At 42.2% G+C, this 60,948-nt stretch overlaps 2 protein-coding genes across 2 annotated transcripts; one reads left to right on the top strand and one right to left on the bottom strand.

Annotated features, from left to right (window-relative positions):
* Positions 1–3,538: 3,538 nt before the first annotated feature.
* On the bottom strand, positions 3,539–28,743 carry LOC145401337 (uncharacterized). Its single transcript, XM_080273663.1, has 10 exons — positions 28,636–28,743; positions 25,785–25,943; positions 17,309–17,553; positions 16,654–16,772; positions 15,631–15,820; positions 12,114–12,329; positions 10,072–10,258; positions 9,471–9,600; positions 5,763–5,892; positions 3,539–3,781 (listed from the first exon to the last, which is right to left on the bottom strand). The coding sequence occupies exons 1-10, from the start codon at positions 28,710–28,712 to the stop codon at positions 3,540–3,542; spliced, it is 1,695 nt and encodes a 564-aa protein (XP_080129789.1). The 5' UTR covers positions 28,713–28,743; the 3' UTR covers position 3,539.
* A 9,834-nt stretch (positions 28,744–38,577) lies between these two features.
* Positions 38,578–55,354, top strand: LOC145401403 (uncharacterized). Its single transcript, XM_080273741.1, has 4 exons — positions 38,578–38,627; positions 40,157–41,159; positions 54,171–54,334; positions 55,071–55,354. Exons 2-3 carry the CDS (start codon positions 41,073–41,075, stop codon positions 54,300–54,302), a joined length of 219 nt encoding a protein of 72 aa, XP_080129867.1. The 5' UTR covers positions 38,578–38,627; positions 40,157–41,072; the 3' UTR covers positions 54,303–54,334; positions 55,071–55,354.
* Positions 55,355–60,948: the final 5,594 nt, after the last annotated feature.

Genomic DNA, 60,948 nt, shown 5'->3' with positions numbered 1-60,948 from the left:
GCTCCCTCCCCCTACCACTATCACTTTATCCTGCATAAAAGCCAGCAGGAGCGAGGCAGAACACAATGACGACTGGAAGCAAATATGGAAATTTTAATTAGAAAGGGAAAAAAATACCGTAACATGCACTATACAATCTCTAACCCACAATTCTGGAAAAACGGCATAAACAACCCTATAATGTGCGTGGGTCAACCTGGAAGAAAACAACATTCAATCAGCTGATGTTAACAGTGCCAAAATGTTCATCTAACCAAATCTTGAATACTGTACAGAATATTGTATATATAATTTCTGCATTAAAATATTACTGGTGGCTTCTTCCTTTTACTTTTATCCCATCTCATCAAACACAATGCAGTTACTGACCACTGATGTTTCCAGATGCTAACTGGGTCTCCTGCATCTGAACTGAGATGTGTAAAATATACTTGGCTTACACACACACACACACACACACACACACACACACAAAAGTATCATTATGCATTATAAACAAAGTTTCACAACAGATATCACTGAATTTGTTAGGGAAAAGGTAGAAGACTGTGTGCTTCAGTTACAGGGCCATTTAAAAAGATTGGACATACTGTATAGGCTAATCAGTGGTGAAACAGGTATACATGAGTCAGCAGGAAGTAGGAAGTGTGGCAGGCCAACAAAAGGGAAGGGAATAATCCCACGAGCTAGACCTTGATAGATCATAATAGCCTTGCTAGGGTGACGGGAAAGCGCTACCTCTCCTAGCAAGGCAGCTACCCGGGTAGGGCTCGAACTCTCAACCTCGCCATCTCGAATCAAACCCTCTACCACTGAGCCACCCTGCACCCCACAGGCCAACAAAAAGGGGCTTGGGTATGGTACTGTATATGAGTGTGTGAGAAAGCAAGGTATAGATACTGATGAAGCAAGGAAACTGACAAAGAATGAAATTTACTGAATGAAGTGCCTATTAGAAGATGCGCAAGACAAGGGTTAGTAATTTGCATTTAACTTGATAGTTGGCTGAATGAATCCACCTGACAGCTGTTGGTGATGAGCATCTATAACTAAAATTACCCAATCACATATTCTGATGATATGCATCTGAGGTGGATCCAGCATTCTGAAGGCTTGAATGGCATATGAATGACTGTGTGGCCCATTTCACTTTGCAAGCGAACGATACTTTCTTTGCCTCTGGACCCCACACCAACCCTTTAGGCAAAAGAAAGGGTCAGAGTGATGATGGTAATGATCAATGAATGAATATGATACAATCCAGTTCATACTTTAATGGTTTTATCTGCATATATATATTTTCACTGACATTATAAAAAATACAAAATTAAAAGCAATTACTTTGAAGCTTTTAAATCACTGAATATAAATGAAGTGAATAAAATCAGTGCCAACCCCATAAACTACAATACATGGTAGTGTTGTTGCTGCCTTCATGTGATTTTTTTCCACTGTACCCTACCTACTTCCAGAATAATTAATTCAGCTTGGGAGGAATAATTCCAGTTGAAGAGGATGGATATATTCTTCTTTAATCCCTTAGCTGGGACTCTTATGCTTCAGCGTGAATGTCAGGGGTAGAGTTACGAGAGGCAAACCGAAAGAGACTGGGATGAGGTCACTGAGTGTGACCTTAAGGACAAGGAACTGAACAGGGAGGCTTCCACAGATCAAGCAGCATGGAAAGCTATCATTATACAACCAAGGTCGACACATGCAAACATGTTGGAGCCTTTATAATTGAAAACGAAAATGAAAAGTAGTTTTGCTTAGGACTTCTTTAGGGGAACTGACCCTTCCCTGCACCTTGCCAGGGCAAGATGCTGTCTGCTGCAGGGGAGCACAGGCTCACTGCATGGGATGTCCCTGAAGGGGCAACTGCTTGCCTGTGGCTGATAGGTCTGCTTAGTCAGACAGACTGGGGTTACTCAACAACAAGAGGAGCTGAATAAGTCACAGTCAAAACTAATGAGGAATTAACTCATCTGTACTTCACCTATTTTTACTTCCACCTCCTTCCTACATCTGTCAAAATGTCTCGATACTTCCAGCCTACAGTAGCTATGGGATGTCTGAAGAAAAATAGACCTTGGAGTAAAAGGTGAACAAACTCCCTGGTAAACCTATAATTTTATCATATCTGCAATTTATTTTTATTTCAGGATTAAAAATACCGTTGAGAAAATATATACAGTCATAAGCTTCTTATTCTGACTCAGATTAGTTTAACCAGACTAGAAATCTGAAAATTAAAATACAAATACAATGAATCATTAACCCATCCCGTCTAGGGGGCATGTATATGTGAAAACCTGGGGACGTCCGGGTGGCACGTATACATGATCTAGTGTTTTATAGTATTATTGTTATTGTATTATTATTATGATTATTGCATTATATTATAATATCATATTATACTATAATTTTATATTATAAGTTTAGCTGAGAAATTATGGTTGAAATAACGGTGATTTTTAAGAAAAACAGCTGCTGGTGGTTTGGGTGGTGAAAACAACCTCCAGACATGATGGGTTAAAAACTATTCCCTCAGACAAGGATTACAAAGACAATACATCACATAAAACCTACCATACTGCTAGATGAAAGACATTCAATTACATTCAAAGATTAAAACAACAGTTGTACTTTAACACAAAAAATATAAAACAATCTACTATCCTACAACAGATGTCAGTAACCCACAACAGCTGCCACTAACCTGGAACTATTCTCTTTCCCTGCCCTGCTGCCACCCTCCCTGTCACACACTCATTTCCTTGCCTATCCCTGCCAAACTAATGCCACACTGTAAACTATTTCTCTGCCTCTCTCCTGGTCATATTACAGTACTACTGAATCTTCTCCTTTCAGTGCTGGAGACTGATGCATTCATGTGTTGGAAATGATATACAAATGTCCATCAACTTACCCATCCCATAGAAGGAGGATGGTGGACTACAGGAGAAGAGCAACTAGCCTGCAGTCCACTGGGTTCACATTCAGATCAACCTAGGGCCACAACAACATATTCTCTTACCTCTCTTCTTTCCATAACACTCTTTTATTTCCTTACCTCTTTTCCAGCCAACCTCTACTCCCACTCATTCCCCTTGTCTCTCTCTTCACTCCTACTTTCCTCATAGTAAGAATTAATCTCTAGTCACTCTCACTGCTAAAACAATATTTACCTTTCTCCTAGACAACCCACACAACTACCTATTCCCTTACCTCTCTCTTTGTTCCAGCCTCTATGCTATGCTGCAGCATGTTCCACCTTCATTCTTTCTCTCTCCTTGTCATATTAATACTTATTTTTCTCTCTCTCTCCTGCCTATTTCTTTGCCACATTCCAACCTATCCCTATAATGTGCTACCTATTACTGTGCCTACCTATTGCAACTCTGCATCCTCTTTCTCAGCCATTTTCCTATTATACTGCAAGCTATTCCTTTGTTTCTTATTTATTCCTACCTCTTCCCATCTCCCTCTCTCCCTGTACCAAACTACTGTACAACCTATCCCTTGTCATCTGTTCATTCCTATCTCTTTGCTATGCTCCTACCTATTCCTGTTGCTCTTTTCCTGCTCCCCTGCCAGCCAGAACCCCAGTAAGCAGGGACTGTAATGTCTGCTGGCCAGATCTGCCTTTCTCCCTCCTGCAGGAGTATCCAAAAAGCACGGCACAGAAGGTGAGCTCCAAGTTTCCTGCGGGTGCTCTTGTTCCATGTACTTGCAGGGCCATAGAAGCTGCCCTGGGACTGGTTTGTCAGCTGTGGGAGACCTGCAAAGAGGATGACAGAAGAAGAGACACATATGAGAAAAATAAGGGAGACACATGGGAGAGGAGGAGAGAATGAAGGAGACAGAAAGGAGAGAGAAATGGGAAGAGAGAGGGGGGGAGGGAAGCAGGAGAGTGGAGAGGAGAGGGACAGAGAAAGGAGAGAGAAAAGGTGAGAGAACAGAGAGGGATGTGGAGAAAAACAAAAGGGAGAGATGAGAGGAGAGGGGCAAGGAACAGAGAGGGGAGAGATGGGAGGGAACAAGGAAAGAGAAACCTGGGATGCAAAGACAGGGCACATAGAAACATGTCAGGGACAGACAAGAGACAGATAAACACAGAAGGGAGGGAAATGAGAGAGAAGATAAGCAGATGCAGTGAAATAAAAGGAATGCAAGAGTACATGTAAGGAGGCGAGAGAGAGAAAAGAGGAAAATAGAAAGGGGACATGGGACGTCTATCTATCTATTGCCAGACGCCCCAATCCCGTTTGGGGTGGCCACAAACAAATCGCCTCCACGTCGTCCTGTCCCCCGCCATTTCACTGCCCTGCTACCAACGCACACCCCCCTCTCTCATATACCTCTCCACCCCATCCCTCCATCTCATCCTCGGCCTCCCCCTCGCTCTTCCCCCCTCCACCTCACTCATATACACTCTCTTCGTCAGTCTTTTACCCTCCATCCTCTCCACATGGCCAAACCACCTCAGTGTGTTCCTCATAACACTTCCTATCACATCCACATCCACACCACAATGCTCCTTTATATCCTCATTCGTCAGCCTGTCTCTCCATGTAAATTCAGGCTCCTCTTAAATAACTCATTTCCACTGCTCTCACTCTTGACTTGTGTCCTTCCAACAATGTCCAAGCTTCACTTCCATACGTTAGAGTTGGTTGGGACGTATGAAGAGAAAAAAACAGGAGGGGGAGAGAAAAGGGAGAATCAGACCATGGAGAAAAAGTGTGTGTGTGTGTGTGTGTGTGTGTGTGTGTGTGTGTGTGTGTGTGTGTGTGTGTGTGTGTGTGTGTGTGAGAGAGTTTTTTAACAAGGTGAACAAAGGAAAGAAAAACAGATTAAATTTAAAAATGATCAGCACACCAGATTACACGTGTCCTCCATTCATAAGCTGGACTTGAACTGCTGTACACTGAAGTCTGGGGAGAAACTACTGTGTTCTGGGGAAGTGAGTTCCAAAGAGAAGTAGTTCAGGGAATAAAAGAATTCTGATTGGTGAGAGTTCTGCAATATGGCAATAGTACAGTTCAGTAATGAGCATTACCAGATGCTCATGTAGCACAGGGGAAGGCAGAGAGAGGTGGCACAATGGGTTCAACACTGAGTATTTACCACAAAAGTACAGTATCTACAAAAAAAAAAAAAAAAATACAAAGCAGACAACATCCCTCTTACTTGCAGGGAAGGTAGTTCATTTGTAATTGTTGGGTTATTAATAATTCTTATAACTTTGTTCTGACGTGTTGCAACTGGCATGGCACAAGTAAGAACAGCATGTGCAGTGTTAAACAATTATAATTCACAGTCCAAAGGATTAAGTGCAGCGCAACACTGGATTACTGTACATGCTTCAAGTGCATCTTCACCATTGTCAGACCCATAGAGGCGGGTTAATCTTTGCGACGGTCACAGATGTCGTAAGTACCCTGTACACTGCTAAATATTTTCCATACTCACTTCTGATTTCTCATTCTCTGGTTACTTTTAATATATTTTATGGTTTCTGTCCCTTATTTGTGTGAAAAGGGTCTTAAATAGGTGCTGTGCATGTCCGGTAGGGAATTATTTAGGTGGCTTTCAAAGTTAGGCTGGGTTGGGGTCTATAAGTACCTGTCCAGGGGCATTTTTCCCAAGTCCTGGACATGCCTTTGGCTCTATTATGTCGGTTCTTGGAGGGATTACTGTACTGTAATGAAAAAAGATATCATCAGACTGAAGAGGCTGGAGAGAAGGCTGGAGCTTACCTATGGCAGCAATCATGGCAGCTTCCCTGGAGTATGACTCGACTGGGATGGTGTTGTGAAAAATATGAAGAGACACCACACCAGCACCACATCCCCAAATCTCCCTCACACACCTCTCCTTCCCACCAAGCTGCACACAATGGGGTTGAAAGAGTGTCTGGTAAAAATTATGACACAGTAAAAGCCAATCCTTCCTTACTCTTTTTGGGAGTACAGTACTGTATATGAGGGCCTGAGTCTAAGCTAAGTTATCATAGTCACTGAGGCCACTGGAAACCATTCTGTTTCCCCAGCAAAACTTAGATGTACAGCTGGATCCAGCATTTTGGTAAAAGGATGGGGAGGGCATGATTTCTTGAAGAATTACCGCTTAATGTACAGCTACCGCAAATTGACTTAGGACCTCCCCCCACAAGGTATTCAAAAACACAGAAATCATAGTATATCACAATGTTTGTTCATGAAATGCCATTCATTAATATGAAATCATGTTTCCCTTGTTTTTCATGACCAGTTGGATGCATTTTGGCATGGAATCACCTAGATCTCTAAAATAATCTAAGGACATTTCTTTGCACCAAACATTTGTCAATTAAGTCTTGAGGTTGTCCAGATTGGGTGTCTTCTTCTCTGCCATGATTTTCTTCATCTTTGCCCAGCAGTTTCCTATTGGATTTTGATCTGGACTGTTGCCAGGCCAGTCGAGGACCTCAATCCGATTATCCTGAAGCCATTTTGTCACCTTTCTTGACTTGTGACAAGGAGCTGAATTGTGCATGAAAAAGTCGCACCCATGAATGATCTTTCAGAGCTTGAATGTACCGACTGCCATTCATCATTAAGTTCTCAGGAAGAAAGTAGAGGCCTCCCCTTCCCATTTCACCTGAGAAACACCCCCATATCATTACTGATTGTGGGTGCTTAACAGTTGGCACCGTGTAAGCAGGGTCATATCGACTACAGGAGGCAGGACGACGAACCTTGGCAGAACGTACCTGGAACACATGAAATGTGCTTTCATCAGAAAACATAACTTTTCTCCACTCATCTGAAGTCCAGTGTGCATATTTCTTGGCAAACTGAATGCGCTGCTTCTTCTTGCAGTCAGTGAGAAGCGGTTTCTTGGCTGCAGTGCGGCTTGGCAAACCCAGCTCCTTCTGCAAGCGGTGTAGGATAGTTCCAATTGAGACATCTTGTGACATCCGGGGATGCATTCTCTTCAATTCTGCTGCTGTCAGTCGAGGATTCTTGATTACATCCCTCTTCAGAAGCGTATCTGTACCTCTGGAAGTTGTCCTCTTCTTTCCACCGCCATGTTTGTGCTCTGGTACATCAGGTGGCAGGCTGCGCGCTGCAGCAAGAATCTTCATGACGGTCGACTTTGCGCGTCCAGTAGGTTCACAAATCGTATTGATAGGGACATTATCCTGCCTCCATGCAATGATATGGACCCTCTCATCCCCTGAGCAGTACTTTCCAGGCATGACAACTCGACTCTAGGAAAATAACCAGGCAAACAGTAATGCATATGAAAAAAGAAGGAGGTGCAAGCTCGGAGTGATGGGAACATATACTCCCACTCTCACTTCTGGGCAAGCAACGATGCGCTGTTTCACCACCACCCACCAACACCAGAGGAGTTGCCAGTTACTTCTTGCCCAAAAAATTCACTTGGTAGATGTGGAAACACAAAGCAAAGACAGACAACTCTCTCATAGCATTTCTGTGTGTAGGTTCTAAGTCAATTTGCAGTGGATGTACCGTATATAACTAACCAATCAGACCTTAATTCAGTTTTATTTTACCCATTTCAATCACAGACATACAATAATACAGGCATATGCAATAAGATATCTCTTCCAAATATTCTGGTAAGTAAAACTATTATTTTAATATTGGTAATCATTGATTTGTCAAAAATGGGAAGGGGGGGAATATATCTCCCTCTCCCTTAATCCACGTCATAGATGGTACAAAAATCACCAGTCACCTCTAGGACCCCAAGTGTGGCATGTTAGTGCAGGTGCTCACATTCCATACAGTATATATATCAATCCATCTACCCATCATTCAATCCTACTTTGCTCCATGAGGAGCATATGAGCCCGAGGCTAGGCAAGTGGGTCCTGACATTTAAGAGAAGAGTGACCAGCCTCACTCATCCCAGAGTGGCATTACGTGAACAATAAACTCCAACCACCCCTTGGATATAAAACTTCACCGGCTCAATCTGACTGGAGTGCTGTAATTACCCACTAAACCACCAAGCGCCAAAATTTGGTTACAGTATATGGTTACCACCCAGTGTAGTACTGTAAATGGTTTCAGCGCAGAGTCACCCAATATATATATATATATATATATATATATATATATATATATGTATGTATGTATGTATAGTTTTTTTTCTTTCCCTAATGTGCTCGACTCTGATCATAGGCTTCTCAGCCTGCTCCCAAGGCCCATTAGTCCTCCTACATATCGTATACCTCTACATGTCACAACTTCGGCGCTAACATCCACCGTCCATATTGAATACGTGCTAGGGCTGTCTCATAGAGGACTGGTGTATTGGTATTAGTGGGGGTATTTTCACATGTCAGCGGGCCTTCTGGTAGATCGGTAAAGTCTGCGGTAATGAAATTCACATCCTTAAACTGTTCCCTGCCCCAGTGGGGATTTGAACCTGGGTCCAGTAGGACAGCAAGCCACCCCTCTACCGATTGAGCCACCGCCTCCCCAGTGGTAGGTGGGGACACTCACCATCCACTCACTTGATGCAGCGCTGCTCTCAGGTGTCTGCCCTTTCCTTTCCTCCATCTTTCTTTCCTTCATTCTTTCCTCCTCCTTTTGCCTACGGGTGACTTTATACCCCCTCTTCTGTCTCTCTTTCCTTCATTCTTTCCTCTTCCTTCTGCTTGTGGGTGACTCTACACTGAGTGACAAGAAACCATTAACTACGCTGCATGGTAACCATATAACAAACTTATGGCGCCTGGTGGTTTAGTGGGTAGTTAGGGCACCCTAATCGGGCAGAGCCTGTGTAGGTTTATATCCAAGGGGTGGCTGTGGATTATTGCTCATGTAATGCCACTCAGTGATGAGTGAGGCTTGTCACTCTCATCTTAAATGTCACGACTGACTTGCCTAGCCCCAGGCTTCTACTCTCCTCATGGGGCAACACAAGATGATGTATGTATGTATGTATGGTAAATAACATAAGGGAATATACTACGTGTAATAAACAAAATAAACTGGTGATGAAGAAGGCTGGAAGCCTTTAAGTCCATAGGAATATAAGCCATGTCCCTCTGTAGCTCCTTATATATCTACTGCTGACAAACTAACTTGCCTTCACAGTCCTCACTACCTGCCGCCATACCGACTGCTCCTCCTGCATGCTACCCTGCCTTTCCTGAATGCCTGCCTCCCTACTGACAGTCACTCCTGCCTGACACCATGCCTTTCCCCACTACCTTCTTCCCTACTGACTGCCACTGCCTGCCTCCATACAGAATGCCCCTCATGCCTGTCCTCACTGCCTGCTGCATTGCCTTCCCTGCTTTATGCTCTGTTTTACCTCACTGTCTGTTGCTCAGCCTTTTCTCACTTTCTGGCATTCTGCCTTTTCTCACTGCCTGCTGCTCTTCCTTTTCTCACTGCTTGCCACTCTGCCTTTCCTCAGTGCCTGTTGCTCTGTATACAAACCTGCCTGTCCATGTGGCTGTCAAGAGCTTGGTAGAGGTGGTGGTAGGGGCGGGACTGACTGCCTTTGCCAATGTAGAAAACAGCTTCCACAAAACTTCTTATAGCTGCACTTTCCTCCATGCTGCTTGCCCTTAACTCAGAACAAGGATAAAAATTATCATCACAGCACAGTGAAAATTTTCTTATTAACAAAACAATGACGAAGTTTACTAATAATAATTTAAAAAAAAAAAGTTAATTATTGTGATCCAGCCTATAACTATCTAACAAAGCTAGATAGTCAATGAACATATAGCAGGACTTCTATCGTGGTATTCTAAGAAGCAAGCAAATCTTTTCATCTAAATTCAATTAAAATAAAATCTATTGCAGTACTGTATTCTAAACAAAAAACAAATCTTTTCATCCAAAATCAGTCAGAATGATGCCATGCTTCGTGTTTTGGAAGGCAGAGATTTCATGGAGCTTTCTGTACTGTAATTCCATTTCATACAAACAATTACTCACATATACTATCTCACTCTGAACATTAGAAAATTCCACCTACATGCTAACTCACTCTGAACAACAGAAAAATCAGAGTCAAATTTTTTACACATACCTCAGAGGCAGATCGCACGAAAGCCTAGGATCAAGAAGCAGGTAGTTGAAGCAGGTCTTATTTGTTCCACCCCTCCAAATCCTGTTTGGGTCAGGGTGGGCAAATGGGGCAGCCATCTCCCTCTCCAGCAATGCCCAAGCTTCATCCTTGGGCTGCCGCAGCACAAACTCAAGTTCTCTGGGATAAGCTGGCAATGAGAGGTACAATACTATCCATCTATCCATCCATCACCCAATCCTATGTTGCCCCATGAGGAGCATAGGAGCCTGGGGCTAGGCAAGTGTGTCCTGACATTTCAGATGAGAGTGACCAGCCTCACTCATCCCTGAGTGGCATTACTATCTATCTATCTACTGCCAGACACCATAATCCCTAAAGGGGTGGCCATTTGACTTTGAGTTATTTGTTTTAAGGGGAGGGGCACTAACCCTCCACCAACCCACTTGTTCACACGTAGGGAGCAATTTTGGTGTTACATGAGCAATAAATCCCAACCATCCCTTGGATATAAACCTACAAAGGCTCAATCCAACTGGAGCACCTTAATCTGGTTATATGGTTACCACCCAGTGTAGTAAACGGTGTCCTGGTGTACAGGAAACCATTTGGCTTGTCACTCAGTGTAGAGTCACCCATAGGCAGAAGGTAGAGGAAAGAATGAAGGAAAGAAAGGAGAGGGAGTGTAAAGTCACCTGTAGGAAGAAGGAAGAGGAAAGAATGAAGGAAAGAAAGACAGAGGAGGAAGGAAGGAAGAGAGGAAAGGGCAGACACCCAAAGCAGCACTGCATCAAATGAGTGGATGCAATGTTCTAACCACTAAATGAGCACGGCACAGCACATGCCAGATTAAGATGCAGACACAACACAACATTGCAGGGAACCTATGGAATGATCTCATCAGTGCAAGTGCTTCCCTGCAGTGGACAGGTCTGCTCAGACAGGCAGCCGGGTTGAGAAACAACAACTGTTATGATCATAAGCTTGCCAAAGCTTCCATCTTGGCTGTGGTGATGGAAGCTGATAAATGACAGACCAATGGGAAGCCAGGGATGAATTTTTAGTGGAAAGTATGTCTGAGCACAACTACAAAAGGTGCTCCAATCAGACTGAGCCTGTGTAGGTTTAGGGGGAGGCAGTGGCTCAAGCGGTAGAGAGGTGGCCTGTAGTCCTACTGGACGCAGGTTCAAATCCCCGCTGGGGCAAGGAACAGTTTAAGGATTTGAATTTCACAAAATCAGAATTTACTGATCTACCAGAAGACCCGCCGACATGTCGCAAAAATACCACCGCTAATACCAGTCCTGTATGAGACAGCCCTAGCATGTATTCAATATGGACGGTGGGTGTTGGTGCCGAAGTGGTGTCATGAAGAGGTGTATGGTATGTAGGAGGACTACTGGGCCTTGAGAGCAGGCAGTGAAGCCTATGCCCAGAGTCGGACGTGCATAGGAGATAAGTTCAGTAGCCACAGCCCAGACTACAACTACTGTATTTGGTAAATGTGGTTAAATGTGGTTAAGTTCCTTGTTTGGGAGTGTTGTGCAAAGTGAGCTACTGGGCACTGGCCCACATCAATACCATAGCAGTACTTCCTGGGACAATGAGACAACCTTTGTGCCCCATTCTGTCCTTCCACTTCTTAAATCTTTCCCCCAACTCGCTTTCATTCTCTTCAGTCAACACCAAGACATCAGCATACAGCATCTCCAATGGAAGTCCATTTCTGGTCATGTAAGAGAGCTTGAAGCACCACAATAAACAATAAGGGGCTCAAGACGTCAGCATTAAACAAAAAACTCATTACGCAAATCTCCATTCGCTCTCACCTGGGTGCGAGCACCCACATACATAGCCACACCTATTCATTCTTCAATCTCCAGCTTTCCCGTTGTCCACACCATCTCCCTAGGAACTCTGTCAAAGGCCTCCTCTAAATCAACAAAGACAAAGTACAGAGCCCTCTTCTTTCCTATATTTGATAGTAATGATGATAATAAGAAGAAAATGAAGATTAAGATGATGACACTATGATGGTACTGTACTTGGTTTAGAAGGGGTTGGGTACAAGTGATGTGTAGCAGGACGGTTTCTGAGCCGGATCAGCTGTTTCTGTAATGTGGTAAGGGTTGAAGGAAGGGCTGGAGCAGGGGAAGACACACCCAGGTCTTTCAGCTGTGACCGTAGCTCCTCGGGACTCAGTGCCCTCACACTGCTGGTCATGGTGTGATGGTGCTCTCCACCCACACTCTGTCCACTGTCTGGGGGCATCATAAATCAGGTTGATTTACTCCTTCAACACATGTTGTACTTCTTATTTTCTTGCTACCTCCAAACTATTAACTACCTACCTTCAGGAGGAGGAGAATGGACTGCACCTGGAGAAGAGCAACTTTCACCTGCATTCCATTTGGTTCATGTCATGACAAACCTGGGACTAAAACAACTGTCTTCAAACAACTGAAATTCATTTTAGGATATATTTGGGTCCATCACCAATCATTAACCCTTAATTACTTCTGCCCCATGATGTACAATATTTTTTTGTTCTTTATTCTTGCTACCTCCTAACAACAGTATTAATATTGGGATTTATTTTAGAACATCACCAGTCATCAGCCCTTTACCCCTGTGTTCCCCAAACTCTTTTGGCTGCAACCCTGAACACAGATTTTTTTTTTTTTTTGGCCTGGCAAACCTCAGGGCAGAAACATAATTTCGGTGTTTTATCAAATACAATTTATTGGATAAAATGCAATGGACAACTTAAGTAAAATTCAGTAAAATTTATTGAATAAATCTGCAATATTTTGTACTTTTATTTTTTTTTTTTTTTTTTTTTTTTTTTTTTTTTACCATCCCGCGACCCTGAGAAGAACTTTTACGACCCTCATTTGGGTCACAATCATGGGTCTGGGAAACACTGCTTTACATCTTCAACCCCATCACGTATTTCTTATTTCATTCTTGCTAACTTCAATGGACTGTAACCATCTTTGGACAAATTTTGCGGCATCACCTACCCCCAAACCTTAACCACTTCAATCCTATGATCTATTTCTAAATTTATTTTTGTTACCTCCAAGCAAATGAAATCAGCTTTGGATATATCTGGGGACATAACCAGTCATCAACTCATAACCCCTTCAATCCCATCTCTTATTTCATTCTTGCAATCTCCACATTACCGTACTCAATTAAGGACAGACTTTTTCTACAGGAGGGGTTAGATATAGCCTTCTTTAGCTTCCTCTCTAACAAGGGACTCTGAACTGTCTGGTTGCTGCGTAATTAAAATAAAAAATTAAGAAACATAGTGAAGCAGTTAACCCTTTTGTCATAGTAGTTAACCCTTTTGTCATGGTATGTCATCTTCATTTAATTCTTGCCACTACCAGATTATTTATTTGAATTAGAAGAGACCTCTTGTGGTGAAGAGGTTAATAATATCTGTACCCAGTATCTCCATGTTCAAAGATTCTTGCCTAAACTGAGTGAAACTGTCTGAATAGAGCTTGAATAAAATAGAAAACATGCTATTGTAGCGAAGTGGCTGGAACTGCCTGTTGCAAGCTGGTGGTCATAGTGAAATATCACAAATTTTAACTTCTTCATTTTGATTGCTTCTTTATTTTGTTCTTCCTATTTCCATGATCTTCATTACTGGAGTCTTTCATTTGCTTGTTGCAGGCTGGTGGTTTGAGTGAAATATCACAACCTTAAATTCTTTCATTGTGATGGTATTCTTATTTTGTTCTTACTGTCTCCATGATCAACATAACAAAGGACTTTCTTATAATGAATGAAGTCATCTGACAGTAGCCAAAAACATAAGTCATCTGACAGTAGCAAAAAATGCTGGGCAGTAACCCAGGGGGGTGTGAGTTGGGAGCAGGGCAGTGAAATGGCGGGGGACAGGGCGACTTGGAGGCGATTTGTTTGTGGCCACCCCAAACAGGATTGAGGCGTCTGGCGATAGATAGATAGATAGATAGATAGTAACCATATAACCAACTTATGGCACCTGGTGGTTTAATGGATAATTAAGGCACTCCAGTCGGACTGAGTCTATGTAGGTTTATATCCAAGGGATGGTTGGGGTTTATTACTCATGAATGCCACTCACAGATGAGTGAGGCTGGTCACTCTCATCTTAAATGTCAGGACCAACTTGCCTAGCCCGGGGTTCCTGCGCTCCTCATGGGGTGACATAGGATCTGATGATGTACTGTATGTATGTATGTATGTGTGTATGTAGGTATGTAATGATTCTGAGTAAGACTATTAAGCTGCAAAACAGTGTCAAGGTAACAACATCCTTTCACACAGACTTAGACAAAACAATCAACAAAAGTAATTTCAATGTTTCTTCCATCCACATCCGATATACTGATATCAACAGTTAATATCAGTATCGGTTCTGTATTTGAAAAAATGCAAATATCAGCGGAGGTTCATAATATTAAATGGGTGAGAGAGAGAGAGAGAGAGAGAGAAAGAGAGAGAAACGATAGCTGAAAGCAGCGTGTTGTGAGATATACTGTGTACTGGTGGTGTGTAAGTGTGGTAGCCATGTGGGTTTATGTATGCAAATAGTGTACACATGCTGTCGAAATAAGTGCAAAATACCCGCAACTATTTGTTAATGTATCCTTTATTTAGTTGTAATATTTAGTCACTCTTCTCACTGTATTCTAAATAAAGAAGTGATTTTCTGTATATACTGTAATAAGGAACAAAGCAGTAGATGGGGACAGCAACTCTGAGATGAGGGGATGAACGACATTTAGCAACTCAGTTGAAGCTCAGCATATACCCTCACAGCGAAACAATCCATTAGTTGTTGGAAAAATGTTACATATAGTTCTTGCCTAGGCTTCTTCATGAGTATGCTATATGTACAAGGTTTGTAAGTTGGTACTCGTGTGTGTGTGTGTGTGTGTGTGTGTGTGTGTGTGTGTGTGTGTGTGTGTGTGTGTGAGAGAGAGAGAGAGAGAGAGAGAGAGAGAGAGACTCGCACGTTCATACCAGTCCGCCACAACTCCTTGACAAACTGCTGTCTAATTAACTGTGCTGAGCTTCATTCTAACCACAGTGATACAGTACTGTTGTCTAAATATTTCGTATGTTTCAGTTCAATCATTTTACCATTTATAACAGTCAACAGAATGTGGGATATGACCGTATCTCTGAAAAATAATCACCATTACAGCATTAGTTTACATCTAAATTGGATGAGAAATAAGTGCTATAGTCTAGAGTCATCAGGTAAAACAAATACTGTATTTTTCATTGTTACTCAGCTGATTCCGATTATCAGATAATTTTTCCCTTCCGATAACGATATTATTCAGCTTTTGCTTGCCGATTTACAGCACTACAATGACTGATTGTGGCTGAGCTTTCTGTACTGATGCTGACTATACTCTGTAATGTGGGATGAATGCTGATCACATCTTCCGAGTGAAGGTGTTCCATAAATGAGTTAAAAAATTATGGGCTTGCTTACTCTTGGTTAATAATAGCACAGTACAGTTCTATGACAAAACATCGAACACTAACCATGCTCAGCAGCCTCTTCTCTCTGGCTAAATGCTACCTTCCGAGGTGAGGGTGGACATATATGGGGCAGGGAACAGTTGGATGAGGCACGAGCATAGCACTGTTCAATAAGCCTCACACCCTCTTCAGTATCTTCATATAAGAACTCTGCAACACTTACAAATGATCCAACACTGCTTGCTTCTGAAGTCTGGGAATAAAAGAAGAGAGAAAAGAAAGCAATAGAGTTTGCACAGCAGCATATCAACGATGTCAGTGTGCAAAATACACTGTTCGCAACACTCTGAAAGGGCAACTATCTATTTTCTTCTGACTTTGGGATACTGGATAAGAAATGCTATACCTGTGTGTGCTGCATAAAGGTGGCATGAAAAATACAATAATTATCATGTATGTCTATCTATCTATCTATCTATACCCAAACACCATAATCCTGTATGGGGTGGCCATTTGTCTTTGAGTTAGGGGTTTTACAAGGAGGAGAACCTACCCTCCACCAACCCACTCATCAAAACAAAGGGAACATGTGTGGCTTAGTTATATGGTTACCACCCAGCACTGTAATTGGTTTCCTGGCTTACAGGATACCATTTGGGTTGTCAATCGATGTAAAGCCACCTGAGAGAGAAAGAAGAGTAATAATAAGTGACAGGAGAGATGGGAGAAATAGGAAGAGAAGAGGGCAGACAGAAAAACAGTGATAAAGGTGATGGAAGAAGCATGCAGCACTACATCTAGTGAGTGGATGATGGTTGCCACCACCCACCAGAAATCAAGTAAGTGCTACTACAAACAAAAGTTCACCAACATTTCCCTGCCACGTGAGGCTAGTAAGTAAGACAAAATGTTGGCAGAGGACTGCTGGTGAATTTTTGCTTGTAAATGTACAGGTACCAGTACAGTAGTTTTACTAGCTATCCAGTCAATGAATTAAAAAATAAATTAATTAATTAAATAATCAATTATGAAGCACCTTCACAGGAGCTGTACTTGTTTATTTCGTATGTTTTGCTAAAAACTAACCACATTTTGAAGCTGTGAGGTACAAGAGTAGAATGAGTCATCAGATGCAGTGTCTGCAGAGGAAAGTGCTGGGTTAGGGGAAGAGGCTGTACTGGCCATCTCCACTACTTCTCTTCGTACTATAGGGAAAGGGCATAGAGAAGACCTGTTAAATTCATATACTGTACAGAAAAATAGTAACAATCTGTTCCCCATTTTCTGATACGAGGCATAGGGGTCTGAGGCTAGGTATGAGGACAAAATTACCAGTAAATACATGGAAGGTGAAGTCAAATGATAATTTCCAACTAGAATGGAGTGTCAACATAAAAAAAAAAAAAAAAAAAAAGACTAGCAAATGGCCCTGATGAACTATTATGCAGGTTAATACAAGAGAACTGAAAGTAAATAACTATGAATTACATACCACTGTAGAGCACATTATGACTACATTAAAATGAGGTAAATTATCAAAGACATGGAAAACAGCCAATATTTTACAAAAAAAAAAAAAGGAGAAAGCTATATTGTACTAATGCCAGTCTCTCTTAAGAGTGTAATCTCCAAACTTTAGAAAAAAAATTGATAATTAAAAAAAAAACAAAAAAGATAATGAAGAACTAATATGATCATCTTGATAACCATGAATTATTGTCAAATAAACATTCTGACTCACATAAAGACATGACAAACTTGGGTTGCTGGTCTGAACATGATGGTGTTAGGTAGTCATGGGAAGCCAGGAGTGAGTGGAGGAATGCCACCACATCACTGTGACCATTTCGGTGAGCCAAGTCAGAAGGCAGTGTGCCTCTGAGGTCTGGCAGCAATGGATCACCACCATTGTGCAGCAGAAGGGTTAGAAGCTGCTGATGACCAAGACTGGCAGCCTTGTGGACACTGCTACGTCCTCGCCTATTACTGAAGGAACACAAACACTGACTTGGCATGGATACTTTCAGCAGGAGGTGCTCATAAAATGCTTTATGGCTATGTGCTTTCTAAGAACGCTGCACAAGAATATAGTGTACCAGAGAATCAAATCCAAATTTAATAAACGTAACTCTGATAACTGTAAATTTATCTTGTATAATAGTGAGCAATTTATAAGCCACCTAACTCATCCACATAACTTACAATATCCACTATGTGTGACTTCAGTCTTACATGAATGAGTCCTTCCTCCCCCCTCCCCCCCCAAAAAAAAAAATAAATAAATAAAAGAGGAGATACAAATCACAGTTACAGATACTCTGATTAGAGGAAAATTCTGTACACAGAAAAGCAAGAGGGCTGTATGTACAGGGCCCTATACTCCTCTAGACAGCTACCCACATGTCTCTTTCAAAAATTCTTACTTCAGTAACATTAACAAAAGCAACAAACAAGATTATAGTAACCACACGGACTGCTAGCACAACAGCAGCCCAGGCATGTGTATTTGAGGCAGCCATCCATCTACAGTACAAGTACAGTGTAATCAGAACACCCAAGTCAGTGATGGTTGTCACAAATGAATTTGAGCCCAATGCAGTGACTGTTTGTTTATGTGTGTGTGAATCTCTTGAGTGTGTGGAAGAGTTTTGTTATTTAGGAGACATGTTGTGTGCTGGAGGTGGGGCTGGAGCTAGCTCTGTGGCTAGGGTGAGAAGTGGTTGGAAGAAGTTCAGGGAGCTCTTGCCTCTCCTGACATTGAGGGGGCTCTCCCTACGTGCTAAGGGGTCTTTGTATGCAGCGTGTGTTAGGAGTGTAATGCTGTATGGCAGTGAGACCTGGGCAGTGAAGGAGGAAGACATTCGCCGGCTCAGACGTACAGAAATGACAATGATTAGGTGGATGTGCAGTGCGTCCCTGCGTCCAAGGCCTGGAGGGGCTGGGTTTACAATGGAAGAGTTGAGAGGTAGGATGGGACTGGAGTGTATTGGTGTTGTGATGAGGAGAGGTAGATTGAGGTGGTTTGGACATGTGGAGAGGATGGGGGATGATAGTTGGGTGAGGAAGGTGAGAAGTGTTAATATTGGGGGTGGGGTTATGAGGGGTAGACCGAGAAAGACATGGGACGAGGTCATTAAGTGTGACCTTAGGGTTAAGGGACTGAACAGGGAGGCTGCAATGGATCGTGCAGCATGGAGAGCCGCCATTAGGTGACCAAGGCCGACACATGCAAGCATGTTGGAGCCTTTAAAAAACGAAAACGAAACGAAAACGAATGTCACCATGGCTGGTTATTTACTCTTAATCCCTACAGCCCAAGGAATTCTCACTTAAGGTGAATAAGATCATCTGCATATAACCAAGGTATGTGGAAGGTAGGGGTGCTCACCATCCACTCATTTGATGTAGTGCTGCTCTCGCATGTTTGTCCTTTCCTTTCCTTCCTTCCTCTTTTGTTTTTCTTTACTTCATTCTTTCCTCGTCCTTCTGCCTATGGGTGACTTTACACTCCCTCTTTTGTCTTTCTTTCTTTCATTCTTTCCAGTTCCTTCTGCCTGTGGGTGACTCTACAATGAGTGACAAGATGAATGGTTTGCTGTACACCAGGAAACCATTTACTATGCTGGGTGGTAACCTTACAACCAAATTATCGTGCCTGGTAGTTAAGTGGGTAACTGCCGTGCTCCAATCAGACTGACCCGGTGAAGGTTTATATCCAAGGGGTGGATGGGGTTTATTGCTTCTATAATGCCACTCAGGGATGAGTGAGGCTGGACACTCTCATCTTAAATGTCAGGACCAACCTGCCTAGCTCCGGACTCCTATACTCTTCATGGGGCAATGTAGGATTGGATGATGGATGGATGGATGAAACAGGCATCTAAGCGAATGGTTCACGATCACTGTGGGCATACAACAAGGTTGTGTGATGTCCCCATGGTTGTTCAATATATAAATGGATGGGGTGATGAGAGAAGTAAAAACATGAGTAATGGAGAGAGGGATGGCACTCGTAATGAATGGTAATGGATGGAATATCTCAAATTTGTTGCATGCTGATAATGCAGTACTACTTGCAAATACCAGACAAGAACTCGCTAGACTAGTGCAGGGTTTTGCTGATGTCTCTGAATGTTGTGCCTTGAAAGTAAATGTAGAAAAACGTAAAGTCGTGGTAACTGAGAGAGAAGGTGACTCCCAGTGTGAAGTTACAGCGAATGGAGAGAGACTGGAATTGGTGAGAGAGTTCAAATACAACACCTGGATACAGTGATAGATTAGAGAGGAAAATGTGCACAAGAAGTGGAAAGTGGAGTGACATAAGGAAGGAAAGTAGTTGGCACTATGAAGGCCGTGATAAGAAACAGAAGCTTGAGTGTTGCAGCTGAACGAGGCTTACATGAGGGAGTGTTGGTGTCAACTTTAACATATGAATGTGAGAATATGGTGTGGCATGAAAATGATAAGTCAAGAGTGACAACTGTGGAGATGGGATTGCTGAGGAATGTATGTGGAGTACAGAGAGTGGATAGGATACGTGATAATGCGATGAATAACAATACAGTGGTGAAAAAGGTATATCTGAGCAAATTTGAAGGAGACAGGATGTGAGGTAGGCCAAGGAGAAGGTGGAGGGATATGGTGGATGAATGTGTGAGGAAGAGAGGTATGGAAATCGGTGAGGCTATGGGTCTGACAAGAGATCGAGCTGCCTGGATGAATGTTGTGAGAAGAAGTGCGGGATAAGGGACTTGGCACCCCTTTTTAATGTGACAGCGTTTGGACTGACTCTATCAGATACGTTTATGTGAAGCTAAAGAATGTGGTGAAAGTTTTTTGGCGTATCAGATAGAGCCAGGATTCTGAGCAGTTGAATGATGTGTGAATGGAAGTGTGGCCCATTGGATTGGCAAACTAGGGCTGTCTGGACAATGCTACTCATCACCCTGCCCTAGGGTGGGAAAGGAGGCCTGGATGACGACGACGAAGACGATGATGATGATGATGATGATGATGATGATACACTTTAATTAACCCTTTTTTATCCAGTGATGTTCATAGAGGTTGTATGTTTACTACAATAAATACTGTATTTGATATCATCTGGAGGGGGAGGGGAGATTAAAAATTTTCAAGAGGAACTTTGGGAAATTTTTGGATTTCACCATGGCCTTATAACATGGGTTTCTAAGGCACCATTTACGTGATTTGATTTCCACCGAAAAATTCAATGATACATTAGCCATGTACCCGGTAACTGAAAAGGTCCCAGTAGGTACATTCTATTATTCTTCTTTCAACTTCAGGTGACTCTGCACTGAGTGACAAGTCTAATGGTTTCCTGCAGCTAATCCAGGAAACATTTAACAATGCCAGGTGGTAACCATACACAGTTACCATATAATGAGGTGATATGGAGCCTATTATGGTGCTCTATTAACTGGGTGGAGCGATGTAAATGCAGCACCCATCCAGGAACCAAACCTCCATACTCTTTCCCATGCCTTACTGTGTTAAGGCACTATCCACCACAAGGGAACATCAGTTCACTGCACAGTATGACTCTGCAAGGGCAACTGCTTGCCTGTAGTTGAAGGGTCTGCACAGTCAGACTGAGGTTACTCTACTACTACCATTATTACTACTACTACTACTACTACTACTACTACTTCAAGAGGTTAGAGGTTAGTTTTATACTGTACTGAATTCTGACAACATGAGACAGCAGCAACCAACACTGCCTCGAGTTGCTGCACACCTGGCAAGGCTGGGAGCTCATCTGAAGAAGGTGGAAAGTCCTTCATGCATCTGCCAATACTGAATATACTGTTTCAAGTCCAGTCATATGGATAATACGATACCTGTGTAAAAGATGGATGCATTAGTTTCCTACAGCAATTACTGTACTGTCCCAACTCTTACTACACCTGGCATTATCATTCAGACACCACAACAGTTACTGTACGGAGGTCTGTTCAGAAAGTATCTGACCTTGGGCTCTAAAAAAATAAAGAGCTAACCTGCTGAACTAGGACACTAATCCCTCTCAAAGCAGGCCCCTTCTGACTTGACACACGTAGCCCAGCATTCCTTCCACTGTCTGAAATATTTTCAAGGTCGGTTTTTGGTATCTCCTGCAGGTGATTCGTCGCATTTGTCATGATCTCTTCTCTCCTCTCCACTCAGGAACCATTCAACAGAGTTCTGAGTCTGAGGAATAATCATAAGTTGCATGGAGCCATGTATAGTGAGTAGGGAGCCTGCCAGATCTGTGGGATGTTATGCTTGGCCAAAAATTCCTGAATCAGTTGAGAAAAATGGGCAGGGGCATTGTCAAAGTGCAGCTTCCAATCTGCTTCTATCCAAAGGTCTGGTCTCTTCCGTCGAACTGTGCCACGAAGATGACAGATAATGTTGAGGCAGAAATGCTTGTCAACAGTCTGACTTTCTGGTGACTTTCTGGTGTCTATTTACAATGCATAACACCACAGTACTCAAAAAAAAAAAGTTGTCAGCATGCATTTCATCTTGCTGCAGACTTCTTGTGCTTTTTTTGGCTGAGGCAACCCTGCAGGCTTCCACTGGGACGACTATGCTTTGGTTTCTGGGTTGTACGCATACACTCAAGTCTCATCTCCAGTGATAACAGTCTTCAGAAAGTCTGGGTCACAATTTGTACACTACAACATATGTTCAGTATCGTTCATCTGCAGAGCTTGTTGTTCACGTGAAAGGAGCTTTGGAATGAACTTGGCGACAATTCTTCACATGCCCAAATCATCTATAAAATTTTGTGCTTTGATCCATCGCTGATTCCAATCTCATTAGCAATTTCTCTGACAGTCAACTGAAGATTTCCCATGACCAAATCACAGACCTTTTTCACATTTTCAGTGCTCTTGCTTGTTGATGGCTACCCAGGACACGGATCGCTCTCGAGTGATATTCGGCCATTTTTGAAGGGACTGCACCACTCCTGTATTTGCATTACCTCCATGGCTTCATTTCCCAAAACTAGCTGGATCTTCCTAATCATTTCAACTTGGGTATCACCTAGTTTTTGGCAAAATTTGATGCCGTAACACAGTTCGACTTTTTCGGTCATCGTGACAAGCGTGGGAACACGACGAACCTGAAGTGCACGACCATAAATACAAGCTGACTGACAGCCATTGAGTCACTCATGGTGGCTGGCATCAATCACACATGCACACAAAGGTCCAGCACTACATTACACAATACCCCACCCCTATCCTCCAACTGATTAGTGAGGAGAGGGGGGGGAAAGAGGTTGGATACTTACTCAACAGACCTTGTACTGTGCTTTTTATAATATACAGTAGCATATGTTAACCCTTTCACCATGACGACTGTCTATATCATTTTGACTACCACCAAACAAATTGTCCTGTTCTGACAACAGTATCATTACATAATTTACTCTTATTCTGATTATCATTAGACAAATTCTACTTTAATTTTTGTTCTAAAATCACATTAGTGTAACTATCTTTATCATATGCAAGTGGTCAATGGAAAATTGAAAAAGTATGTTATGAAAACACAGTGTTTGGTGTATGGATGCATGGAATGAGTAACTAAACACGCATCAGATGCCATTTTAATGAGGGCAAAGTAGTTTCTGAGTGAGTTGTCATGCATGTTTACAAGTGATTTTCAGTGCTTGAGAGAGAAGCTATTACATAGTGGCACCACCAGATCAAACATCCATCAACCTCAAATCCCTTTATATTTCCTAAAAGAGTGATGGAAGATGGGTGAAGAAAGTCAAATTAAGCCTGCAGTCCATCACGTCAAGTTTCAGATGAACCTGAGGCTACAATTATGGTCTTATTTTACAATAAGTAGTCCTCATTATAATACATCAGAGTGGTATTTCAGTACATGACAGCTTTTCCCATACATCTGGTGCTACAGATTGCGGAACTAATATGGCTATTAGCTTTGTAGGTATCAATAAAACTTTAAGTGGCAATATTTCTGCTTAGCTATTCATGGGGGTGTGTGGAGGGGTGAAGGACAACAGATAAAAAGAATATGTTGAATTTTTACTGGGAATACAAGGAGGATCAACAAAATGCCTAGTAAACAGTATGTAAATATCATCTTTACTTTGGTATTTGTTAATCTTGCTGCACTTTATCAGACCTAGCCTAATTTAACCAGAGGCTTTCAACTGAACAGGTCTGTCTAATATGACCAATTTGATCCAATCTCAGGAAACTTCAGCAATCATTAAAAAAACTTATGCTCCTTCACCTGAGGAAGATGCTTCTTGAATCTTTCCTGATCTGATTACGGCTAACTTACTCCAGCATGAGTAAAGAACAGCAAATTGAAAAAGACATACAGTAAGATCTCACTATAACGGACTAATTGGGGTCCGAAAAATGCAAAATACCAATAAAAGCGACATCCAGACTTCCCCCTGCTAATCCGGACTTTTTCCGATATATCAGACATTAGTCCTGATCACATGAACGGTTTTTTAACTGTTTTGACTACCACTGCGGTACTGTATTGTGTTATAACCTCACTACATTAGTCAAATGGTATAATATATATAATAATATTGTACTGTACACTGATAAACATTTCTTTTATTTACCATATTGTGGTGAACATAGCTGAAGTGGCCAGGCAGTCCGGACTGTTTCTGGCTTTATCGGACTTTTTCCGATATATGGGAATTTAGTCCGGTAGCTCCTTGAGTCCAATAAAAGTGAATTCCAGTCTATTGAAGTCCATTATATCGAGGTTTTACTGTATACAGTAGTGCACCAACTTTCGCTACAGCAGGATTCACGGAATCCACTTTCGCGGCATGCACCAAATATTCCCTAACTTCCACTTTCGCTTGAAAAAAATCGATTTTCGCGCACAAATTTTGGGTTTGGGACAATATTTTGAACTTTGAATTTCCTGCACCGCCCACCCGCAACCCACCGCCATCTTGAATGACGTCATGTCAACACTCTGTCCACCCATTCCCGCCATTGTGTATGAGCGTGCTAGCTCCATCGTGTTGGATTCTCACGGTTCAATGGCCTCTACTATACCTGGTAGTGTGGGGAAAGGGCTGGTGGTGTGGGGGGAGAGCCTGGTGGTGTGGGGGGAGGGCCGGGAGGCAGTGGTGGTGATAAAAAGTGGCTGGGACATTCAAAGTCGGGAGGAAAGGCCAAGGCTAAATAAGCCCGCCACGCGCCTCGGATACTTACCCCCAACATCCATTAAACACCTCAACCTGGTCTCTGTGGTATGTTTCTCCTCATATAATGTGTACTGTACAGTTTTTATTGTTTGTATCTCACAATGCAATGTACAATAGTGATTTGATGTACTGTATTGCAAGTGAAAATGAAAATCTGATGTTACTTTAGGATAACCGGGAACCAATTAGCCTTTTTGCCATAAAGACAATGCCCCAACTTTCACTAATTCCACTTTCGCGCATTATTTTTGGACCCAATTAGGCGCGAAAATTGGTGCCCCACTGTACAGTAAACCCTCGATATAACGAACCCCAGTATTGCAAATTTCGGATATAACGAATAGTCAAAGCGCGACCGAACTTCCCCTGGATTTTGCGAACAAAGTTTGCTAATGAGGGGGAAGTTCGGGAATCAGCCCATAGTGACAACAGCATCCCTTCCTGGCACAGTGAGCATACTGTAACAGTACTACATTATACTGTATTCTTGTTATATGTATTGTATTTATATGTACAACTTCGTACAGTACAGTATTGTATTTACATGTACAACTTCATAAACCATCGAATTCTCCACGTAAAACTTCGTAGAGTTAGTTTAGGTTATGTCTGAGCAAGCAGGACCAAACGACTCCCCTTATATAGCAAACTGAGTTTGGCAATCCCTCAGAAATACCGACCTCTCGTATATAACGAACTTTTGGATATAGCAACCCACCCCTCCCCCCAATTAGTTCGTTATATCGAGGGTTTACTGTACATACTCTCGTCACCTAAGGGGCTTCTTCCTTACTGATACCAATTTTTTTCCCCAAATAGCATATTAATATGCTCTTGTATATCAGGTAACTTAGTTCATATTCAGTAATAAAAATAAGTCTATACAAGAATATTTAGGCATAAATCACAAAATACACTATTAATGATGTGTTGCTACAGAGCCTCCTTGCCAAGAAAGATAAAGCTCTTGGTACCAGAAACTCACGGCATATTAGGGTTGGCACCATATTCAAGAAGTACTTCTGATGCTGCAATGCCATTCTGTTCAGAAGAAAGAGATGAAGCAAAACGCAATGCTGTTGATCCATCCTCGCTGACGAAAGAATCCACATTTCCATCATGTTGAAGAGAAATACGCAGCTTCCTAAAAATGAATGCTTAGGGTAAATAACTGCAATACCATACCTGGAAACGGAAAAATGTAGACTTAATAGTAGCAAAGACAATATAAAGTGCCAATAACGAAATGGAAGCAAATAAAAAACCATAAAAGTAGGCTGTCTTGCTCAGCATGTGAGAGAGAGAGAGAGAGAGAGAGAGAGAGAGAGAGTGTGTGTGTGTCATAACCTTTTTTGAGCATGGGGGGGAAAAAAAAAGTAAATTCAAGTAAGCTGCTGAAGTACAGCACAGTAATGAAAGCTTAACACTGCAAAACTGGGTACAAAGCAAAGTTTTATGCAATACCCCAGCATTCTTTGGACCTACCCTTGGTATCCTTTGGAACTACCAGAGATAGAAATAAAACCAACACCAGTACTGTCAACTATTGATATATCAAGGAAGGATATACATGAGGCATTGAAGAAACTGAAAAGGAACAAATCCCCAGGACCAGATGGATTCCACCCTAGGGTGATACCAGAGGTAGCTGAAATACTCGTGGAACCACTCTGGATTATTTTTAACTTCTCACTGAGACACCACGAAGTTCCCAAGAATTGGAAAATGGCAAATATCACGGCCATATTTAAAAAGGGTGATACGAGTGACCCCAGTAACTACAGATCAGTAAGTTTCACGAGTGTGATATGTAAAGTCATGCTAAAACTAATAAGGGAGAGAATGATGAAGCACATGCTAGATAACAACTTATTCAGTAAAAAATAATATGGGTTCTTATCAGGAAGGTCAACTGTGCTGCAATTAATTGATGTACTGGATAAGTGGACAGAGTCTCTGGATAAAGGTTGTGCAGTAAATGTGGCGTACTGAGATCTAAAGAAAGCTTTCGATACAGTTCCTCACAGAAGGTTACTTATAAAGCTATAACATTACTGGGGATTTACTTGATTGGACTGAATCATTTTTATGTGGGAGGAAGCAGTGTGTAATTATCAACGGAGAAAAATCAGGTGAGTGGAACATTATGAGTGGTGTTCCGCAGGGATTAGTTTTGGGCCCGCTCTTGTTCATGATATATGTGAATGATTTGGAAGAGGTGATACATAATAGTAATATATTTTTGTATGTGGATGATACCAAACTCTTCAAGGAAATCGAGAAACAAGAAGACTGCGAGAGAATGCAAGATGACCTAAAATGAATGTAAAGTTGGTAAAAAAAAAATGGCTTCTCATGTTTCATCCCCAGAAATGATGCTTTATGAGGATTGGGAATATCAATGAACAGCAGTTTAAATACAGAATGGTGGAGGAACTAAGGGAAGTAAATGCTGAAAAGGATTTGGGTGTAATAATTGACAGTAACCTAAATTCTGAGGAACATCTGGCTGAAAAAATTAATAAAGCAAACACGCTGGTTGGAATCATTAGGAGAACATTTGTAACACTAGATGAAGCCAAGATTAGGGCATTATATACTGCTATGGTAAGATCACACTTGGAGTAGGCTATTCAGGTATGGTGTCCATTTAAGATGAAGAATATAGAAGCCACTGAAAACATACAGAGGCCGGCTACAAGGCTGATCCTGACTCTGAATAATTTATCATATGAAGTAAAATTAGTGAAGCTGGATTTACCAACAGTGGCGTACAGAAGGAAATGAGGGGACATGGTGGAGACATACAAGATATTGTGTGGAGTATATGATAAAAAGTGTATGTGAGGAAATGCTTGTAGTGCAAGAGGATATAGGTACAAGAGGACATAACAAGAAGCTTTTTAAGAGGAGGTCAAGACTATAAAAAAGGAAATATACTTTTTGTAACAGGGTAGTAAACACTTGGAACAACCTACCTACTGAAGTAGTTAATGCAAAGTCTGTAATTAGCTTGGAGAAGAGATTGGATAGAACTTGGATGAATCAGGAAATGATATTTGACAATAAAGCACAAACTGAAACAAGCCAGTATGTCCAGCATACTGACCAAGAAGCAGAAATTAGTTTAAATATACCGTAGAGCTGGAGACACAGGTCTAAGGATGGGCCTCTTCCAAAAGTCATCTGTGAGTATGACCTAACCTTGGTGTTGACCTAATCTTGGCATCCTTGGGACCTAACCTTGGTTAGGTTAATGCCGCTACAATTCAGCTTAAACCACTAGAATTTATCAGTCATGTTTGTGGTTCAGTTAGGTTAGAAACAGGTTGGGTTAGGTTAGGTTTAGTTAAGGCTGCTGTAATTGTAGTCTATGAGTGTAGGTTACAGCTGCCGTAATCGTACTCTGTGAGTGTAGGTTTCAGCTGCCGTAATCGCAGTCTGTGAGTGTATACTAACGGCTGCCATAATCCTAACCATGGCCTTAATTTTATGCATGGGAGCTCTTATGGAGTTCTAACGAATTTATAATAATGAAAGACAGTCTCTGTCACTAAATTTCCCCCAGCTCTTAATGGATGCTCTCCAGGAGTTTGACCAATATTACTACAATCAGTATCCCTACTACTGAATAAACATTCAACTGCTTACACTTCCAGTGATAATATATTCCTTCCTTCTCACTCTCATCTGCTTACGTTTCTGCTGATATATATACAGGTGCCTTCACACAGAAATACTTGTACTGACAGCAAGTCTATTTATACCGGTGCCTTCTCACACAAATACTTGTACTGATAGTAAGCCTATTGCTGATTATACTCTCCTCTGCTTACCTTATATTTCCACTGATAATATACTCCTTCCTTCTTATGCTGTAACTTTTTATCACTATTTTTCTGTTGAGTTCCATGGGTTACACCTTAACTGAAGACGACTAATAGTACCGCACGCAACAAAAACAATTCCCCGTCAAGACTGTTCACCCTACATGACGATTCCCCGTCGTATTTACATTTAGCAATTATATAGTTCTTGAGTTATGTGTTATAAACGTGATGCTGGTTGACTGTTATTATAATAATGTAATATGTAGACTTAAACTAAATGGCATTAGCAGAAACGCAAAATTAAATTGTACGATGCACGGTGTTACCTAAATACAGTACCTTCACTTCAGGTCATTCAAATTAAGAAGTTTATGGCCATCTGAAAAGAAAAAAACATTATATGATAGATTGTAACGACGCTTCATAGTTTGACCCATGTATTGAGAGAAGTAATTGTTTTAAATATTTATTGTTGCAAAGGTATCACGGCGAATCGTCCACGTTTTGACGGTGAATTCAATGTCTACGAACCCCGGACCCGTTTTACTGTTTACAAAACACAGCTGATGGTGACAAGTATTGGAACAATGACTTATGATAACCAAATTACGTTTTCAAAATGTACGTTCAATTATTAAAAGTTCGTGTATCATTAGTGCAATAATTACATGCACCATCAAAGACGCAAAGAATTAAAAAAAAAAAATACCGAGTAAAATAATACGACAGTCTTCTTAAAGGGCTATAGCAGCTGATCCTTACAGGAGGGACAAAAGTAGGTGTTGTTTGACTTTAGCTTATCAGGTTCTTCGTCCATGAAATAAACGTAACTTAAAGCAAGCAGAATAAACGGATTAGTTTGCCTGTTCCACCAACAAGGATCCGCTGATGAAAGAGGCAGAAGTAGAGGGCACGGTATCTTCGGTTATTGGATCTAAGCTTAGTAATTTGCTGTTCCGTCTTTAATTCGCATCGTAAAGACCTATGCTTCAACATTGGTATTTGGCATGGTTCATTAGAATTTAATATTTACTTTTTTTGCAAATAACCTTGTTTTAAGGTATGGCCTTTCCAAGAGAAATTGTTATACCACACACAAAACAGGGCTTTGAAAAAGAAAAAAATAAAGACCAAAAAATTTCAAAATCTACAGACCTAACCACTCTCAGAACCCATGCAGCTTCCTCAGGTTCAAACTCTGGCACTGTTTACAGTATCATTTATGGCCATTATGTAGCCAAATCTTGGCACTGTTACAAGGGTTACTTATGGGCATTACACAGACCAAACCTACTAGGCCATAACCTAAGTTGAGAAAGTGATAGCATTTGGTTCTAGCTATTATAGTTAAATAGTAGACCTTCTCATATTATGAACTAACTATGGGAGCAAAGAGTCATTAAGCTCAATGTTTGATTGTCATCTTAACGAGTCTAGAATTAAGACTAGGATTGTTATACCCTAGTTCATTAGATACCATACACTAAGGTAGCAACTGCAAGTGTTTATCAAAAGTGTATTAATTTTATGTGTATTCTGTATAGTACAGTCATTACATCTCAGTATTCTGTATATATATATACACTACAAATCACAAAACATTTTGTTATTGATAGGTTACAGCACAGATAGACAGTACTGTGCAGTATAATTAAGTAAGTGACAGAGCAGCAGTGAAAATGTTTACATGATGCTGGGCAGAGAAAGTTAGGAATGCCCAGCATCCCTACTCTTGATCCAAACTAGGCCAGAATTTGTACTGAGGTGGAGCATGCCTATAAACAGAGGTTGGCTGGCCAGGACAAGGTTGGTAGTGGTTGTTATCCTGCTTGGTTCCTTTCACTTCTCTTTTATGCATCTTTATTTTTCAGTTGTTGTTATTGTTGTTCAGTAACCCTAGACTGTCTGCTCTAGCAGACCCATCAACTGCAGGCAAGCAACTGGTCCCGAATGGCTTTCCTGTGCAGTGAAACGATGGTCCCTTGCAATAGACACTGCCTTATGAAGAGGCGGGGAGAAGAGCATGGTGGTGTGGTTTCCAGATGGATGCCACATTTGCATCTCTCTACCCAGTTAACAGGGGAACCATAGTAGGCTCCACATCACCTTGTTACTGGTACTTGGTTATATGGTTACCATCCAGCACTGTAGCTAAATAGCTTCCTGGGTTACAGAAAACCATTAGGCTTGATACTCAATGTAGAGCCACCTTAAGTGGAAAGAAGAGTAATAAATAGTGATAAGAAGGATGGAAGAAGTAGAAAGAGAGGAGCGCAGACACGGAAAGAATGATAAATGTAAAGGAAGAAGTAGGCAGCACTACATAAGTGAATGGATGATGGCTGCCTTTAACTGCCACCATCATTTTTCATTAGCTTAAGGAAACCACCAGTTTAGAGAAGCATTTTTATATTAGTCATTATTCTGGTATTATTGTTTCAGTCAAAAACATGATTAGGAGATTCTTTTTTTTTTTTTTTTTTTTTTTTTTTCCCGAGACTTCTTCTGTGGCATTTTCATCACAAATTATTTGCATTTTATTCGTGAAGGTTAGGTTAGGTTAAGTTTGGTTAGGTTATTTTCAAGAGTAAATTAAAAATAATTTGCAAAGATAATGCTATAGAAGAAAAGTTTCTTAGGATTGTCTAAAATACTGAAAAAACAGATCAAATTGTGTTTTTGGCTGAAACTATAATTTTACCATAATTCTCAATGTTACACTGTAGGCAAACCCTGATTTACGATACCCCTATATGTGGTGCCCCGGATTAGTGATGGGGGTAGAAATACCACCCTACCCCGCCTAATGATGGCTGAGCCCCAGTTTTACGATGGGTCCTTCAATGTTTCATCCAGGAGTGGTGGCCAAAAGTTTGAATCATGTGCGTTCCCTCGACCAGCTGAGCCCGTCCGCCAGCCAGGATGTGCAGAAACACTTGTGCAACCCCACACCCATCGCTCATCCCGCGCTTACCCATATAGTTCTTCTCGCAACAGCTGTCTCTGAGTGAGAAACTCTCTTACACTTGCCTACCCCGCATCGGGTTGCATCACCAACAGTAAATAAGCCGTTATCGTAATGCATCATAACTGTGTCCCAGCAGTGCCGTGAGTAGGACAGTGATACTAATCGTGTGTGGAGTGTGATTTTGTGTGAATTTTGGCTTAAATAAGTGTGATCATGTCTGGGAGGGGCACTGCACATGTTGGGGCTAGTGGTACTAGTGGTGACCCTAGTCGGGGTGGTAAGCAGCCTGCTAGTGTTGGTGCTGGTGATGTTCCTGCAAAGCCACCCATAAAACTGTGTCTCAGGATGTGAAGTTACCGGATATTCTTAAGCACCATAACAAAGGCAAGGGCGTGTGTGTCATCACCTAGGCTCTCCACCTGGTCCAGTCGACTGTCTCCACCATTATCAAGATCGGAGAGGCCATCACGGGTGCCACTGGGGAGGTTGCTATCTTCACCTCCCTCCATCTCACCTACCACAGAGAGCCTGCAATGGAGGAGCTGGAGCGGATGCTCCACACACGGGTGGAGGACCAGAACAGGAGGGAGCCCATGTGTCAGGCAATCATATGCATGAAGGCTCTCTCCTTGTGGGACGAAATAAAGGTGAGATGCAATCTTGATGCTTGTGAAACCTTTAAGGCTAGCCATGGGTGATCTGAACCATTTTAAGAGGCGGGCAAGCCTCCACAATGTCAGGATGTCTGGTGAGGTGGTGAGTGGGGATGCGGTGGCAGCGACAGTGTTCCCTGATGAACTTAAGTGCATCATCATGGAGGGTGGCTACAGTGCGAAACAGGGTGTGAATTTTGATGAGACTGGGCTTTTTTTGGAAGAGAACGTCCCCAAAACATATCTTGCAACAGAGGAAAGGTCTGCGCCAGGGTTCAAAGCCTCAAAGAACCGGCTTACATTGCTGCTGGGAGGCAACACTGAGGGCGACCTCAAGTTGAAGCCGCTCTTTGTCTACCAATCCAAAAACCCGAGGGCTCTGGTGGGGCATGTTAAGGAAAATTTAGGGGTGATTTGGAAGTTGAACAAGAAGGCCTGGCAGACATCCAATATCTGTTCGTCCTATTTCCACTCCTACCTCTCTCATGTTTTCAAGAAGTATGCCTCTAGGGAGAACTTGGCGAACAGATTTCTCGTGAGGGTGGACAGCGTGCCTAGCCACCCCCGTGATGAAGGACTGGGCAAGCAACATAGAAGTGGTGTTCCTGTCCCCCAACACCATGTCATTGCTGCAACACATGGACCAGGGGGTGATAGCAACATTCAAGGCGTACTACCTCCACCAACTTGTGCAATAGTTGGTGGGGGTGTGTGACATCGACAACAGTATGACGTTGCAGTCCTTCTGGAAAGGATATAATATATGCCATGCCATCGAGAACATCATGGCTGCATGGAGGGAAGTAAGTCAGGCCATCATGAAAGGTGTGTGATGCAAACTGTGGCTTGATAGCATTCACTTCTTCACTGGCTTCCCCGAGGGCATGTGAGCACCACCGGTAGAGTGGGTGCAGCAGGACATTGTGCATCTGTCACACAAGGCGGGCTTTGGGGAGGTCGACAAGCAGGACGTGAAGGAAGTCCTAGAAAGTCACAGGGAGGATCTCAGCAGTGAAGAGCTCCTCAGTATGGAGATTCAGCAGGCACACCAGGAGGCATAGGAGAAGGAGGTTGTTCCTGAGGTGCGAGCTCTCAGTATGAAGATTCTGAAGGAGATGGTGACCTAGGCTGACGAGGTCATCGTGCTTATGCGCACTCATGACCTTTTCCCAGGATGAAGCAGGGACGCATCTGATCTGCTGGAGGAGGGGATGAAGGTGTACAGGGTGGTGCTGGAGGAAAAGAAGAAGGTGGCCAAGCAGACTATCATCACTGCCTTCTTCAAACAGGCCCCCACCATGCCAGTGACCCACAGAGGATCTCCCCAGCCCTTGACCAGCAAAGCATCTCCCCAGCCATCAACCAGCAGAGAAACACCGAAGTCCTTCTCCCACCAAGGACATGCTTGGCCCCTAGTGCTGGACCTCACCTCAAGCCGATCCCTATCGCCCATGTCACCTGAGTCTCCACTGCAGCACTCCGACACTCCATTGCTACCTTCCTCCCTCCAATCTCGATCTCCGACACCACTGCAGCCACCATCTCTGTTTCCCTCGCCACGATGTGAGGCACTGCATCTGTCTCCCTGGCTACCTCATCAGTCATTGCAGCAGTCTCCCTCACCACCTCGCCAATCATCACAGCTGTCTCCCTCACCTCTGTCATCGCATCGCACCCCATTGCCACCTTGTGAGTCATCACATCACACCCCATCACCACCCCCAGAGCCAGTGCCCTACCATCTCCCACCTACCATCATTCCACCTCACCAGGCTCCATCCCCCCTCTGAACCTCCCCCGGAGATGGGGTTTAAGGGCTTTGAGGAGGATGAGTGAGTGCTAGGAAGCACTACATGTCCCCTAGTCTCGGAGGGGATAGCAAGGATGATGACCAGGACCGGACATGGACTTAAAGAAGTAAGTGATGAGAGGTGTTTGATATTTTCTGATGTATTTTTTATGATTTTCAGATTTTATTTGTTAGTTTTAGTGAGTTATTTACAGGGGTTAGGCTTAGGTTAGCTTCTTTTACCACTGTTAGGCCATTTAGATTGGCTTTAAACTTTTTTTTGGACTTATTTTGGGTGGGTTTAGGGCTTGGTTGGGAGGGGAACCCAAGGCTCAAAAACACATCCCTATACTTTACATGTCAAATCATCCCCGATTTATGATACCCCGCTTAGCGATGGGTTTTTACTTAACCAAATGCATTGTTAAACTAGGGTTTGCCTGTTCAGCACTGCCCCCTTAGTGTGTCTGATAGTTAAGATGTCCTCTGACAGTGAGACCTTGTACAGTACTTACTTTTAACCATGTGTTCTGTGATTTTCAGAGTGAATAATCCTACTCCTTCCAAGAGTAACAACCATGCTGAGACTGGTGGTAAGTACTTGATAGTGTCACTACAGTACAGTGACAACTTGATTTACAATTGGGTTATGTCAAGTAAGAACTGATCGCATACTGATAAATTGTAAACCGGTGTCAATTTAATATGTTGGAGGTCAAGGGTCGTGTAACCTCTCTATCTATTCATAGCCAGACACCTTAATTCTGTAAGGGATGACCACAAACAGATTGCCTCCATGTTGCCCTGTCCCATACCATTTTACTGCCCTCCCACCAACTAACACCCACCTCTTTCATGTACCTCACTATATACTTCATTCATAATCTAGTATCTAAATACACACACACACACACACACACACACACACACACACACACACACACACACACACACACACACACACACACACATATATATAGCCAGACGCCATAATCCCTTAAGGGGTGGCCATTGACTTAAGAGTTATTTGTTTTACAGAGAGGGACACTAACTCTCCACCAACCCACTTGTTGACACAGGGAGCAGGTATGGTTTGGTTATATGGTTACCACCCAGTGTTGTAAATGGTTTCTTGGCTTACAGGAAACCATTTGGCTTGTCACCCAATGTAAAGCCACCTGTAAAGGAAAGAAAAGCAATAAGAAATGACAAGAAATATGGGAGAAATAGGAAGAGAGGGGGGCAGGCACAGAAAAAAAAAAATGATAAAGGCTAAGGAAGAAGTAGGCAGCACTACATCAAGTGAGTGGATGATGGTCGCCACCACCTACCACATAAATATATATATATATATATATATCCGGACATAATAATGCTAAAGGCGTTTCCAGGTAGTGGCAACATCCGGATAATCTATACCTAACCTATTTGTACAGTACCTATGCTTAATTTGGCAGCGTGTTCTGGTCATTCAGGCATATTTAGACATCAAAACACACATAGGAATATCCAGAGTAATGCTAAACACCAAGAAAACCATGCGGAATAATCACCGAAAACCAAAGAACACCCTACCTAAAACACTATTGTATGTACAGTACCCTTCCTTATTTTGGCAATGTTTTCTGGTTATTCTGCCATATTTTGCTGTCAAAACATACATAGTATTTTCCAAAATAATTGTCAACATCAAGAAAACCATGCAAAATAAAACAATGACAACCAAAAAACACCTGACCTATACATCATTGCATTTACTGTACCCCTCCTAATTTTGGCACAGTTTTCAGGTCAATCTGCCATAGTTAGACATTTAAACACACATAGGAATATCCAAAGTAATGCTAAACACCAAGAAAACCATTAAAAAAATAAAAAACCTTACCTATACACTATGTACAGTACCCCTCCTAATTTTGGCACTGTTTTCAGGTCAATCTGCTATATTTAGACATCAAAACACACATAGGAATATCCAGAGTAATGCTAAACACCAAGAATACCATGAGAAAAAATAAACTGAAAACCAAAAAACACCCCACCTATACACCACTGCATGTACAGTACCCCTCCTAATTTTGGCACAGTTGTCATGTTAATCTGCCATATTTAGACATCAAAACACACACAGGAATGTCCAAAGTAATGCCAAAAAAAAAAAAAAAAAAAAAATGAAAACCAAAAAACACCCAGCCAGTGTCCCATGCCAGTGTTTTGTAAAGTAAGTTACAATATTATTAGAAAAGATGGAACATTTCTGAAAGAAAATGCTGTTGTTGTTATTTTTGCTGTTGTTGCGCTACCCTTGTCTGTTGGCTGACTAAACCCATTGCCCTCAAGGAGCCACACTATTGTTGCAGACAGTGCCTAGCTAGGGACAGGACAGGGTCCTTCCACATGGTGAGATGCAAAGAAAAAGGCAGAGGCATAGCCCTGAAGAGCATGAGCTGTGTATAGGAGATATTTATGATAACTAGTCTCAGTCCGGACTTTGACTACCTGGTAAGTGTGGTTGAGTTGTCTGCCTGGGAGTGTTGTGAAGGGCCAGTTAGCAAGCTTTGGGTCCACATTAGTACCTCCTAGGACAGCAGTAACCATCCAGCCATTACCTCAGTGCATTTCCCCTCTTAGTCTCTTACTTCAGTGTATCTATCCTTTACTCCTGTGTATCTGCCTCTTCTTGTAACTGCCTCATACTCCTGTGAATCACTCTGTTACTCAAGTTTTCCATTCTGTTTATGCACTCTAGCATATATGCCTCTTACTTTTTTGTCTGTATCTCTTACTTAGTGGTAGGTGGTGGCGGCCATCATCCACTCACTTGATGTAGTGCTGCCTACTTCTTCCTTAGCCTTTATCATTATTTTTCTGTGCCTGCCCTCCCCTCTTCCTATTTCTCCCATCTTTCCTGTCACATCTTATTGCTTTTCTGTCCTTTACAGGTGGCTTTACATTGAGTGACAAGCCAAATGGTTTTCTGTAAGCCAAGAAAACATTTACAATGCTGGGTGGTAACCACAGAACCAAACCATACATGCTCCCTACATGTCAGCAAGTGGGTTGGTGGAGGGTTAATGCCCCTCCCCATAAAACTAATAACTCAAAGTCAAAGGGCCACCCCTTACGGGAGTATGGCGTCTGGCAATAGATAGATAGATAGATCTCTTACTTCTGTGTGTCTGTCAGTCCAGTTTATTCACCTCTTACTCCATTGTATCCACCTCTTACTCCAGTCTCTCTCTCTTTCTCTCTCTCTCTCTCTCTCTCTTACTCCAGTATATCCACCTCTTACTTCAGTGTCTCTCTCTAACTCCAGTGTATCCACCTCATTTTCCAGTATCTGTATCTCATACTCCAGTGTGTCCATCTTACTCCAGTGTCTTTATCTCTTACTCCAGTTTATCCACCTCTTACTTCACCTTTAGTGTCTCAGTCTCATACTCCAGTCTATCCATCTCTTCCTCCAGTGTCTTTGTCTTACTCCTGTGTCTCTGTCTCTTACTCCAGTGTATCCACATCTTACTTTAATGTCTCTGTCTCGTATTCCAGTGTGTTCACATCTTACTCTTGTGTGTCTGTCTTACTCCAGTGTATCTATATCTTACTGTAGTGTATCAGTCTCTTACTACAGTGTGTCTGCCTTTTACTCCAATATATCTGCCTCTTGCAATGGTGTATCTATCACTTACTCCATACTTTCCTCCCCTCTCCCTTCTCGTTTGCCAGTTCCACCAGTGCTATAAATACTCTCTCTCTCTCTCTCTCTCTCTCTCTCTCTCTCTCTCAAGGTTGTCTCCTCAGACGGTCTGATGCCTGTCATTATTTATTGGAGAGAGAGAGAGAGAAGCAGATGTAGAAAGGGTGAGAGAGGAGAAAGAAAAAGAGGGGTTGAGAAGCTGATAGAGGAAGAGGTGGAGAAGGTGAGAGAGGGAAATGTCGAGAAGGAGGGACGGATAGACAGAGAAGGAGCAACAGGGAGGGAGCGGTGAAGAAGGTGGAGAGGTATAAGAGGATAGGGAGGGATGGGGAAGGGAGGCAGAGATGGAGAAAGCTTGTGAGGGAATGGTAGAGAAGACGAGGAAGGAATGGATAGGTTGAGAAGGAGAGGGAAGGTAGGAACAATTGAGAAGGGTGTGAAGGAAAGTTGGGGAAAGCAGGTGGAGAGAGTGAGAGAGATAGATGGGAAGAGAGAAGGGGAGGGACAGGTGAGGAAGACGAAAAGGACTGAAGGGAGAGAAGGTGAGGGAGAGAAGACGTGGAGAGAAGTGAGTGAGGAAGAAGAAAAGAAAACAAGAAGGGAGCGAGAGAAGGTGACAAGAGGAGGAGGAGGAGGAGGAGGGAGCGAGAGAAGGTGAGAATGGAAGGGGAGGAGAAGGAGGGAAGGGAGGAGGTGAGAAGGTGAGAGAGGAAGACGAGGAGTGAAGGGAGGGAGGGGCAAGTTGGCAGGCTGGCACCACTGTCTAGTAGTGCCACAAACAGACACACACACACACACTCTCGGTGCCTGACTCAGTGCCTCCTTCACCATCATCATCCACCCTACGCCCTCACCCTCTTATCAACCACAACTGTGACAGGAACATGGAATGTAAAGTCGACGGTTGCGTGTCGTAGTCAGGGGCAAGACTGGGACTGAAAAAAAAAAAAAGTGTCAGTCTTAATGACCGTCGTGCATTCGACAGGCATTAAGCAAAGCCTTATACCACCCAACATCCCAGTTACGCCACCGCGTGTACTCAGCCCAGAAATACTACCAGCCCTGAAGTGAAGATCTGTGAGCCACGGAAATACGAGTGGAAAACTTAAATATGGTTGGTGTCTTGGAGGAAAGTGGCAGGGTTGTTTATTTATAGACTTCCCAGGAAAATTCTGTTGATTTGGCCGAAAGTGAAAACGCGTGGCGCTGGGGTAAGCGAAACCAATCGTCGCTGTCCGGTGGTATTTTTTTTCACGTTCATGTATTGTACAAAGTTATAACAGCTGGTGTTGAGTCAAGTTATAACGTCTTAAACAGAATTGTGTAAAGTTATAGTAGCTGACGCTGAATTGCATAAATTTATAACAGCTGATGCTGAGTTGTGCAACCATAACAGGTGATGTTGAAGTGCGCAAGATGATAAAGGCTGATTTCGGGTTGCGCAGTTATAATAGCTAATACCGAGTGGCTACGCCCCACCTACTGCCACTGCTGAGTTGCTTAAAGTTACAACAGCTGATATTGCGCTTAATTAAACCCGTTAATGCAAAGGTCCTTCGGGAAGACAAATCCTCTGGAAAGGTACTTTGTACTTTGTGTATTTGTGTGTGAAGTGGGCAGCGAGGTGTTGTCAGATAAAAAGGTGGAGGGGAACACCCACGTAAACTACATAAGATCAAATCATCAGGACTTTTCAGCGAGTCCTCACAATCTCCAGGACTTTTTCAGCGAATCCTCACATTCCCTCCTTAGGTGCCCTCTGTCACTTCACAGAAGTTTCTCCTCGCTTGGCTGTGACGATGTTCCTTGAGTGTTTGGGCTGGTTGCTGGGTGATAAGGTCGGTGCGAAATAAAAAAAAATATATATTAGCAGTTGTTTCAGTTCCGAACAATATCCAAGAGCCTTTCCACACCACGGAGCACTATAAAGAACGAAAGATTAAACCCCAAGCACGATTAAATTGCTTCCTTCAAGGAAAAAATATAGACTATCCCTTGAAAGACAAAATACCCTTATAAAAAGGAGGGAAAAACTTTACCTTTGCGAGGAGTCAAAATATGACTTAAATTACTCATGTGACGAAGTAATTTAGTTTTCCCATGGGAAAAAATATTAATTTACATAGCCTTATATATATATAAAAAAAATTACATTCACTTTCTGAGAGAGCAGATTAAGGCTGTATACTGCAGTGGAAATTTAACTCATTTCAAAAGAAACCTTCGGAAGGAACATTAAATATACCCCTGCAAAGAACTACTGAAGAGATAAAACTACTCTGTGGGGATACAGAGGGATATCAAGTTTACTTTCGGTGAGGAAACAGCTAGACACAGCTGAAATTAAGTACATCTCTAGGCCTGCAGAACTCATCCCCACAAATCAGTTACAGTAAGTTTACCCTTTGGATTTTGTACAGCTACAGCAGCTACTTGAAGACACCCGAATTCACCACCGGTATGGGCCCCATGGAATTCCGATACTAAGCCAGCCTCAACCAAGAGAAACGGAAAGCTATCACAATCTCAAGAATACTAAAACTGACGGCGTAGGGGCCAAATCTGTAGTATCATGAAAACTGAGGGACCGTGTACTGTTTTGGAGGAGAGGCTATATTATTCTGAAAACGAAGAAACTTGAATATCCTGAAGGTGAAGGGGCTATTTTGAAGGCGTGAAGACCATTCTGAAAGCAGAGAGTGTTTTGAATGCGGTGTGACTTTTTAAAGTTGAAGCTGCAGTACTGTGAGTAGCAATAGTGAACTGAAATAAACCGACGGGAGTAGCGGTAGTGGACCAAGCGTAGCCTAGGAAAACTTACAGGAGAACGAAAATTAAATGAACAGACTACCAAGATCGACAGAGGAGATTTTTAGCATGAGCGCAAAGATCAACGGATGAAAGTAGTAAGATTGTGCCAAGGTCAGTTAAGCGATTAGGAGGGCCTATAGACGAAAATTACATGACGAGATTCACAAGAATACCAAGATTAACGAACGAACTTAGCAAGAAAACCAAGGTTAACGGATGAAGTAGCAAGATTGTACCAGATTCAACAAATGGGACTTTCAGGAAAAAACGAATATAAACGAACTGGACTTCAGAACCGAATTAAGATCAACGGACGATAATAGGATCAAACGAAGATTAATTCACGAGAAACAGGACTATATCAAGAACTTCCAGAACTAAACCAAGAACAACGAACGGAACTTATTGGCCCAAACGAAACGGAACGTACGAGGTGCAAGATTGTGCAAACTTCAACGTACAGAACAAGCAAGACGGAAGACAACCATTTTTTCCGCCAAGTGACCACATCCCCCAACATCCATCATGATTTCTTTCTCAGGCATAGTCAACTTCTTCTACAACACGCTATTGGTGCTCTTTATATCGGCCCACTTATTAGTAGGTGGAGCAGTAAGCATTCTTCTTCTTTCGTACGCCCGCTGCTGGTAGTTATAGTAGAAGTAGGTCTTTTGGTTGTGTGTGTGTGTGTGTGTGTGTGTGTGTGTGTGTGTGTGTGTGTGTGTGTGTGTGAGAGAGAGAGAGAGAGAGAGAGAGAGAGAGAGAGAGAAATATATATATATATATATATATATATATATATATATATATATATATATATATATATATACGAGCGTGTGTGTGTGTGTGAGAGAGAGAGAGAGAGATATATATATATATATATATATATATATATATATATATATATATATATATATGTGTGTGTGTGTGTGTGTGTGTGTGTGTGTGTGTGTGTGTTTTGCCTTGTTTGGTTGAGACCTAAACCACCACTAATACAATGTTTTACAAGTCAGGACGAGGTAAAACAGCAGCCATAAGGGTGCGATATTGTACTAACTCTGACCAAATCACTTACTCCTACGCTACGACAAGTTTTCCTTAAGTTGAATAATATCGTCTGGTGGTAGCAAGAGTGGATTAAAAATAGACGTCACTGTACTGAAAACTTTACCAAATTCTTGCTTTACTCACTCAACCCCCAGACTGCTGTGTTCAGCGTACGAGAAACTTTGGTAGCCTTCGGGTTAAGTACTGTCAGTATTTTATTTTATTTAACATAAATATCATTGTGGAGGATAGCCTAATTACAGTAATATACGTGTCCATGTTTTGTTCATCGTTAAAGAATTGTGACAGAAATAACACGGCATTCTGTAGATGTCCTTGTACACATATAATCCTGCCACGAAAATAATAAAACAAAACGTTGAGCATAGTTACATACCCGCGTCAGTGATTGGCCCTGGTCTGGGCTGTGAGAAATGCTACGGTACCAGAGGGGCCGGCGGGAGGGGGAATATGGTTGTGAACTCAAACCTACTCCGAAATATATATATATATATATATATATATATATATATATATATATATATATATATATATATATATATATACACACACACCATCCTGCCATCTCAACCTTGGCCTCTCCCTCCCTCTCCCCCCTCCATCTCACCCACATGAACTCTCTTCACTTGTCTCTCCCTGTCCATCCTCTCCACATAGCCAAACCACCTCAGTGTATTTTTCTTAACGCTTTCTATCACATCCACGTCCTCGCCACAGTGCTCCTTCACTTCCTCATTTGTTGGTCTGTCTCTCCATGTAACTTCACATGCTTCTCCCAGATAACTCATTTCCACTGCTCGCACTGTTCACTGTTCTTCCAACAAGGTCCAAGCTTCACTTCCATACGTTAGAGTTGGTATCATAATACTCTCATGCAGCGACTTTTATACTTCCATGCTCACTTCCGTTTCTTATCACTGCTTTTAAAGAACCAGCAACCTTTCTTCCTTGCTGTACCCTTTCAAGCACTTAACCCTTCAAACTTCCATCCTTACTTATCACATGATATGGTGTTAAATGGAGGACCATATGGGAATTGGGCGTAAGAAAGGTTCTAATAACAGCAGTCTTCTTTGATAAAAATGGATATTTGGATATAAAAAAAAATGCTTGTGTCAGTAAGTGATGTATGTCTAATAATTTGGTGTAAGGGAGGAAGGAAGAAGGAAGTTGAGGTGAGAGATTATATTATTAATATTTCTTTGATAAAAATTAAATTATGTCGGACTCAAATACAACCTTTTGTCAGTCAGTGGCTTGTGTTCGATGCTTGTGTCACTAAGATGAATACGATATGTGTCTTAAATGTCAGAGGGAGGGGAGAGAGTGATGGGGGGAGAGGGGGAGTAGGAGACTTGAAGAGGTTGCGGTGGTGGTGGTCGGGGAAGGGAAGGAGACGACTGAACAGGATAAGGGTAGTGATGGTGTTGGTAGGGTGAAACTTCTGAGCGTGGAGGTAGTGGTGGTGAGGTTGAGAGGAGGTTGAAACATTTGAGGGTGGAGGTAGTGGTGGTGAGGCTGAGGGTAGGGTGGAATTTTGGAACGTTGAGGTAGCGTTGGTGGGGCTGAGGGTTGGGTGAAACTGATGAGGACGAGGTAGTGGTGGAGGGGGAAAGGGAAACTGAAGACAATGGGGGTGATGGTTGTGAAGGAGGGGGTAATTGGAGAGGATGGGCTAGTGATATTGTGGAAAGATGGAGGTGGGAGCTGAAGAGGATGGAGTAGTGGTGGTGTGGAATGATAGGGGGGATGGAGGAAGCTGAAGAGGATGGGGGGTTGTGGTTAGAGAGGGGTAGTGGAGAGGATGAGGGGTAATGATGACAGGAGTAGCAGAGAGCCTGGGATAGTAGTGGTGTGGAAATAAGGGCGGGGGAGGGGACACTGAAGAGGATGGGGCTGGTGGTGGGAGTGAGAGTGGTGGAGGTGGGGCAGGGGCTAGGGGGATACTGAAAAGAACAGGGGTAGTGATGGTAGGAGGAGGGGTTAGTGGTGGTTGTGGTGAGGAGAGGAAGGTGGTGGTGAGTGTAGGTCTCGCCACATCACCACCACTAGGTCACAGTCATCACATTCTCCGCATTCTTGGCGCCAACATTCACATGTCTCCCATTTCGGCTCGCACCAGGTTCCAGCCGCACTCAACATCTAACCACGTATTCTGGGTGCCATGGGGGACATCGTGTATATATATATATATATATATATATATATATATATATATATATATATATATATATATATATATATATGTGTGTGTGTGTGTGTGTGTGTGTGTGTATATATATATATATATATATATATATATATATGTGTGTGTGTGTGTGTGTGTGTGTGTGTATATATATATATATATATATATATATATATATATATATATATATATATATATACACTGTATATATTATTTATTTACCTCCGTCAGCGAAGTTTGACAAAACGTCATTCACCCGCGTATGTTTGTGTACAGGGTCTCAAAAAATTGTTACTGGATTTCAATGGGCCAAAGAAGAGTTAAGTACATGTTGAGGTGGATCTGATCCAGATGCAGGAAATCATAAATTTTATTGGCGTTGGCGGAAGTATGCGCTTTTTTTAAGTGTTTTTAGTTAATTTGCTTCAGTAATTCTTAGTATATATATATATATATATATATATATATATATATATATATATATATATATATATATATATATTGCCTGTTACACACGCTATATTAGTGTGTATGTAATAGGCAAAATAAATCGGTGAGCAACAGGCGTTATGAATCTCCGAAACTTCAGTAAGTACCGGTACTGTATGACTCTGGATGATGTCATATATATCAATGCTGGGTTTGGGCAGAATTTCAAAGGTCAAAATCAGTTTTATTTTCATATGACTTGCGCTTGAGTTTCGAGAGGGTGTCGATTAAATGACTGGATATTTTTCTGTCGCTTGGTAGTCACCGGAGTGGGGGGGGGGGAGAACGTAAAGAAACAATTATATACGGATGATGTGGTTGAGGTTTGTTCATTAATCAAAAGGTTAGATGAAGAGTCGAGCGGCAGTCAAGATGCCTCTTATGTGGGTGTCTGCAGGCAAGGGCAAGGTGCAGTTGCCTCCCTTCCTAGATACACCAACCAATGTTACGTTTTATAATGCAGGTGCCAATGTTTTAGCGAAGCTGGCTGTGAAATTTTTGAGAAATAAAGTGAAATATAAATAATGCACGTTTTACAGGTCAGTGTCTGACTGACAAAAAAAAAAAAAAAAAAAAAAAAGTTTCTGTGTATAATTCTGATCTAATTGAAATTTAACTTACTGCTATAAAAAGTACCTTTGAGGTCTCATCTATACTTACCCCCCTTATACAGAACCTTGCGGACAATATTGCCTCTGTAGTTATCTTGACTTTTGTCAAGGTTCTTCACTCAGCCTTGACTTTCATCTGGACCTTCTGTGATTGCCCGGACTTATTTTTCATTCTGAAAGTCAAGAGAAATCAGTAAATATTGACTTTAATTCTGAGGAAACAAGTCAGATATTCGAGTGTTGTATGTACAAAGCAACTGAAAAGGGAGAATGTGGAAGGCTATGACTATTACCCCTCTGTTTGCATTGGCAGAAGAGTGTGGTGACCCCACAACACAACATCTGTGTAGTTAGCAGCCTCGTACGTTGTTCAGCACATTAGCCAGCTCAATCCTGCATCATCTTTAAACATACTTGGGGTTTCATTCTCGTGATTTTTCTTGGGAAGAACATATTACCTCTTGTAAAATCTGCTTCCAAGAGAATAAGTGTGCTAAGCCGACTCCATACCTTCTTTACCCCTGCACAGTTGTTGACTTTATACACGGGTTTTATTCGCCCCTGTGTAAAGTACAACTCTCATGTGTGGGGAGGCTCACCATACACAGCTCTTATCAACAGGGTGGAGTCCAAGGCTTTTCGTCACATTAACTCTCCTCCTCTTACTGGCTCCCTTCATTCTCTGTCTCTTCACCGCACTGTTGCATCTTTATCCCTTTTCTATCGCAGCTTCAATGGTCAGTGCTCCTCTGAACTGTCTGCATGCATCCCTTCACCACTACTGCGGGCACATAGCACCCTTCTGGCAATAAACTCTCATCCCTTTTCTGCCAACTCTCTAATGCAAGAGTTAACCGCTACTCCCAGTCCTTCATGTATGCAACAGATCAACTCTGGAACTGTCTCTCTCTGTCTGTTTCTCCTACTGCCTACGATCTCGAGTCTTTCAAACGCAGTGTATCCAAACATCTCGAAATGAAGGGATCTTGAATTTTGCTGTATGTTGTCTTTGTTTTTGTTTTTCCTGGAGGGAGCAGTTTCCAGGCCCATGTCCTTTGGCTCCTTCTCCCTTGCATAAAAAAAAAAAAAAACGCAGGGGGAGGGGGGAGGGGATCCTAAGACTCCATTTCGAACTCCATCCATGGCTTCTTGTCCTCAGAGATATAAAAGATCCGGGCTCTTTATGTATGTATGTTGAAAAATGTTTCCTCAGATGGACGGTGGAAAATGCGGCTTAAGTGTAATCCGTTCTGGTCTACTTCTTCAAGGCTGATGTTACTTTCAGGTTGGGTAAAGTATTTCTGAACTTGTGAACTGTTGGCACTGACCACTGCAGGAGTCAGTCAGGCCCCGTTCGCTCTCCACTGAAGCTACATTATCACACACTGGCCTTTGACACAGTGTTTCCTAAATCATACCAGTGTTGCACGAGTTAGCAGTGACGTTGCTGTGCAGAGACATTATTTATTTCCCTGCAAGTACGCGCAATTATACGTTAGTCCCTTCTGATTATGTTATACCATTCTCTGGGCAGAACGGGAACACCTCTGCTTACGTCACTTTGCCATTTTCGTTATTAGGACGGTCTTGCTTCTAATTCAGTATTATACAATTTAAAACTACATAATTTTAAAGTGTGAACCTTAATGCCTCATCGGCCAGTATGTGTTAAGTTTCCCAACATTCACCAGGAGTGTGGGAATAGAAAGGATGTATGATACATAGTATGCTGTTGAGGCTCCTGTAATACTGCTGCAACAGCGGTGACAGCTGTCGTTGCAATCACTTCAACACCAAATATCTGCAGCAAGCATGGCAACGCTTCTTGGCTACATCCAGGCAGTGATGCTTGTAGTGAACTATCTAAGTGTAAGGATACTACGCAACGAAACACTGACTGTGCATGCTACCGTATATTACAAGTGGAAGTTGTGTTATCCAGTTATAAATTGACAAAATCTTCACGATGCATGGAGTTTGTATCGTTATCAGCATCTTGATGTTGAAATTCGTTGAACACCAACACATATTAATGCATTTCGAGCAGCATGTTGCGCATCTGAGCCACACTGGCCACTCACATGGGTGCGTTATCGTCGAGATGTGGCACCTTGCGTGGGATGGGGTACTTTAAACGTAATTTTAATATCACGGTGAAAATGAATAACAAGTGATCCGTTCCCATAGTGTATGGCTGTTGAGCAAAAAAGAATTGAAACACACACACACACACACACACACACACACACACACACACACACACACACACACACACACACACACACACACACACACACACACACACCACACACACACACAGCATAAAGTATGCTTTAGAGATTTAAGAACAGTACATTTTTCCATGACAGCAACTGATTCCTGGAACCAGCGACCAGATAAAGTTGTTTGTGTACCAATAAACATGCCTAAAGAAAAAGAAATGATAAAACAGTAGCAGAAGACGGGCAAGGCACTGGGGGCCTGTGCCTGAATTATTATACTACATATTTAAAATCAGTTCCCACTCGTAACTCAGATATATAAACAGGAAGAAGGAGACATGGGAAGAATTAGCTCTTCCCTCTCCTTGTCCTTCCTACGCAAGTAAATCTAAGTTTCGAGATGTTGTCGTAATCCCGCCTGTGCGAAGAGACTAACGGGTGCTACTCCTTGCCCGAGGAAGACTCGAGACTATGCATGGCAGGGGCATCTACCTCCTTGAGATGTAACACGATAGGTCCCACCCGCATACCTTATTCCTGTTTTGAAGATTACGGTGCTTGGCATTGTATTAGTTAAACTCACTCTTTTATCTCTCTCTCTCTCTCTCTCTCTCTCTCTCTCTCTCTCTCTCTCTCTCTCTCTTTCTAACATTCATTCACACGCACCAGTCATCCACACTGTCACTGACTTATATCACACACACACACACACACACACACACACACACACACACACACACACACACACACACACACACATTCTCATACACTTACTGTGATGCACTCACTCTTACTTTCACTCACAAACATACAGTATATACCACAGCAAATGAACTGTACAACAGGGAGTAAGGGAGTCATGCCATTTGTCCTGCTTTCATACCACTCTCCTTACCCCATTAACCCCTCCCTTGTCCATTATCCATGTGAGGGAAGTAAAGTCTTGTACTGTGCAAGTGTAGAGTTTTGAGCTTCACACAGCATTCTACTGATTCTTATATTTATGCTCAGTCAACGAGTGGGATGGGTCCCTCAGAAATACCACCACATGATGTGCCACACACACTTTGTGTATAAATATTGCTTTAAATTTTCATAAATTATAAAGAAAAATACATACGAAAATTGGTAGTTGCCATTATACAGGTGATATTGATACAGTCCAGCTTTGATTAACTGGTCATGATTGTCTGTTCATGACAGATGAAGGTGACGCTTTACATGGCTTCCAAAAATTGTCATCGGAGTTGGCCTCAGAAGTAAAATGACTTTAATTCTTGCCATCTTCAGACAGTTTAATTTAACTTGGGACAGTCTATGAACTGGAAGGGGATGCTATAGCCTTCATCTGTCTATCTTTTTTTTTTTTTTTTTTTTTTTTTTATGCGAGGAAGAAGGAACCAAAGGCCATGGCCCGCAGTAACAGTTCCCTCCAAGAGAAAAACAAAATACAATAGAGAGCCAAATTCAAGATCCGATCATTTTGAGATGCCTGGACACACTGCGTTTGAAAGACTGGAGATCATAGGCAGCAGGAAATACAGACAGAGGGAGACAGTTCCAGAGTTGACCTGTTGCATAAATGAAAGACTGGGAGTAACGGTTAACTCTTGCATTAGAGAGTTGGACAGAAAAGGGATGAGAGTTTGCTGCCAGACGGGTGCTACGCGCCCGTCGTAGAGGTGGAGGAATGCAAGCAGACAGTTCAGAGGAGCAGTGACCATTAAAGTAGCGATAGAAAAGAGATAAAGATGCAACAGTGCGGCGAAGAGACAGAGGCTGAAGGGAGTCAGTAAGAGGAGGAGAGTTAATGAGACGAAAAGCCTTTGACTCCACCCTATTGAGAAGAGCTGTATGTGGGGGAGCCTCCCCACACATGAGAGTTGTACTCCACACAGGGGCGGATAAAACCTCTGTATAGAGTCAACAATTGTGCAGGGGTAAAGAAAGAGCGGAGTCGGCTTAGCACACCCAATCTCTTAGAAGCAGATTTTACAAGAGATGTAATATGATCTTTCCAAGATAAGTCCCGAGTAAATGAAACCCCAAGCATGTTCAAGGATGATGCAGGATTAAGCTGAATATTATTAAACATTAATGGGTATACCTGTGGAAGATTTTGTCGGGTTGATAGGTGTAAGAACTGAGTCTTAGATGCATTAAAGACAACCATATTATTTTTACCCCAGTCAGCGATACGAGCCAAGTCAGACATTAGGTGTGCCATAGCCTCATCCCTTGTTTCTTGAAGCAACTGTTGAGATGGGCGTTGCGGGAACCGAATGGAAAGGTGAAGGGTGGAGTCATCAGCGTATGAGTGGATAGGGTTAGATGTACAGCTTAGAAGATCATTGATGAATAAAAGGAAGAGAGTTGGTGATAGGACAGAGCCCTGAGGAACACCACTGTTGATAGATCTAGGAGAAGAACGATGGCCGTCTACAACAGCGGCTATAGAACGACCAGAAAGGAAGCTAGCGATGAAGGCACAGATAGAAGGATAGAAACCGTAGGAGGGCAGTTTGGAAATTAAAGATTTATGCCAGACTCGATCGAAAGCCTTTGAGATGTCAAGTGCAATGGCAAAGCTTTCGCCAAAGTCCCGAAAGGAGGATGACCAGGAGTCTGAAAGGTAGGTGAGAAGATCGCCAGTGGAGCCGTCCCCTGACGGAACCCATACTGACGATCGGAAAGAAGGTTGTGATAGGAAAGATGCCTTAAAATTTTTCTATTAAGAATTGGACTCGAAAACTTTTGAAATACAGGACGTTAAAGCAATTGGACGATAGTTGGAGGGTTGGGAGTGGTCACCCTTCTTTGGGACTGGCTGAATGAGAGCAAACTTCCAGCAAGAAGGAAAGGTACAAGTTGACAGACAAAGGCGAAAGAGTTTGCCTAGGCAGGGTGTAAGCACAGAAGCACAGTTCTTGAGAACAACAGGAGGGACCCCATCAGGCCCATATGCCTTGTTAGTACTGAGGCCAGTGATGGCAGAAAATACATCAACTGAAGAAATTTTAATGTCAGCCATGAGGAAGTCAGAGGGGAGAAGTGATGGAGGAACAGCACCGGAATCGTCTAAGGTGGAATTGGAGGAGAAAGTCTGTGCGAAGAGATCTGCTTTATCAGTAGAAGAAATAGCTACAGAACCATCAGAGTAGAAAAGAGGAGGGAAGGATGATGAGGTAAAGTTGTTAGAAAGATTTTTGGCAAGGTGCCAGAAGGAGCGGGAAGAATTCAAGTTGGAGAGTTGAGAGCATTTAGTATGGATGAAATTATTTTTAGTAGAGCGAAGAACAGACTTAGCACGATTCCGGGCAGAAACGTAAAGATGATGTGATTCAGGTGTGGGTTGGCTCCGGTACCTTTTGTAGGCCCTCTCCTTGTTGCGGACAGCATTAGAACAAGCGTGATTAAACCAAGGCTTTCTTACGTTAGTCAAAGGATATGAGAAAGGAATGTATGCTTCCATGCCCGAGAGAATAACCTCCGTAATGCGCGAGGCACACTCAGATGGCTCCCGCCATGGAAGCAATAATCATTCCAGGGAAAATCAAAGAAGTACTGCCTGAGGGCCTCCCAGTTCGCGGCTCCAAAGTGCCACAGACGACGTTTCCTGGAGGGTCCACAGGTGCACCGGAGTGATAGGACAGGTTAAGGTAATAAGGTTGTGATCGGAGGAGCCCAACGGAGAGAAAAGATTAACAGAGTAAGCAGAAGGATTAGTTGTGAGGAAGAGGTCAAGTATGTTGGGGCTCTCTCCAAGGCGGTCAGGGATACGGGTAGGGTGCTGTACAAGCTGCTCTAGGTCATTAAGGATAGAAAAGATGTAGGCTTGTTCACCAGGTGGATCCGTGAAAGGAGAGGAGAGCCAAAGGTGGTGGTGAACATTGAAATCTCCAAGAATGGAGATTTCAGAGAAAGGAGAAATGGACAGAATGTGTTCCATCGTAGAAGTAAGATAGTCAAAGAATTTTTGATAGTCAGTAGAATTAGGGGATAAGTAAACAGCACAGATATATTTAGTCTGTGCTGTAGCCAGATGCCATAATCCCGTAAGAGATGGCCGTCTGTCTTTGAGTTATTTGTTTTACGATGAGGTGCACTAACCCTCCACCAACCCAATTGTTGACACGTGGGGACCATATATGGGTTGGTTATGTGGTTACCACCCAGTGCTGTAAATGGTTTCCTGACCTACAGGAAGTCATTAGGCTTATCACTTGCAATGCCACCTGAATAGGAAAGAAAAGTAATAAAAACAGGAAAGACGGTAGAATGAGGAAGAGAGGAGGACAGACACAGAAAAAGAACGATGGCGGTGATTTAGTTGAATAAAGTAGCCTGTAGGAAGAGTTTAACAAGACATGATCATATTGAGAAAGTTAAGGAATTAGATTGTTCTAACCACAGGCTAAGGTGCTGGGAGAGTCAGAATATACCTGAAAAAAAAAAAAAAAATACAGAGGGGTTAAGGAAGACTGCTTACTGAAGGGATTTGAAGCAATATCCTTCAGCCCTCTCCTTACCATGGCATTTGTTTGTTTTTCATTCACGTTACTGCCAAATTATTGTATTCAGCAAGTAAATCTCTCACAGGGAAAAAGTTGACCAATAGCTTCGATGGTATGCTTTTTGTTTTATTCCTGCAGCAGTACTATAGAGGTTTTCAGCTTATGAGGGACTTTTTGAGCTGGCAGATTGGTTATAGTCCTCTCTCTCTAATCCCTCCAGTATGAAAATCTTTTCTGAGTTATACCATAATTACCTAGATTTAGCAAGATAAACTACAATAAAGGCATCGCCAAGTTGAACCAGTTAATGGGCCTCGCTTTACAGTTATAATGTGTTTTCTCTGCCCACCATTTTTTGTATTGTTTGTTAATTGACTTTAAGTGCTTGTTTATGGAGAGCATTATGACACTCATTTATCCCTCCTGTGTTTTTTTTTCCCTAGGAACAGTGCTAATATACTGTACTGTATTTACTTGTCAGTCCTCAATAGAAGTCCCAGATATATGTTTAACTATACAGTACTGTATCACTATTCCCACAACTGGTACTGTAAATTAAGGGAAGCTGGCAAATTAGCTGTATGGGTAAGAATGGAACTTTTACCTTCTTACAGTCATGACAGTAGCTATCACCAGACACTTTATTCCGCTGAGTGAGTTAAATGAGTGAGAGTTAGTAGGCATTTTTTTTTTTTTTTTTTTTTTTTTTTTTTTTACCATTTACTGTGGACCAAATATAAAAAAAGGTGAAGAAAGACATACTGAGGATTTACTGTACTGTGTAACAAGGACTTGCTGTACGTACCAGACATTACAGACAACTGTACTGTACACTCAGGGACAAGGTTCAATTACATTTCTGTTGCATCTGCATCACACCCAGGGCATGTATGTCACTTTATTCCTTAATGCATCATATTAATGAGGAACATCATTTAGTAAAGAAATATATCAAGCTTAGGAATTTTACCGATACACATCAAAGGAGAGTGAATAAAAGAAGTGAAATCTTAAATGAACTTTTGACCTCAGCTGTACATTGCCTGTGTCAGTACGTTTATATTCATCTGCTGGTAACCAGGACTGCTGTATACACCCTGCATTTAGCCCTGTGAATCCAGTTACTTTTATTACACCTTTCAGATGATTTATTCAGCTTACAGGAGATGTTTTGAAGCTGAGAAATTATAATTAACAAGAATAAGCTAACAAAGATGTCACCTGAGTCTACAAGTCAAACAGACGTTACAGACTACATGTACTTTACTACTGAAAGCAATATTCGGTCTCCCCTCTTTGGACAAAGCCATGGCCATTCGTTTTCGTTTTGAAAGGCTTCAACATGCATGCATTAGTCTTGGTCACCTAATGGCGGCTGTCCGTGCTGCATGATCTCTAGCAGCCTCCCTATTTAGTCCCTTATCCCTGAGGTCATGCGCAGTGACTTCATACTTTTTTTTTTTTTTCCAGTCTGCCTCTTGCAACTCTACTTCTAACATCAACACTTCTCACTTTCTGCACCCAGTTGCCATCCCCCATCCTCTCCATATGCCCACTCTACCCAGCCTCGGGGGTGCTAGGTTTACGATGGAAGAGTTGAGAGATAGGATGGGACTGGAGTGTATTGATGTTGTGATGAGGAGGGGCCATTGAGTGGCCTACTTACTCTATAGCAAAACCAGTGCCAAAAGAGATTGAAAGGGAGGGTGGGTTCACAGCGAGATGATAGGAGAAGCAGTAAAACCTGTCAAATGTCAGTGGCCGATGGAATTGTCTGGCGAGAGGATACTGACTAATGCTTTTGAGTGTACATTGCCGTTATATTCCTCTACTCAAAATGATACCGGACTAGGTCAAAAAGTTGGAACTTAAAAAACAATTAACCCTTTCACTTCATTCTGGTTATGTCATTCAGTTGTATTCAGTTTATTTGTGAACTCACAGCGAGAGAGTTAGAAACAAATCTCCCTTAACCCCTTCAGTACAATTACCTCCACTTTATCATTTTGCTATCACGTTATGATTTTACAGAGCTGCCGGGGTTAATTTCTGCATTTCAGGACACTGCCAGGTTGAAATCCTCTCTGTCATGTTAGTTTAATTATGCCCTTAATCTGGTCTAATTATGCCTTTCATCTGGTGCAATTACATCTTCTTGTCTGGTTCTGTTATAGCTTTAATTTTAAAGTTGGTATTATCATCCATTTCATGTTTGGTCATCTTATGGCTTTAATGTTGGTATAATATGCTTTTCTTGGTATAATGCCTTTCATATCAGGTCCAAGATGCATTTCATGTTTGTATAATTATGTTTCATGTCTGCTGTAGTTATGCCTCAGGTGGTTTAATTGTGCCTTAATTTTACCTTTACTGTCTGGTTCAGTTATGCCCTACGTCAGGTCAAATTACACCTTTATTTGACCCACTTCTGGTGTGGCAGTTGATGTTAGCTTGAAGTACCAGTTAACAATGCCTTGACTTAACTGCAAATGCTGTCACTACGTCTAATACCTGTCTTAATGGTGTGACAGTTGACCTTCGGCGTTGGCGTCTATGCTGGCATCTACATCACGCAGAACTATGAGGTGCCAAGAGTGGATGAGCCAAGCAAACTGTGGGAGAAGGTCAAGGAATGGGCAGACTCACACAAGAAAAAGGACTAGGGAGACTCATGCAGGGTGGTGAGGATGTGAAGGTGAGTCAAATACAATGCTTTTATGTGACAGCAGTATTGGTAAACAACAAAAGAGCATGAGAAGGAAAGGTACTTTGATACTCAAGGAGGAATAAGAAATGGGAGGCAGGACAGAATGTTGACCGGATACTGCTTACAAACTTCTGCTTGTCATAGTACTGTACGTGTAAAAGAGTAATGTAGAGTCAGATAGGAGATACAGAAATCTTTTTTCGTGTATCCAGTGTGTGGCACTAGAGCTCTATATTCAGCTCGTGCCACTATGCTTTTCTTGTATCCAACTCATGGTATTGACTAATTATCAACTCACCGAGAACCAGCAAGCCATGTTGTCATGGGATACCAACAGATGGACTTAGGTTACTGAGTTATCTCATACCACCACCTTGGATAGTTTTTGCCGGCAGCACTTAGTGAGAGTAAGGAATGCAGTATAGTGTACTGGGAATAGCAGGGATATTATTAAAGCATATGGAAGAATATAAAAACACAAATTGAATCCCATTATTAACTCCCCATTTCCTTGACAAAGTGTGGAATACTGTAATGCCACAGTAAATATGTAAATAGTCTATTTGCTCCTCCTACTTTCAGCTCTTACCAGTACCATTTACTGTAGATATGATTAGTTTATTTGCGGTGTACTTTTCAAATAAAAAACCTACACCAAACTATACATTATAGTCATATTAGTGATTAACAGTGATCCAGGATAATTTTTTTCCCTTCATGACAGGACTGGAGATGGAAGCAGCAGGACGTAGATTGCCATGGAGAAGAAAAATGGTGTGGTGGAGCTGATTTTAGTGAATAAGTCACCCCAAGACATCTGTACTGTATAGCATCACAACTATGTAAAGCAACATGATTTTACTGGGCAAAATTATAAGCATTTCTCACAAGGATCTGAGGGATGCTCCTAATATACCCAGATTAATTCACCTCATCACGTCTAATGTTATTTCTTTATGGGAATGTAATGTTAGTTTTACACTTATAATGTAAGATTGTTGATTCTGATTATCCTAAAATAAATTAGAAAAAAATAATTTTAGATATCCCTCTAATATGGGTCTAAGCAGTTCGTAAAGTACCATACTGTACTGTATCAGATATTGCAGTGCTAGGACAACAACTGGAATACTGTACAGTGGGTCACTTCCAGATAACCAAGATGTGATTTACCACAAGCATCTGTATTAATTTGCTGTCCTGTCACCACTGTATGAATTAGAATGAACGGCATATTAAATATTACACCATATCTCTGAAACCCAGTGCTACCACAGCCATAACGAAATACTTCTGTCGTATAGTCTGTCTATCTATCTGTTGCCAGACGCCTCAATATAGTCATATATACTGTATATATAGACGCCTATATATTGTCATATGCCCTAATCCTGGAAGTGTTGAAGAAGAACAATAAGAACCTAGTGCCAAAATCCACCACAGACCCAGATCATTGGCTACAAGTTGTGTATGGTGGGTGGACCATGAACACTGATGCGGTGTGTTTAAAGAAATGTATTAACGGAAGAAGTGTATCATATTACAAACGGGACTACTGAATTGGGGAATGGAATTAAATGTCTGAAAGAAGACCAACAGACGTATGGAAGGACATGATATTAAGGAAGGAAAAATATGGTGATTCTTGGAGGAAGTCCTCAACAAGGGGGGGGGGGAGACATTGAAGGTGAGTCAAGAAAGGAAAAGCTACACGTTGCTGTAAAGCGCAAAGAAGACAATCAAGGAAAATAAAACGTACGGAGAGGAGGGTATTGCAATGAGTACAGAGGGTAGGGTGGTCACCGGATATCAAATAAGACTGAGTAAACCTTGTATGACTAATTCTAAGGCGAGCTACCGCAATCCCCCACCTCCTATTACGGCGGCAAGGGTCAACCAGGGAGAAATGAAGGGGTTAACAACACGGAGTTTTTATTATTAGTGATAGAGTCCCAACAAGACTGCTGCCGATGTTTACGGAAGGAAGAAAGAGCAGGAATGAAATCAGAAACTGAAATGAGTAAGGAAGGGGAGACATCCCTGGCAACAGCTGTGCAAGCCAACTGATCACCACATTCATTGCCTGCAACGCCTACATGTCCTGGGACCCAACGGACCTGGACTGATTTACGACGAGACGTTGAGAAGAGACAGGAAGGACTAAAGGGTAAGAAGTAGAAAGTGACTGAAGAAGGGACACAGCACTAAAAGAATCAGAGAATATCACAAATGAAGAAGAGGAGGAACGACAAATATACCACAACGCCAAACAAGAGGGCATGCAACTCTGCTGTTAAAACACTCTGGTAAACAGGAAGGCTAAAGCAATGACTGGTGTCAGGAACGAGAACTGCGATGCCAACACCCTCGGAAGTTTTTGAACCACCAGTGTATACAGGAACTGCAGAGGAATGGCGGGAGAGATGGTGGAAAAACGGGGAACGGAGAATGGAGGAGGAAGAATTGGACTAGGAGTAAGGGAAAACAGTGGTAGGTGGGGGCGCTCACCAACCACTCCATGTAGTACTGCTCTTGGGTGACTGCCCTTTCCTCTCTTCATTCCTTCCTTTGTCTTTCTTTCCGTCATTCCTTCTTCTTCCTTTTGTTCATGGGTGACTCTACACTGAGTGACAAGCCAAATGGTTTCCAGTACACCAGGAAGCCATTTACTATGCTGGGTGGTAACCATATAATCAAATTATGGCACCTGGTGGTTTAACGGGTAATTATGGTGCTCCAATCGGATTAAGCCAGTGCAGGATTATATCCAAGGGGTGGTTGGGGTTTATTGCTCACGTAATGCCACTCTGGGATGAGTGAGGCTGGTCACTCTCATCTTTAACGTCAGGACCAACTTGCCCTGCCCTGGGCTCCTACGCTTTTCATTGGGCAACGCAGGATTAAATGATGATAATGACATACACATTTACCTAAGGTTTACTCCAGTAGCACTTCCAGCAACACAGGTGCTGCTGATGATGATAAGGGAAAATGGAAGAACAAACACGGGTGCGGAAGAAGCCATGGGGGGAAAAGACTTGTGCGAAGAGAAAAATTGCAAACTGTAAAGGAGGAGTGCAAGAGGAGGGTACGAGCTCGGACTACAAAAGGTGGCTTGATCCTAGATGTGAGGAAAAAGCGTTCAAGTCAGGACCGGGAGGAAGAAGAGAAGATGTATTAGGGCAACAGTGCAACTTAGCATTGGTACGAAGAGAAAGCAAAGCACGACGACGGAAAAGTGAAGGAACTCCTGATTCAGCACTGAGACTTTCCACTGGAAAAGATTTTAAAAATGCCAATAGCCAGACGCAAAGCGTGATGATGCACAGAATTAAGTTGTTGGAGGACGGTATCTGAAGTGGAAGAATAAACCTGGCAACCAAAATCAAGTTTGGAGAGAACGAGAACAGAACGGAGGTGAAAATTAGTTCGATCGGTACACCACGCCACAGGAGACAAAGTTTGTAAGAGATGGAGGTGCTGCAAAACTGAAATTTTCAAGGAGGCAATATGGTCTTTCCAAGTAAAATAAATGGCCAAGAAAAGAGGCTGAGGTTTTGTGTGGGAAAGGAGAGCCATAAAGAAAAAGAGGCGGCTGGGGAAGAAGACGAGAGAAGGTGAAAGTGATAGCATGAGACTTGAGGAAATCGGAAACCATGGGTAGTAGCCCATTTTGAGGCAGCTGAAACTGTCGAATAAAAGCACCAAGGACAGAGATGTCAGAGTCTGCGGCATACATTGCAAAGTCATCTACATTTAAAGAGGAGCAAACACCTACTGGTAGGCAAGAGACAATTCCATTAATAGCCAATAAAAAGTGAGCAGTGCTAAAAACAATGCCTTGGGGAACACCTTCACACTGTGGGAATGGATCTGAATAAGTATGCTGAACACAGACTGTAAAGAAACCAGCTGATAGAAAATTCTTTAAAAAAAAAAAAAAAAAAAAAAAATCCAAGGTTACCATCAATACCACAAGAACGAACTTTGCACAAAATTTGAGAGCGCCAGGCACTATCACATGCTTTCTCAAGATCACATAAAAATGCGATAAAGGCTGGCGAGTGGCAAAGGCAGAGCAGATATAAGTTTCCAGATTAAGAAGTGGAGTTAAGGTATCACGGGCTTTTCGAAAACCAAACTGAGATGACAAAAGATGTTTGGATTCTATAAGCCACATAAGAAGATTTATCATACGCTCGAACAACTTGCTGAGACAACTAGTAAGAGCAATGGGACAATAATCCTGAGGAGCATGGTCTAGCTTTCCCGGTTTAAGAAATGGGAGAATGAGGGCATGACGAAAAGAGGGAGGAAAAACAGCCTCAGTACAGATACGAATATAAATAGCTAATAAAAAGGACGGCCTGGGGGGAAAGGTGATGGAGAACATCGTAATGTATGCCATCGGGACCTTTGCAAGTGTTCTTACAGAGACGAAAGGCGGAGGACAATTATTCATGGAGCATGAATGGCGCTTTAAATGACTGACCAGACGACAGCCGGAAGACATACATTCAGAAGGAGTTTTAAGGGCATGGAATTCGGGGGAAGGATGAGAACCGCTACTAACATTACTGAAATGAAGACCCAAGCCATTAGCTTCATATTAACTGCCTCCTTGTCATTCTCTCATTTGTCATCAGGCTATCGTCCCTCCAACTTACACCACCCTCGTTCATACACCCCTCCATCTCACCCTCGATCTCTCCCACTCCCTCACTCACATCCGCTCTCCTAGTTGATTTCTTTATTCTCTCCATATGATCAAACCATCTTAGGGGTAGCTGTTACTTCTAGCACATCAACAACAGCACCCTCACACATACTCTTGTTGTTGTGGCCCCAGGCTCATGGAGTGCAGGCTCAAGTTTCCGTTCTTCAATCTACCAGCCTACTTTGAGAAGACAGGGAGGTAGCCGAGGGATATTTGTACTCTTAAAACTAAGGAGCTTAGTGTCACCACGTGTGGTTTTCCCTCTCCAGTACCGTACATAAGCTTAACACCATTTAACAATTTCACCATCTACATCACATGTGAGTATACCTTGCACATTCATTGTCTGTCTCTTGTTATATGCCTTTTCCAGATCCATGGAAGGTGGCATAAAATCTCCTTCCCTTCTCAAAAAGCTTTTCTCGTAAGCATCTGAGAATACATGTACGGAACGGTATCTAATCTACACACCCCTTCCCTTTTCTTAAACTCCCTTGTTCCTTTCCTACCATATTGCCACGGTTCTGTTCCCTGCTGTCAATAACTATTCCACAGTACACTGTTCCTGCTACGACAAATACAGAACTCCTATGAATGCCACATTTAATTATCTTTGTACAAGATAACACTTTTACCTGACAGTCCTGTCACTACCATTCTTCCATATCACTGCATGTTTTCCAGATTCAATCAGTCACTCTCTCTCCACAGTATTTTAACATTTTGCCATACATTTCCATCAATCCCTGGTGCTTTTCCCATTTTGCCTTCAGTGCCAGTGCCTCACACACACTTCTCTCCTACTGATCACATCATCCTTTCTTGCCTCTATTCTGCATCTAGGTATTAAAAGGCTTTCCATCCATACACTTTCTCACACTTTATTAGTATATTCTGCCATTTTTGTCATCCCCTCTGTTACCTTCCTTATCGCTCTCTCTTACTTTCCTGACCTCCCCCTAAAACTATTTCTTACAACCCTCCACTTAACAGTACATTATGGCTTCCCATTTTCACTATTTAAAATGTCTTTTCATCTCTCCACAGTCACATTTCTTCCATTTCCCATCCTTTCACTATATGCTCTCTTCTCTTCAGTATCTTTTCATTTCTCCACAGCCACATTTCTTCGGTTTCCCATCCTTCCACTATTTTCTTTCTTCTCTTCAGCAGCTCATTTTACCTCCTCAATTCATCATACTATTTCTTTTACCCTCTGACCTCTTCTCTGAACCCTACACACCACTTCATCTCTGCACAGATTTCTTGTTAACAGCTTCACCTTCAACCACCTCCACGTTTTCCAGGTTAAATTTGTCCAATTGCCTCTTCAGTACCCTCCTATACTCCATCCCTTTTCCTTCCTCCTGTAGCTTTCCTGCTCACTCCGCAATATCTGCTTCCTCCTGTCTTTCTCTAACGTAATTAATTGCCTCTTCACCTCTACTCATCGCGTTTATAAAGGCTCCAATGTGCTAGCATTCACTGGCCATGGTCACCTAATGGCAGCTCTCTACAATGCTCAATCTCCGGCGGCCTCCCTATTCAGTCCTTTATCCTTGAGGTCACATTATGATCTCATCCCAGTTTTTTTTTTTTTTTTTTTTTCATAACCCCGGTCTCAATGTTCACACCTCTCACAATCCGAACCTAGTTGTCAACTTCCATCCTCTCCACATGCCCAAACCATCTCAATCTAACCCTCCTCATCACAACACTAGTACATTCAAGTCACATTCTTCCACTCAAATTTTCATTTGCAATCCTAACTCCCTCAGGTCTCTAATTCATGCACACACTACACTTCCATCTAACCGTTATCATCTCTGTACATATGAGCCAATGAATATCCTCTTCCTTTACTGCCTAGGTCTCACTGCTGTAC

Source organism: Coenobita brevimanus, chromosome 55 (assembly GCF_032717465.1).
Source record: "Coenobita brevimanus isolate Jiangsu-jjx chromosome 55, ASM3271746v2, whole genome shotgun sequence".
Taxonomy (NCBI): domain Eukaryota; kingdom Metazoa; phylum Arthropoda; class Malacostraca; order Decapoda; family Coenobitidae; genus Coenobita; species Coenobita brevimanus.
This window is presented reverse-complemented; position numbering and strand designations above follow the sequence as displayed.

What these genes read in the sequence shown, in the direction of transcription:
- LOC145401337 (XM_080273663.1), bottom strand. Translation starts at nt 28,712, where the DNA reads ATGGAACTCAACAGAAAAATAGTGATAAAAAGTTACAGCATAAGAAGG. An exon ending in CCCAACCCCTTCTAAACCAA is followed by an intron (nt 10,259 to 12,113) that starts GTACAGTACCAT and finishes TCTCATTGCCAG; the next exon opens with CTTATCCCAGAGAACTTGAG. An exon ending in TGCCATGATTGCTGCCATAG is followed by an intron (nt 3,782 to 5,762) that starts GTAAGCTCCAGC and finishes TCCTCTTTGCAG; the next exon opens with GTCTCCCACAGCTGACAAAC.
- LOC145401403 (XM_080273741.1), top strand. Translation starts at nt 41,073, where the DNA reads ATGATTTCTTTCTCAGGCATAGTCAACTTCTTCTACAACACGCTATTG. An exon ending in ACTTATTAGTAGGTGGAGCA is followed by an intron (nt 41,160 to 54,170) that starts GTAAGCATTCTT and finishes ATGGTGTGACAG; the next exon opens with TTGACCTTCGGCGTTGGCGT.